The sequence below is a fragment of the Salmo salar genome, chromosome 19, assembly GCF_965601325.2.
Source record: "Salmo salar chromosome 19, fSalSal1, whole genome shotgun sequence".
NCBI classification, from domain to species: Eukaryota; Metazoa; Chordata; class Actinopteri; order Salmoniformes; family Salmonidae; genus Salmo; species Salmo salar.
Window position 1 is genome coordinate 30,053,766 of NC_138309.1, and position 72,089 is coordinate 30,125,854.

Consider the following 72,089-nt stretch of genomic DNA (forward strand, 5'->3'; position numbering starts at 1 on the left):
ATGGGTCTTCCAAATGGACAACGACCCCAAGCATACTTCCAAAGTTGTGGCAAAATGGCTTAAGGACAACGAAGTCACGGTATTGGAGTGGCCATCACAAAGCCCTGACCTCAATCCTTTAGAAAGTGTGTGGGCAGAACTGAAAAAGTGTGCGTGAGCAAGGAGGCCTACAAACCTGACTCAGTTACACCAGCTCTGTCAGGAGGAATGAGCCAAAATTCACCCAACTTATTGTGGGAAGCTTGTGGAAGGCTACCCGAAACGTTTGACCCAAGTTAAAAACAATTTAAAGGCAATGCTACCAAATACTATTTGAGTGTATGTAAACTTCTGACCCATTCGGAATGTGATGGAAGAAATAAAAGCTGAAATAAATCATTCTCTCTACTATTATTCGGACATTTCACATTCTTAAAATAAAGTGGTGATCCTAACTAATCTAAGACAGGGAATTTTTTTCTAGGATTAAATGTCAGGAATTGTGAAAAATTGAGTTTAAATGTATTTGGCTATGGTGTATGTAAACTTCTGACTTCAACTGTATATATATATATATATATATATATATATATATATATATATATATATATATATATATATATATATATATATATATTTAATTTTTTTTAAATTTATTTATTTCAGACTTCTGATATTGCTTGTTCTGATATTTCGTATCTTAAAAACCTTTTTTTTTTTTCTTTTTGGAACTTGCTAGGGTTGGCTAGGGGGACAAAGCAACACCTTTTGTAAGAACAACGTGTAGATGGCATAGGCTAGCTAATTAAAAGCCTTCCAGCTGGTGGCTAGGAAATAGTAGCTCATGTAAACAGCGTAATAAGCTAACTAGTTAGAAGCCTTGTGGCTAACAGCTAGCAATAATAAGCACAGTAGTACGCATAGCCAAGGCTAGTGGGGTGTTAGCTAGCAGCTACCTCTTGGTGAAAGTGTGGTGTGGCTAGCTCAGTGCTGGCTGAAGGAAACCAAGTGGGGGCACTAGACGAGAGAAGGGAGCTAGCAATGCTATCGTGTTGCAGGTAGGATCTGCTATTGAGGTTAGCTTGGCTCTCAGCGAGATAGCCAAGTTAGCCTTGCAGCGTTGGCTAACCAAGTTTCAATAGCTAGCCATGAAGCTAGCTACCAACAGAGACAGAGAAGTAGAAAACACATTTCTGCACAAAACAAAAACCTTCCGGTCAGTACTCAACCTCTTGACAGAGTCTGAAGACCTACGCTCAGCAGCGATATCCTTCACAGTTCACTTGAGCCGTTAAGCAGGAAAACAGAGATCCTGTTGATCTGAGGTGAGCTAGAGAGTAATACTCTTCGTGTGGAAGAGAGGCGAGAATAACCAGAGGGCGGGAGAGTGGCTCCTTTAAAGGAGGTGAGGTGCTCACTTCATTCACCACTCTATGGCTCGGTCTCCAACAACCGCTTTTGATAGGTTCTTCCGAGAGTAGGTGATCCTAGCGAATCTCCATTGTGAGATAGAAACAAATAACTGAAAGTGAAACAATGGAACACCAGTCATCTAGTCTGAGCTATTTACAGAGGAACAGTAGCACTGCTGTGCTCACATTCCTGATATCGCTTGGGTTAGGCCCAGATCATTAGAGTCTTCCTTTCCAACTTGAGAAATGAAAGACACTTCCATGGCTAGTCATGCCGGCTTTCTAGTCCCGTGTGGGTTCACCAGTGGAACTGGGGCCTCTGCGGACCTTACAGTGTCGTTTTTACCCGACCCCTTGTCCCCCTTCTTCAGCTTTGTCGGGATGCAGAAGTCCCTGAAGCACCTCTTGAAGTTCTCATCCAGGAATGCATAGAGGACGGGGTTGAGACTGCTGTTGGTGTAGCCCAGTGCAACGCAGAAGAAGTAGGCAGCCATAACGGCGGTGGTCTCTGGAACGCTCACCAGTGCCTTGACCAGGATGAAGATGTGGATGGGCGTCCAGCACACTACAAATACCACCACCACCACCACGACCAGGCGGGTGATGCGTCGCAGGTTGCGGTCCTTCTCCCGGGAGCCCGAGAGGAGACGCACGCTCTTGAGTCGTAGCACCATCAGGGAGTAGCACACGGTGATGATGAGCACGGGCACCACGAAGGCAAACACAAATACACAGATCTTCATCAGGGTGTCCCAGTACACGTATGGCTCCGGGAATTGTAAGGCACACTCCGTGGTGCCTAGAGGGTGAGAGATTGGAGAAGAGAAAGAGAGAGGAGAGGAGAGAGGAGGTCAAGAAAGAGAGAGCACTGATGAAATGTACCTAGGCTCATACAAAGTGTTCTGAGAACACATACATTTCCCTTTGTGTCTGGTTCATCTCTCACTCTGCGGTGCCAGCAAGCTAGCAAGTCAGCCAGCTAGCAAGTCAAACTCAAAAGGGAACATCCACTTTTTCCCACTTATTCACAGCTTAATCTGTATTTAGAAACAATAATATATGGTTTTAAGATAATGGCAAGCCCATAGCTTAGATTGATAATTCTTCCCCTCTACAAAATAGGTCTGAAATGGGGGTGTATTAGGCCTCTATGTTCTGAGATTAGATGGGCACTTCTGCACTTTGATTCACTCAAACAGAGACATAAAATGAACCAGCTTAAACTGTGCATCAAATTTTCATGATGTTCTCTTCGGAAATGTGTGCGTGTGTGGATCCATGCGCATGCATTCTTTTGTGTGCGTGCTTCATGACTGTGTGTGTGTCTGCGTGCGTTCTCACCATTGTTGGTCTGGGTGCCCCCCAGTAGCAGTGCTGGTATCCCGGCTGCCGACGACAGCATCCAGATACACACGTTGATCATCTTGGCATTGATGGGTGTCCGGAAATCCAGGGCTTTGACCGGGTGGCACACGGCCACATAGCGGTCCACACTCATCATGGTCAGGGTGAAGATGCTGGTGAACATGTTGTAGTAGTCGATGGATATGAACACCTTACACACCACCTCGCCAAACGGCCACGAGTTCAACAGGTAGTCGGTGCTCTGGAAAGGCATTGTCGTGGTGACCAGGGCGTCGGCCAGAGCCAGGTTGAATATGTAAATGTTGGTTGCCGTCTTCATCTTTGTATACCTGTTTCAAAAACAGCATAGAGTAAAGAATGTAGGGTAGAATGTGTAAGGTCCATACCTGAGTTTAAATACTTTTTGAAATCATCTTAAATACTCTATCTGGGCTTGATTGAGCTTGCCTGCATGGCACAGTGGAAAGAATAGAATAGTGACGAGTGCTAACCTCGTCCATCTAGCAGACTAGAGAAGTCTTTTTCAAATCTCTCCTCAGGGACCCCCAGACATTTGACTCATGGGTAACTGGAAGTCAACATGGCTGCCGGAACATGCGTGTGTCAACATATACAGGCGTATCAACACAAGAGGGTGTATGGAAAGCGAACAACTAAATGGCCAGAATTTAGAGACCGTTTTGCGTGACTGCAACTGTCCTGACAAACCATCAGTATCACCACACAGGAACTGACCAATGAAATCACATTTAGAAACTAAAAACAAGACCGCTCAATCAAAACAGTCTAACCAATCAAAGAGCGTTGATGTTACACCCATCGCCGATGATCCACCCACTTATTTCGCCACGCCCACTTTATTCACACCCCTTGAATTTGATTGTTTACAGCCTGTATTTCATTTTTATTAAATTGAGATTTTGTGCAAGTGGCCTACACACAATACCCCATAATGTCAAAGTGGAGTTATGTTTTACAAATTAATAAAAAATGTGAAGCTGTAATGTCTTGAGTCAGTAGGTACTCAACCCCTTTGTTATGGCAATCCTAAATAAGTACCAGTAGTAAAAAAAATGTGCATGTCAAATAATAAGTTGCATGGACTCACTCTTTGTGCAATAATAGTTTAACATGATTTTTGAATGACTACCTCATCTCTGTACCCCACACATACAATTATCTGTAAGGTCCCTTAGTCGAACAGTGAATTTCAAACGCAGTTTCAACCACAAAGACAGGGTAGGTTTTCCAATGCCTCGCAAAGAAGGGCACCTATTGGTAGATGGGTAATACAAAAACAGACATTGAATATCCCTTTGAGCATGGTGAAGTTATTAATTACACTTTGGATGGTGTATCAATAAACCCAGTCACTGCAAAGATACACGCGTCCTTCCTAACTCAGTTGCCGGAGAGGAAGGAAACTGCTCAAGGATTGCACCATGAAGCCAATGGTGACCTTTCAGCAGAACAATAACCTAAAACACAAGGCCAAATATACACCGGAGTTGCTTACCAAGACGACATTGAATGTTCAAGAGTGGCCTAGTTACAGTTTTGACTTAGATCGGCTTGAATATCAATGGCAAGACTTGAAAATGGCTTTCTGGCAATGACCAACAACCAACTTGACAGAACTTGAGGAATTAATTAAATGATGTGCAAATATTGTACAATCCAGGTGTGCAACGCTCTTAGACTTACCCTGAAAGACTCAGCAGTAATCGCTGCCAAAAGTGATTCTAAAATGCATTGACTCAGTGGTGTGAATACTTATGTAAATGAGATACTGTATTTCTGTATTTCATTTTCAATAAATTAGCAAACACTTCTGAAAACATGTTTTCACTTTATCATTATGGAGTATTGTGTGTAGATAAAAAATATATTTCAACCATTTTGAACTCAGGCTGTAACACAACAAAATGTGGTATAAGTCAAGGTGTATGAATACTTTCTGAAGGCACTGTACATAGAATGGCTGGGGGTTCCCGTGGAGAGGTTTGAAGAAGGCTAGACTAGAGCAAATGCCAAAAGTATTTGAAAGATTTCAAATAGTTTTTGAACCCAGGCGATTATTGTTATCGACAGCTGATGAAAAAACGAAATGAAACCCAATGGAAAACTTTTCCATCTGTTAAAACCTTTTACTGCAGTGGGCTAAATCAGAGTCACACAGAGGGTTTCTTGGTAGTCTTAAACAGATCTACATTGAAACAAAAGTATACACCTCACACACAAGGTTATGGTCTTAAAAAAAGAATACACATGTACCATATTAGAGTTGAAATGTATTACATTTTGAGTTTTCATCCCAATATTACACTTTATATACATCACAAAAGACTGAAATATAACCAAACCGTTTGACAGAGAAATACTGGATTTTCTGCATTTAAAAAAGAAATCATGTTTATTAATTATGAAAAATATGAATAACGTTCCATCCATGAAGCCACTAGAGGGCAATTTTGTCATTCGACCGCAGGAAAAGGGTCTGTCTTGCCATCATCTGAGCTGGTGATTTTTATTTCTATTGATAATCCCAACAACACGAGGCAGACTAAAAGTAATACAAAATTATCATACAAGTTCTTTTGATATCTCTTAAAAACTATATCTGTAACTAGGGGAGAAAATGACACTTGGCAGGGCTAGCTTAGCAGCTGTCATACTTTTAAATTGTGTCCCAAACACGTAAGTGATCTACTTTAAACGGTTTATACTTTAAAGTGGCAATCTGGGATTGGTAAATACATGTTTTGACTTTTAAATACATTATACACTGAGTGTACAAACATGCTCTTTCCATGACATAGACTGACCAAGTGAATCCAGGTGAAAGCAATGATCCTTTATTGATGTCACCTATTTAATCCACTTCAAAAAGTGTAGATGAAGGGAGGAGACAATAATGATGTTTAAGCCTTGAGACAGTTGAGACGTGGATTGTGTATGTGTGCCATTCAGAGGGTGAATGGGCAAGACAAATCATTTTAAGTGCCTTTAAATTGGGTATGGTAGTAGGTGCCAGGCGCACTGGTTTGAGTGTGTCAAGAACTGCAACGCTGCTGGGTTTTTCACATATCAAGAATGGTCCACCACCCAAAGGACATCCAGCCAACTTCACACAACTGTGGGAAGCATTGGAGTCAACATGGGCCAGCATCCCTGTGGAACTCTTCAGACACCTTTGAGGCTATTCTGAGGGCAAAAGGGGGTGCAACTCAATATTAGGAAGGTGTCCCTAGTGTTTTATACACTCGGTGAATATAGCCATTGATTCTTGAAGAAAATAAGATAACTTATAAATGTCTCAAAAGTTTAATTCAACTGTCAGTAGGTGTCTCAACTTCAAAACAAAAATGCTGATCTCATGGATGGTCATCCATCACTCTGTTTCATATGAGTGTGGTTACATTTCTCGAGCCCTATTCCTCAGCTGTTTACCCCAAAAAGGGGTGGGGTGGCCCTTTGTTGTTGTTTGAATCCCAGATTGTCCCTTTAAAGAACTTAATCTTTAAGATCTGAAATGGCTATAGCCATATATACAGTGCATTCGGAAGGTATTCAGACCCCTTGACTTTTTCCACATTTTGTTACGTTACAGCCTTATTCTAAAATGGATTGAATAGATTTTTTTTCCTGTTCAATCTACACACAACACCCCACAATGACAAAGCAAAAACGGGTTTAAGAAATGTTAGCAAATGTATATTAAAAAAAAAACGGATATGATATTTACATAAGTATTCAGACCCTTTACTCTGTACTTTGTTGAAGCACCTTTGGCAGCAATTACAGCCAAGTCTTCTTAGGTATGATGCTACAAGCTTGGCACACCTGTATTTGGGGAGTTTCTCCCATTCTTCTCTAAAGATTGCCAGGAGTGCGTAACTGGTGGCAGGGAAGTCAAGCACAGGAGAGCAGAACTTGGTATATAGCCGGAGCCGTTTAATATTCATAACTACCGGTATACAAAAACAACAAATACGTGGGCACAAAACCAGTAACGCACCAGTCACACAAAGGCACACAAACTTACAATAAACAATTCCCGACAAGGACATGGGGGAAACAGAGGGAACATATACAACATGTAATTAGGGAAATGAAACCAGGTGAGTGTGACAACCAGACAAAACAAATGGAACATGAATAATCGATCGGCGATGGCTAGAAGACTGGTGACGTCGACCGCCGAACACCACCCGAACAAGGAGAGGAACCGACTTCGGCAGAAGTCGTGACAAAGATCCTCTCAAGCTCTGTCAGGTTGGATAGGGAGCGTTGCTACACAGCTATTTTCAGGTCTCTCCAGAGATGTTTGATTGTGTTCAAGTCTGAGCTCTGGCTGGGCCACTCAAGGACATTCAAAGACTTGTCCTGAAGCCACTCCTGCGTTGTCTTGGCTGTGTGCTTAGGGTCATTGTCCTGTTGGACAGTAAACCTTCACCTTAGTATGAGGTCCTGAGTGTCCTGGAGCAGGTTTCTTTTATTTTTATATATATATATATTTTATTTTTGCATTTTCCAATTAAGAACATTCAAAACAAAAGTGAAAAGATATTAGACAACAATATGACAAAGTGACAGTAACAGACAAGTGTAAAAAAAAAAGTTAAATAAAAAATAATAATAATGAGACATTGATTCATATGTTCACCTGCCGTATTCTACATATTATACATTACGTGTGAAACATTATGTGAGGATTATATAGAGATTCAATCAATGTGATGTGAGAGGAGATTCTCCATATAGTCAATAAAAGGTTGCCAAATTCTGTAAAATGTCTCTAATTTATTCCTCAAGCAGTAAGTGATTTTCTCCAGTGGGATACAACTATTAACTTCCGATAGCCACATTGCAAATGGCAGGAAGGAATCCGATTTGTATTTCAAGGCAATACATTTCTTGGCAATCGCTAGCAATATTTCTGTTAGCTTTATAGTATGACTTTGCCTAAGATTGGTGTTAGTATAGTTACCCAGTAGACAGACCTCCGGGTCTAAAGGGAAAGCAACCCCGTGAATTGAGGATATGGTATCGCATACCCCCTGCTAGAAACCGTGTAGTTTTGAACACTGCCAAGTGGAATGGAGGAATGTTCCTTCATCTGAGCCACATCTAAAACATAGGGAGGAGATATCAGGATTGAACTTGTGCAGTCTAGATGGGGTGATATAGAGCTGATGGAGGAAATTAAACTGGATCAGTCTGTATCTGGAGTTCAATGTGGAAGTAACACCATCCCTGCATAGGTCACTCCATAGACCCTCATCAAGATTAATACCCAGATCATTTTCCCATCTAAGTCGGGGTTTATCTAGCTCAGGCAGTGTTAGTCCTGACATAAGAGCATCGTAAACACAGGAAATGGTATTGAACAGTGGTTGGTCTGTGTGGCAGAGTTGTTCAATAGGTGACATCTTAGGTAGGTTCCATTGTCCCTTGAGAGTCACCCTGATAAAGTCTCGTAGTTGTAGGTAGCTAAAGAAGTCCCTGTTAGACAAGCGGTATTTCTGTTTCAGCTGTTCAAAAGACCTCCCTCCTCATAACAGTGTTCCAGAAGAGTGATCCCCTTATCAGACCATGGTCTAAAGTTACTTTTCTGGAAAAACATAGGGATCAATCTATTGTTCCATAGAGGGGTTTTAGGGGAAAGAAATCCCTCTCGTCTGAACAGCTCATGCAGTTTGCACCATGCCAGGACAGAATGTATAATTAAAGGGTTGTCTGTGATGGTTTTTATAGATTTTCTGTCCCATTTGTAAAACAATTCTGCCCCCGTGTCATCATTCACCTCAAGCTTTTCAATGTTCAACCATGAGGGAGAGGGACCATTGTCAAACCTCTGAGCCAGAAACCTAGACTGTGCAACCCAGTAGTACATTCTAAAATTGGGGAGGTTGAAGCCCCCTTGACCGTAATCAAGTGTCAGTTTATACAGGCCAACCCTAGGGGTTTTGCCGTGCCAGATAAACCGTCTGGTCAGCTTGTCGAGAGAGGAACAGAATGCTGCGGGAACAGGGATAGGGAGAGATTACAACAAATATAGAAATCTGGGCAGGACATTCATTTTAATTACATTGATTCTACCCAGTAGAGTGAGAGGCAAGTCCATCCCCATTTACACAGGTTACCCTCCACCTTTTGCAACAAGCTGGCCAGATTGAGTTTATAGAGGTTCTTCAGGTTACCATCCACCATTATGCCCAAATATGTGAAGCCCATAGGTGACCATCTAAAAGGAAACTTGTGCTTGATGGTATGGTGGTCAAAGACAGACAACGGTAAGATTTAGCTTTTATCAAAATTGACCTTATATCCAGAGAAAGAACTATAACATTGTAGTAGGATCTGCAAGTGAGAGAGGGAATGTTCTGGGTTCGTTAGAAATAAGATAAGGTCATCCGCAAAGAGTGATAACTTATCGGTATGGGGGCCCACCTCAAAGCCATGTTTGTCAGGGCACGTTCTAATAGTCTCAGCCAACGGGTCGATGGCGAGGGCAAAGAGGTGGGGGCTAAATGGGCAACCTTGTTTGTTCCCCTTATAGAGAGGGAAAGATGAGGAAGTAATCCCATTGGTAGCAATCCTAGCTTTAGGAGATTTGTAGAGTGATTTTATTAAATTTACAAACACGGTACCTAAACCAAACTTTTCCAAGACGCGAAAGAGGTATGGCCATTCAACCCTATCAAAGGCCTTTTCAGCGTCGAGGGAGACTGCGACACCAGGTATTTTGTTTTGTTAGCAAGGTGAATTATATCAAAGAACCTTCTGAGATTATTGGAGGACAATCTATTAATTATGAAGCCAGTCTGATCCGGGTTGACCAACAGGAGAAGACAAGACTCAGTCTCTTAGATAGCATCTTGGTGACCAGTTTACAATCTGTGTTAAGGAGAGAGATTGGTCTATAGGAGGCGCACTTTAGCGGGTTTTTCCCTTTCTTGTGAATTACAGTAATCACTGCTTGAGAGAAAGACTCTGGAAAGCAGTTGTCCTCCCTGGCTTTTTTAAGTACCTCCATAAGGTAGGGGACCAACAGCTCCCTAAATTCTTTATAGAACTCTGGAGTGCTGCCATCCTCCCCAGGAGAGTTATTAGAAGGTAAGGATTTAATGGCCTCCATCAATTCAGGAACTGAGAACTGTTCCCTCAGGCGCTCTCTGTCTTCCTATGACAGGCATGGGAGGTTGAGAGGGGAGAGAAAGGAGTTGATCTCTGATAGATAATCGCTTGATTGGGAAGTGTAGAGGTCTTCGTAGTATTTCTTAAAAGTATCATTCATTTCAGTAGGGTCGAAAGATATCTTATTAGTAAGAGTTTCTATAGCATTAATTGTCCTCTTACTTTCCTCTGCTTTCAGTTGCCATGCCAATACTTTGTGAGCTTTCTCTCCAAGCTCGTAGTAATGCTGTTTTGATTTAGTGATGGCCCTCTCAGCCTGATATGTGTTCAGAGTATTATATTTAAGTTTTTCATTTATCAAAAGCCTGTATAGGTCTTTAGTCAGGCCTCTTGGTAGGTTCTCTCTAGCTCAGAGATTTCCGATTCAAGGACATTCAGTGCCGCACCGTGTTTTCTCTTCAACCTTTACTTATAGGAAATGATCTGTCCCCTCAGATAGGCTTTCAATGTGTCCCAAAGAATGAAACTGTCAGGAGCGGAGGGTTTGTTTTAGAGGTCGACCGATTATGATTTTTCCACGCCGATACCGATTATTGGGGGCCCAGAAAAGCCGATACCGATTAATCGGCCGATGTTTTTAATGTATTTGTAATAATGACAATTACAACAATACTGAATGAACACTTATTTTAACTTAATATAATATATCAATAAAATCAATTTAGCCTCAAATAAATAATGAAACATGTTCAATTTGGTTTAAATAATGCAAAAACAGTGTTGGAGAAGAAAGTAAAAGTGCAATATGTGCCATGTAAAAAAGCTAACATTTAAGTTCCTTGCTCAGAACATGAGAACATATGAAAGCTGGTGGTTCCTTTTAACATGAGTCTTCAATATTCCCAGGTAAGAAGTTTTAGGTTGTAGTTATTATAGGAATTATAGGACTATTTCTCTCTATACAATTTGTATTTCATATACCTTTGACTATCGGATGTTCTTATAGGCACTTTAGTATTGCCAGTGTAACAGTATAGCTTCCGTCCCTCTCCTCGCTCCTACCTGGGTTCGAACCAGGAACACATCGACAACAGCCACCCTCGAAGCAGCGTTACACATGCAGAGCAAGGGGAACAACTACTCCAAGTCTCAGACCGAGTGACGTGTGAAACGCTATTAGCGCGCACCCCGCTAACTAGCTAGCCATTTCACATCGGTTACACCAGCCTAATCTCGGGAGTTGATAGGCTTGAAGTCATAAACAGCACAATGCTTGAAGCATTGCGAAGAGCTGCTGGCAAACGCACGAAGGTGCTGTTTGAATGAATGCTTACGAGCCTGCTGGTGCCTACCATCGCTCAGTCAGACTGCTCTATCAAATCATAGACTTAATTATAACATAATAACACACAGAAATACGAGCCTTCGGTCATTAAAATGGTCGAATCTGGAAACTATAATTTCGAAAACAAAACATTTATTCTTTCAGTGAAATACGGAACCGTTCCGTATTTTATCTAACGGATGGCATCCCTAAGTCTAAATATTGCTGTTACATTGTACAACCTTCAATGTTATGTCATAATTAATTACGGCCTTTGTTAGGAATAAATGGACTTCACACAGTTCGCAATGAGCCAGGCGGCCCAAACTGCTGCATATACCCTGACTGCTTGCACGGAACGCAAGAGAAGTGACACAATTTCCCTAGTTATAAGAAATTCATGTTAGCAGGCAATATTAACTAAATATGCAGGTTAAAAAATATATACTTGTGTATTGATTTTAAAGAAAGGCATTGATGTTTATGGTTAGGTACATTGGTGCAACGTTAGTGTTTTTTTTGCAAATGCGCTTGTTAAATCATCACCCGTTTGTTGAAGTAGGCTGTGATTCAATGAGAAATTAACCGGCACCGCATCGATTATATGCAACGCAGGACACGCTAGATAAACTAGTAATATCATCAACCATGTGTAGTTAACTAGTGATTATGTTAAGATTGACTGTTTTTTATAAGATAAGTTTAATGCTAGCTAGCAACTTACCTTGGCTTCTTGCTGCCCTCGTGTAACAGGTAGTCAGCCTGCCATGCAGGCTCCTCGTGGAGTGCAATGTAAGGCAGGTGGTTAGAGCGTTGGACTAGTAACCGGAAGGTTGCAAAAACGAATCCCCGAGGTAAAAATCTGTCGTTCTGCCCCTGAACAAGGCAGTTAAAAATAAAATAAAATCGACAAATCGGTGTCCCAAAATGCAGATTACCGATTGTTATGAAAACTTGAAATCGGCCCTAATTAATTGGCCATTCCGATTAATCGGTCGACCTCTAGTTTGTTTGTCAAAGTAAAAATATTGATCTGCTCCTTGATGAATGCACAAAATTCAGGTTGCTTCAGGAGTGTAGAATTTAGTCTCCATCTATATGCTCCATTTACCTTGGTAGGAATGGAGATTGATAATACCACAGGAGAATGGTCACTAAGCAATCTGGGGAGATACTCGATATCTAACACTCTATGAAACAGTTGGGTCGATAGTAAAAAGTTATCTATGCGTGTGTGTGTGTTGTGTGGGTGTGAATAAAAAGAGTAGTCCCTATCCTGTGGGTGCAACTGTTTCCAGATGTCTAGCAAATTAAGATCTTTCATGAATGACATGGTGAGCTTGCCGGCTTTGGTAAGAAGTGAGGGTTTATCAGAGGACCTATCAAGAACTGTATCTAAAAAAAATGTAAATCTCCTCCAGCCAGTAGCCATCCTGGTGGTGCTTGAGCAACCTGAAGGAAAACATTCTGAATTAACATATGGTCATCGAAGTTAGGAGCATAAATATTCAATAAGGTCCAAGATTCCGAAAACATATGCCCCTGCACCAAAACAAACCTGCCCGACTCAGAAGGGGATGTGTCTACTTATCACAATTGCAGTTCCTCTTGCTTTGGAGTTAAAAGAGGATGCAAAAACTTGTCCTACACGTTCCCTCTTCAATTTCTTGTGTTCACTGGCTGTAAGATGTGTTTCTTGTAAAGACACAATGTCAGCCTTTCATTTCTTAAGGTATGTATAGACTCTTTTCCTCTTAATCGTGCTGTTAAGACCTTTTACGTTGAATGTGACATATTTTAGTGGATTAAGCATAGGTTGGGTTTCAAATATATAGCCAAATGGAAATCTCTCATATGTAAATAGTCAGGTAATATTTCAACTTTAGTTTGAACACTGAAGTGACCTATGTGTCTCTTAAGGAAGGAAACAACAATAAACATAGAAAAAGAAAAAAAAACAGAAATCCCACCCACCCCGATTGTCAGACTAAAACAACAATCCCAACAATCAAACGTGAATACACTTGTAGAGATACGTTGCTGCGCGCTTTCCACCTTACTCTTACTAGCTAAACCTGGGCGTAAACTAAAACCTGAGAGCTCTCTAAGTTGAAAACAAACTTTGTGAATAGACATTTATGGCTGAAAATTTACTGACCACAGTAAGGGCTGCTTGAGTCTCTTTTCAGGAGAGGAGAAACATAAATGGGGGGGAAAGCAGTGGGCCTAAGCCCACTAATTTTCTTCGCCCAGTGGATATTGACTAAATCAAAATATTTTCTCCTGTAAATGTAATAGGACTCACCCGGGAAAAAACGGTTCGTTGAAAATGTACAAATCAAATACAGCGACCGGATAGTGGGGTAAACAGATCCAAATTCCAAGAAGATATCAGCAGTTCAGTCCCAGGACAGCACGCAAAAGAAAAAACAAACAAACTGTATCTTATCCCCCAGAGAGACCCTCCTGATTCAGACGTGGTTCAGTTCTTTGAGAAAAGTGAGCACTTCTTCCGGTGTGTTGAAGAGATGGCTTCGGCCATTGTACTGAACTTTCATCCGCGCAGGGTGGATGAGGTATCCGGTGATGTTCTTCTCCTTCAGTGCTTTGGCGGCAGGTCTGAACTGCTTGCGACATCTGGCGAGATCCGCGCTCATATCCGGGAAAAGGCTGACCCTCTTGCCATCGATGGTGATGTCCCCTTCAGGCTCTTGCGAGTTGCAGTATCTTCTCTCTGTCCTGGAAACAGAGGAACCTGATCAGGACGGCCCGTGGGGGCTCATCTGGCCGGGGTTTCGTAGCTGATGTTCTGTGGGCGCGTTCGATTTCCAATGGCTTGGTGAAGTTGATTATGCCTAGGACATCCGGGATCCATTGAGTGAAGAAATGGACCGGGTCACGGCCCTCGCTGTCTTCTTTCAATCCCACCACACGGATATTGCTACGTCTGCTCTTTGTTACCATCCTGAATTTCCCGGAGGAGAGTAGCAAGCATGTCGGCAGGCTCGCAAGAGGCTGCCGAGAGCAACAGTCTGGAACTGTCGTCTGAGTTATGAGGGCCAATGCTAATCTTGCTAGCTGTAGCGTTATCTTGTGAATCAACGACGTTTAGGTCGTCCTTCTTGCCTCTCGGCCGGAGGTCCATGGCTCTTTGGGAAGGTAAATACTTGACAATTTATCAGCCAATGTTAGAGTATTGTTTCAACGTTTTTATTTAGGTAATAATGGAATAACTTTGAAGAGCTCGGTTTGTCAACGTCTGCTCAGCTCCACAGCTTCACGTGCTCATCAAGGATCACTTTGTACTTTGCACCATTCATCTTTACCTCTAACCCTGACCAGTCTCCCAGTCCCTGAAATACATCCCCACAGCATGATGCTGCCACCACCATGCTTCACCGTAGGGATGGTGCAAGGTTTCCTCCAGACGTGATGCTTGGCATTCAGGCCAAAGAGTTCAATCTTGGTTTCATCAGACCAGAGAATCTTGTTTCTCATGGTCTGAGAGTCCTTTAGGTGCCTTTTGGCAAACTCCAAGCGGGCTGTCATGTGCCTTTTACTGAGGAATGGATTCCATCTGGCCACTCTACCATAAAGGCCTGATTGGTGGAGTGCTGCAGAGATGGTTGTCCTTCTGGAAGGTTCTCCCATCTCCACAGAACTCTGGAGCTCTGTCAGCGTGACCATCGGGTTCTTGGTCACCTCCCTGACCAAGGCCCTTCTCCCCCGATTGTTCAGTTTGGCTGGGGTCCAGCTATAGGAAGAGTCTTGGTGGTTCCAAACTTCTTCCATTGAAGAATGATGGAGGCCACTGTGTTCTTTGGGACCTTCAATGCTGCAGACATGTTTGGTACCCTTCCCCAGATCTGCGCCTCAACACAATCCCGTCTCGGAGCTCTTCGGACAATTCCCTCGACCTCATGGCTTCGGTTTTGCTCTGACATGCGCCGTCAACTGTGGGACCCTGTATAGGCAGGTGTGTGCCTTTCCAAATCATGTCCAATGAATTGAATTTAACACAGGTGGACTCCAATCAAGCTGTAGAAACATCTGAAGGATGATCAATGGAAACAGGATGCACCTGAGCTCAATTTTGTCTCATAGAAAAGGGTCTGAATACTTATTTAAATAAGGTTTTTCTGTTTTTTATTTTTAATGAATTTGCAAACATTTCTAAAAACCTGTTTTCGCTTTGTCATCACGGGGTATTTTGTGTACATTGATGAGGAAATGTATTTAATCCATTTTAGAATAAGGTTGTAACGTAGAATTGTAGAATAAGAGAAGGGGTCTGAATACTTTCCGAAAGCATTGTACATACAGTATAGTGTTATAGACTATTGGTCAGTTACCATACACATGATCCACTAGAAGTTTGTTGAGCCTGTTGCTTTTTTGGATCAATACCTTGGACATGCTCCCATTTCACAGTCATTATTCCTATCTTCGATAGATTACCCCCTAGATTACCCTACATTTACCATTGCCGTTTTGAAAATACAACGCGGTAGGGAAAATAAGGAAGGGAGTGGTTTGTGACAAACAAAAGCAGCCACTCATCGATATGTCAGCTCCAACACAGCCAAAACATCTGCTATGCGGATGTCGGCCAATGCTGATTATCAATGGTTAACGCTCGATCTGATTGAATCTAGGCCTGCACTACAATAAATCACAGCTCTGATAGCTGTGGATGACAGCCCAATGAGCATGTTCTGACGCGGACGTCCATCTAAAATACGGAATTCTGCTCACCGGAAGATAATGTGCAATCAATCTAATTTGAGGTAATTGTCTCTAGTCTGGGGTACTTTGTGAGGCGTTGGTGCACTGCGCATGACACTAGAAGTATTTTATCTGTTTTACACACCATAAATAAAACCCAACGAGGTGCAAGCAACCCTATTAACATGATAGAGCGCCACTGGTTTTAAATGCAATTAAAACGCTTTCTCTCTGCCCAAAGAACACTATTTCTCATAGGCTTGACACATTTAATTTACACATTTAGAACACCTTTAAACATTGCCCCAACAGATGTCGCGTTCCAATTGTAAAAAGGCCCAAAAGTCAACAAGGATTTTCCCTCCAATAGAACTGTACAGTATGTTATGATTGAAACAAAAATAATCAATCCTAACAAATCATATAGTGATTGTAAATGTACTATTAGGTTTAAACATGCACCTGCCACTGGGTGGCTCACAAGTGTTGCAAATGTTTAAAAAATCTTCACTTTTTAGTTGAATTTTGTGTGCGAAAATGTAGGTGTATGCATGGGCATTTTACTGAAATGTTGTATTTTTAGCATACTTGGTGTAACCCTTCATTTGCCTAAACTCTTTAGCAATAGCCTATATATTGACAATTGATATCAATGCAATATTGAGATGAGTGTGCAATCAATTATAATAAACCTTACCTGATGATAACATACATGACGAGGCAGTTGCCCACCAAGCCCACCACAAACACCACGGAGTACACAGCTGTGATAATGGGGATTATTGGGGACATTGACTCATCTTCCCCGTCAGAGTCCAAAGTCAGATTGTGACCTGCTGCAAATCCAGACTGCGCAGTAGAATTCATATAACAGTCCTCGGCGAGCGCCAAGAGGCACTTATCGTCTTTGAAAATTTCAACCGGGGTGGCTTCCATTTTTGGTTACGTTTGACCACCTAACGAAAAGGGGAAAAGGGCATATGCGTTTGACTGGCTGTTGGCTATGCGTGAAGTAAGCCCGTAAGAAGAAGAAAAAATAACAGTAAGAAAGTTGAAGATATGCGTCAAAAGATTATAGTTTGTAAATTAAACCAACTTTTTATTATATGCCGTTCAAATGCATATATATATACAGGTTAAATCAATCCTGTTTTTAATGTGATATTAACAATTAAACCGTAATGCATAATGCGTAATTTCACCCATCAGGGCCCTCGGTAACTTACCCTCTGGATATTAGTTCCTTCTGTTCCTTTTTTGTGTTTGTAGAATATGGAATTTTTGCTGAACGAAAATATATTTGCTGTTGGATTGCAGAAGGTTATGGCTCGCCAAACTTTGTAGAGTGGAGTATGTGAGCAACAATCACAGCACTGCGGCTCGGCGGAGACTCGAGCCACTCCCACTCAGTGGCATACCCAACAACCGCCCCCAGCACTGTGAACAATCATATGCTGTGCCATATGAATATGACGTATAGCGATATATTGCCTACCCTCTATCCTGTAATGTAGGTAAATATAGGCTACTCTGTGTATGTCCTGAAATGCATGTACAAGCTGTAACTGATGTGAGTGGAAATGCTGGGTCTCAGTCTCGGTTTGTAGTCTTCTGGGTAGCCTGAGGGATGTCAAGGATCTATGAGCTCTAAACACTAATTACAGCTAATCAGAGGAGAAAGCAAAGGAGAAGTCAAACCTTGTTAATACAGCCCAAAATGTTTCCACAGTGATTTACATAGTGGATATGATGCATGATAGGTCCTCGGTTCAAATAAGTTCAACAGATACACAAACAACAGGAAGCCGATTGAAGCACAGGTCTTTCAACTGTTTAGCAGTCATCATATCCATAGATGTCTATAATTGATTGGTGCACTTTTATTCTGTATTGCTTCATTACTGATGATTACTGAGTCATACTCTGACTTGACTTAATCCTCTTGGCCCCCTTGGGAGCATAGGGCATCCACCATGGCTCCCAACCTCACTCTCTTCTGTCCAAGAGCTTTTAGTCATACTCTAAAGTGTCGTATTTGCAAGGCCCCTTTCTCTCAAAAAATAAATTCCTTTGGTTGAACAGATGTATTTTCAGTGAGGATCATCTCATATTTTGTTCAAAGACTAGTACAGCAAAATGCTTTCCTGGAAGTTACGTTTTATCTGCTGGGATAGGGGGTCATCCTAACGCATTTCTCAGAATTTTTTGAAAGGGTAAACTAGTTTGTAGCTTGTAAAAATAATGGTAATATGTCACGGCATTTCAGCAACACTATGTATTACATACAGGAATAGCATTATTCAAGGATTCAGCCTTGTGTTAATTACGTTTTTTGAGAAAATATATGAAGAGAACACATAAGTCCTCAATTACTACATGCATTGAGGTTACCAGTCAGTTCCAGGTACTCACATAACGTATTCTACTGCAATGGCTGAAATGAATAAGGGTTATTTTGAAATGTAATATAGTTCTTGGAAATGACAGTGTCATTTATTTTCCCACTGTATCAATTGTCAATGTGGATGTCTTGTCATTTCAATATCATTTTCATCCTCCGCTGCGTATTGGTCCACCTTTTCTGACGATGACTTCTCTGTTTCATCTGACGACGAAGACAGCCCTTACACTCTGAAATCTTCCTGACCTTAAGGAAACTGTATTTCACAGCTTCCATCACAAATGGCTCTCACAACGCCAGGCAAATCAGACACATGAAAATAAATGATCGTGTCACCTGGCGGAGTCTACTTGAATTTGTGACAGTGGACATTTGATAAAGATATCCCCAAAAGTAAGCCAGGAGAAGAAGCCTGGATCGCTGTCTCTTAGGGTGCATTCCAAATGGCACCCTATTCCCGATAGTGCACTACTTTTGACCAGAGCCCTATGGGGAGCCCTATAGGGAATGGGCTGCCATTCGTGACGTAGACTTACTCTGCATAAGCAGCTTTCTTGATTAGAGGTATCAGGGACAATGGCGGTAGTACATTTGGATATTACATTTTCATATGTGGAATGAGAAACTTTTTGATTCGAAGGAGAGGGATTGAGGCACACACTGTTCCTCTGCTGCAAAATGCATTGAGTTCATTTGACCTGTGACACCATCTTCATCCAACACAACGGCCTCATCAAGATAGTATCAGTGGCTCCAGACACCATCAACAACCGTGTGAAGACCTGCAGAAAGGAACAGAAAAACCTGCGCTTCTTCACCCCTGAATATGGAACTGTTGTAGATGTCACCACTGCAGTGGATATCTACTCCTTTGGGATGTGTGCCTTGGAGATGGCAGTGTTGGAGATCCAGGGAAACTGAGAATCTTCCAATTTCAGGAGGGCATCAACAATGTCATACAGTCACTGGAAGATCCCCTACAGAGGGAGTTTATTCAGAAGTTTCTCGAGGCTGACCTGTTTAAGAGGCCTACAGCCAGAGAGCTGCTTTTCCACCAGGCTCTGTTTTAGGTGCCCCTGTTGAAGCTGCTAGCTGCACACTGTGTCGTTAGCCACCAGCATATGATCCCTGAGAATGCCTTAGAGGAGATCACTAAGAACATGAACCCCAACCTCATCATCTTTGCGATAAAGGCGGGCGTGCAGGTCAAGCTGTTTCAGTTTCCTGACTTGGAACTGGAGAAGTTCCTGGAGGATGTCGGGAATGGTATCTACAACCTAGCGTTCGGTCTGCCCTCTCGCGTTCGGTCTGCCCTTTAGTAACCTTCTGTCTTATGTAACCATACCAAACACAACATATCATACTAATTTTAGTGTCCTGGATTTACATTTACTATGTTACGTCTAGTCTGTGAGACCAGGCTGGCTAAACTACAGACATGCAAGGTTGTTCAGATGCAGTGTAATATTGAGCCGGTGGAGGAGAGTGCAAAACATCATCTGACACTACTGTGGAAGCTGGAGGACAAACTGAACAGACACCTACAGTGCCTTCAGAAAGTATTCATACCCCTTTACTCATTCCACATTTTGTTGTGTTACAGCATGAATTCAAAATTGATTAAATAGATTGTTTTATCACCCATTTACAAACAATAACCCATAATGACAGAGTGAAAACATGTTTTTAGACATTTTAGCACATAAAAAAAAAAAAAGAAATACAAAAATATTTCATTCACAGAAGTATTCACACCCCTGTGTCAATACATGTTAGAATCACCTTTGGCAGCGATTACAGGGTAAGTCTCTAAAAGCTTTGTACACCTGGATTGTACAATATTTGCACTTTTTTAAAAAATGTTATTCTTCAAGCTCTGTCATGTTGGCTGTTGATCATTACTAGACAGCCATTTTCAAGTCTTGCCATACATATTCAAGACGATTGAAGTCAAAACTGTAACTCGGACACTCAGGAACATTCAACGTCATCTTGGTAAGCAACTCCAGTGTATATTTGGCCTTGTGTTTTCGGTTATTGAATTTGTCTCCCAGTGTCTGTTGGAAAGCAGACTGAACTAGGTTTTCCTCTATGATTTTGCCTGTGCTTAGCTCTATTCCATTTCTTTTAATCCTAAAAAAAACTCCCTAGTCCTTGCCAGACAAGCATACCTATAACATTGTGCAGCCACCACCATGCTTGAAAATATGAAGAGTGGTACTCAGAGATGTGTTGTGTTTGCTCCAAACATAACGCTGTGTATTCAGGACATAAAGTTAATTTCTTTGCCACATTTTTTGCAGTTTTACTTTAGTGTCTTATTGCAAACAGGATGCGTGTTTTGGAATATTTTTATTCTGTGAAAGCTTCCTTCTTTTCACTCTGTCAATTAGGTTAGTATTGTGGAGTAGCTACAATGTTGTTGATCCATCCTCAGTTTTCTCTTATCACAGCCATTAAACTCTGCAAATGTTTTAAAGTCACCATTGGCCTCACCATTACTCCCTCACGTTATACAAGCATTTTGCTACACCCACAATAATATCTGCTAAACATATGTATACCACCAATAACATTTAATTTGATTAAAACTTTATTTGATTTCCTCGCCAGCAACTGAGTTAGGAAAGACACCTGTATATTTGTAGTGACTGGGTGTATTGATACACCATCCCAAAGTGTAATTCATAACTTCACCATGCTCAAAGGGATATTCAATGTCTGCTTTTTATTTTTACCCATCTACCAATAAGTTCCCTTCTTCGCGAGGCATTGGAAAACCTCCCTGGTCTTTGTAGTTGAATCTGTGTTTGAAATTCACTGCTCAACTGAGGGACCTGACAGATAATTGTGTGGGGTACAGAGATTATGTTAAACACTATTATTGACAAAAGGTTGAAAACTTATTGACTCAAGACATTTCAGCTTTTCATTTTTTATTAATTTGTAAACATTTCTAAAAACATGGTTCCCCTTTGACATTATGGGGTACAGTGTGTAGGCCAGTGCCACAACATCTTAATGTAATCCATTTTAAATTCAGGCTGTAACACAACAAAATGTGGAAAAAGTCAAGGTGTGAATACTTTCTGAATGCACTGTAAGCTGTGATTTGTTACCCATGAGAATATACAGGAACTGTCTGTTGAGCTGGTCCAACTGGGCTTTATCAGCGAGGTGGGCCAGAGCAGGATGTACTAGAAGAGGCCTTCACCAAGTTCTTCAGCAGGAACGGTTCCCTCAACCCTGTCACTGGGCTGCCCGAGTCTGTCCCTTTCTTTTTAGTTCCTTCTATACAGTAGCAACTTCTTTTGGGAAGGAAGCCAACACAGTTATCCTATGTCAGTATTACTTGTTAGGGCGGCAGGTAGTCCAGTGGTTAAGAGTGTTGGGCCTATAACCGAAAGGTCGCTGATTCCAATCCCTGAATTGACTTGGTACAATTGTGGCCCTGTGGCCTTGAGCAAGGCACTTAACTCAAATTGCTCCTATAAGTTGCTCTGAACAAGAGCTTCTGCTGTCACGGCTTCCGCCGAAGTCGGTCCCTCTTCTTGTTCGGGCGGCGTTCGGGCGTTCAACGTCACCGGCCTTCTAGCCATCGCCGATTCATTTTCCATTTGTTTTGTCTTTGTCTTACACACCTGGTTTCAATTCCCCAATTACTTGTTCATTATTTAAACCTCTGTTCCCCCATGTTTGTTTGTGAGTAATTGTTTGTATGTAATACGGTCCGTTATTGTGGGCTCGCATTATTGCGTTGAATTTGTTTGTATTTTGAGTAAATACATTTTTTACTCATATCTGCTGTCCTGCGCCTGACTCCTCCACAAAGCTCACACAGACTTTATTACATCTGCTAAATGGTTAAATTGTAAATGAAAAAAATGTACAAATCACTTGTTTAGAATATATATCCAGAACTGTATCAGGGAGTAGGTCAGAGATCTGGCAATGTAGTGACACGACAACAACCTCTCCCTCAACTTGAGATAGACAAAGGAGTTGATCGTGGACTACTGAAAAAGGAAAGCAGAGCACATCCCCATTCACATTGACACGGCTGTAGCGCAGCGGATCGAGAGCTTCAAGTTCCTTGGTGTCCACATCACTAAGGACCTATCATAGTCAAAACACACCAAGATAGGTGTCACGGTTGTCGTCGGGAAAGGAGGACCAAAACGCAGCAGGGATGTGGATGCTCATCTTGATATTTATTTATAAAAATAAAGTGAACACCAAAATAATAAACACGGAAAAACACACAAACAACCAAACAGTCTTGTAAGGCTCACACACGCAAAACAAGAGACAATCTCCCACAAACACTTAACCAAACACATACCCATATATAGGACTCTCAATCAGAGGCAACAAGAAAGCACCTGCCTCCAATTGAGAGTCCGACCCCATTAACCTAAACATAGAAATACCACTAACTAGACTAAACATAGAAATACATTACAAGGAACAGTGCCCAAAAACCCCGGAATACCTAAATCAAATACCCTTCTACAAAAAACACCACCCCGAACCACATAAAACAAATACCCTCTGCCACGTCCTGACCAAACTACAATAACAAATAACCCTTTTACTGGTCAGGACATGACAATACCCCCCCCCCAAAGGTGCAGACCCCGGATGCACCTCATAAATAAACAAAACCCAAAACAACAAAAAAATCCCCCTAAACTAAAGGGAGGGAAGGGAGGGTGGCTGCCGTCACCGACGGCACTTGTGCTATACCCACCCTCCCCAACCCACCTATACAGGTGGTGGTTCAGGCTCCGGCCTACTGTCCTCCAGAATGCAGACAGACTTAATTCGTTTCGGGCCGTAGGCAGACTCCCCTCGTTCCGGATCTTGGGCAGACCTCTTCCATTCCACACTGTCGGCAGACTCATTTGAAACACAGTTACTTATATTTAGTTCTGGATCATTAATAGACTTACTCAGTTCCGGGTTGCTGCTAGACTTCTTTGGTTCCGGGTCACAGGCAGACCCCCTCGGTTCCGGGTCACAGGCAGACCCCCTCGGTTCCGGGTCGGCGGGCCACTCTGGCAGCTTCGGGCAGGCGGGCCACTCTGGCAGATCCGGCGCGGCGGGCCACTCTGGCAGATCCGGCGCGGCGGGCCACTCTGGCAGATCCGGCGCGGCGGGCCACTCTGGCAGATCCGGCGCGGCGGGCCACTCTGGCAGATCCGGCGCGGCGGGCCACTCTGGCAGATCCGGCGCGGCGGGCCACTCTGGCAGATCCGGCGCGACGGGCCACTCTGGCTGATCCGGGCAGACGGGCCACTCTGGCTGATCCGGGCAGACGGGCCACTCTGGCTGATCCGGGCAGACGGGCCACTCTGGCTGATCCGGGCAGACGGGCCACTCTGGCTGATCCTGACTGGCGGGCGGCTCTGGCGGCTCCTGACTGGCGGGCGGCTCTGGCGGCTCCTGACTGGCGGGCGGCTCCTGACTGGCGGGCGGCTCTGGCGGCTCCTGACTGGCGGGCGGCTCTGGCGGCTCCTGACTGGCGGGCGGCTCTGGCGGCTCCTGACTGGCGGGCGGCTCTGGCGGCTCCTGACTGGCGGGCGGCTCTGGCGGCTCCTGACTGGCGGGCGGCTCTGGCGGCTCCTGACTGGCGGGCGGCTCTGGCGGCTCCTGACTGGCGGGCGGCTCTGGCGACTCCTGACTGGCGGGCGGCTCTGGCGACTCCTGACTGGCGGGCGGCTCTGGCGACTCCTGACTGGCGGGCTGCTCTGGCGACTCCTGACTGGCGGGCGGCTCTGGCGACTCCTGACTGGCGGGCGGCTCTGGCGACTCCTGACTGGCGGGCGGCTCTGGCGACTCCTGACTGGACACTGTTGCCGGATACTCTGGACTGCACACTGTTGCCGGATTCTCGAGGCTGGGCTGACGCACTGGAAGCCTGATGCGTGGTGCTGGTACTGGAGGTATCAGCCTGGGGACACGCACCTCAGGGCTAGTGCGGGGAGCGGGAACAGGCCGAGTCGGACTGGGTTGACACACTGGAAGCCTGGTGCGTGGTGCTGGTACGGGACGTGCCAGACTGGGGACACGCACCTCAGGGCTAGTGCGGGGAGCGGGAACAGGCAGAGTCGGACTGGGTTGACACACTGGAAGCCTGGTGCGTGGTGCTGGTACTGGACGTGCCAGACTGGGGACACGCACCTCAGGGCTAGTGCGGGGAGCGGGAACAGGACAAGTCAGACTGGGCTGACGCACTGGAAGCCTGGTGCATGGTGCTGGTACTGGACGTGCCAGACTGGGGACACGCACCTCAGGGCTAGTGCGGGGAGCGGGAACAGGATGAGTCGGACTGGGCTGACGCACTGGAAGCCTGGTGCGTGGTGCTGGTACTGGACGTGCCAGACTGGGGTTTCGCACTTCCGGGTCCGCATGAAAGACAGGAACTGGAAACACCAGGCCATGGAGGCGCACAGGCGGTCTTGATCTCACCTCCTGCACAACCCGTCCTGGCTGGATGGAACTAGTAGCCCTGTACGAGCAGGGTGCTAGTACAGGGCGAACTGGGCTGTGCATGCGTATGGGCGAGATTGTGCGCCCTTCAGCAAAACACGGCGCCCTCCACTCCATAGGGTCCTCCATATAAACACGGGTAGCTGGCTTATGGCTCGTCCTTGGCCCAGCCAAACTACCCGTGTGCCCCCCCAATTTTTTTTATTGGGGGTGTCTCTCGTGCTTCTCCCTCTGCGCGTACAAGGCCTCGTACATCCGCCTCTCCGCCTTGGCTGCCTCGATTTCCTCCCTTGGGCGACGGTATTCCCCAGCCTGGTGCCCAGGTCCAGCCCCGTCCAGAATTTCCTCCCAGGTCCATTTCTCCCGCCAGTCCATCTCGAAATCCCTTTGCTCCTTAAAGTCCACCTGTTGCTCCTTCCTCCGCTGCTTGGTCCGTTTGTGGTGGGAGATTCTGTCACGGTTGTCGTCGGGAAAGGAGGACCAAAACGCAGCAGGGATGTGGATGCTCATCTTGATATTTATTTATAAAAATAAAGTGAACACCAAAATAATAAACACGGAAAAACACACAAACAACCAAACAGTCTTGTAAGGCTCACACACGCAAAACAAGAGACAATCTCCCACAAACACTAAACCAAACACATACCCATATATAGGACTCTCAATCAGAGGCAACGAGAAAGCACCTGCCTCCAATTGACAGTCCAACCCCCCATTAACCTAAACATAGAAATACCACTAACTAGACTAAACATAGAAATACATTACAAGGAACAGTGCCCAAAAACCCCGGAATACCTAAATCAAATACCCTTCTACAAAAAACACCACCCCGAACCACATAAAACAAATACCCTCTGCCACGTCCTGACCAAACTACAATAACAAATAACCCTTATACTGGTCAGGACGTGACAATAGGAGGCTGAAAAGATTTGGCTTGGGACCTCAGATCCTCAAAAAGTTCTACAGCTGCACCATCGAGAGCATCCTGACTGGTTGCATCACCGCTTGGTATGGCAACTGCTCGGCATCTGACCACAAGGCGCTACAGAGGGTAGTGTGTAGGGCCCAGAACATCACTGGGACCTCTATACCAGGCGGTGTCAGAGGAAGGCCCAAAAATTGTCAAAGACTCCAGCCACCCAAGTCTTAGACTGTTCTCTCAGCTACCGCACCGGAAGCAGTACCGGAGCACCAAGTCTGGGAACAAAGGCTCCTTAACAGCTTCTACCCCCAAGCCAAAAGACTGCTAAACAGTTAATGAAATGGCTACCCAGACTACTTTCATTAACTCCCTTATTTTATTTGTATTCATTTTTTGCATATGCTCGATGTACACTCACTGGACTCTAACCACACATTCACATATACTACACTGACACACACATGGACACAAAGAGAAAACACACACACACACACACACACACACACACACACACACACACATGCATATTGACGCCACACACACACGCACATACATTCACATACATTCACATTCCTTTACTCTTCACATGCGCAGCTGCTACTCTCTGTTTATTATCTATGCGTATTCACTTTACCCCTACCTAAATGTACATATTACCTCAACTACCTTGACTAACCCGTACCCCTATACATTGACTTGGTACCAGTAGCCCTTGTATTTAGCCTCGTTATTGATATTTGATTGTGTTACTATTTTTCCTTTAGTTTATTTAGCAAATTTTTCTTACTTAAAAAAAAATTGCATTGTTGGATAAGTGCTCATAAGTAAGCATTTCAAACACCTGTTGTATTTGGCGAATGTGCCAATGATTAATATATGTTTGTACAATTCATTTGCAAACACCTTCGATTGTACTATAAAATAATGAAGGGTTCTTCTTACAGATGATAAGAATGTGCTACTGCTGCAGTGTTTCACATGTCATGATTCATGACTTATGGCTGTCTTCCAACAGTCCTCATGTTGGTGTGTTTGATGAAGATTAAGGAAGATTGACAAGTATATCTGAACAGAAAAACAAATATGTTCCTGTGAGCATTGTGAGCTGCATTACCAAGGCTATGGATTAAATGAACAAAGACCAAAAGGCTGAACAATACATAGATTATAAAGAGGTTTTAAGAAATACAGTGAAGAGCTTCTGTTTTTCTAAATAGAAAGCGTTATATTCTCAGTGAACTAAAATCGTATTGCTTGTCATTGTCATGTAATTGATCGATCCATGGAACATAAAATGATGAATTGACATTAAATATGTCAACTAACTATTTAGCCTAGCTAAGATGATTCCATTGTATTTGTTGATGTTTAAATGCCAGGTTGCCCCTTTAATCTTTCAAACCGTATTTACATCTCTTGCACAAATATTGTAATATTTGCTGACTAGTTGGTATAGTCCACTGACTGTGGGTTTCAATCTCATCCCACTGGGCACGACTGGTTGAATTAACGTTATTTCCACGTCATTTCAATTAAATAACATTGAGCCAACGTGGAATAGACATTGAAATGATGTTTGTTACTAGTGGGCTGGAGTACTCTGCCAGTGTGAATTCAGTAATCCAATTTGGAGAGCAGCTTACGTTTTTATCCTCCCACAAATCTACTGCTGCTGGAAATTAATGTATGATCTTGATGTTTATTGAAACAGTGTGGGTCAAAGATCAATCTCTATCTGCTCCAGTCATTTGATGATTGTATCTCGTCCATGGAAGAATTGCAGTGAGATCCCAAATTGAGATGTAAATGTTGTGTGTGCGGCGTGTGTGTGGGAGTGTGTGTGTGTGTTGAGTTCTGTCTTGATTTCTTTTGGGAATATGTTTAGGGTCTTGGTATCAATGCCATTCTCCTGGATTTATGGACATGAATGGATTGTTGAGACAAAAACAAACAAGTTGAATAAAGCCATTTGCCAGCAGGAATATAAAATGTAGCTTGATTGAAAAAGAAGAGCATCTCAATGTGAACCATTGAACCTTGAGCTCTCTGAGGTCTCTCTCTCTTGCTCTCTCTCTCTCTCTCACACACACACACACACACACACACACACACACACTTTTTAACCCTCTTTAAGTGTCTCTCTAGCTCTACATCTGTCCCTTTCTAATTCACACACACAAGCACACTCGCACACACACATGCTCACACACTGACACGCATGCATGTGTGAATGCACACACGCATGGAATTTTGCAATCCTCTGGGCTGGTATTTTGACAGTCTATTCACTCACTTTCATGCATGACAAATGCTACTACTCAGTAATTTTCATGCAAAATAGTTGTACATAACTCATTCTAATCCACTGGGACACCTTTCCAATTCTGTGTCATTAACCTGGAAGTGAGAAGGGAATAACAACCAGAGTATAGGCCTAATTACATACTTAGAGAACCTTCAGAAAAATCCCCACTGCCTCTCTCAGAAGTGTATTACATTGATGGTCTCTGGGGTCATTACAGGTAATAATCAACTGCTTTACTATCTCCTCTAAGTCTCCATGAGAACACATACATCTGTCTGCCTGTCTAGTACTCACCTGGAAAATCAATGCTGCTTCAGCTCAAGTCAAACCCCAAATATATTTACTTTAACCAAATAAATGTTTTATTTGTTTTTGACTTTTTGGGTGAAAATAGTTTGAGGTTGTGAGCAGTTCAGTATCGCTTGGCCAGACATAGTCCTATAGCTGTGGATGGTATAGCAAGACTGAACAGTTCTAATTCATCAATATTTTCATCAGATTTCTTTCGCTTTAGTATCGGTATGGCGGAAGTTAAGATGTCGCTGGCTAGTTTTTGCTATGGTTTGAATCACTGGAGACAGCTGTCAACAAATCAGTGTCAAATTGCCTCGATTAAATATGGAACTCACTGCTGTTTTCTGTGTGGAGTTACATCCAACAACGATATCGTTTGGCTATTTTCCAATTCAATGCTTATTGGAAAATGCTGGCATGTCTTCTAGCCATTAGGCCTGAATGAGTCTTCGCAACAGGAATGGTTGGTTGACATGAGGAATAAACTACAGGGATAAGCTCTACCAACCAGTCTCCCACGTAGTATGGAGTAGAGTAAGAAAATCTTAAGCATCATCCACTCTTGAAGAATGACTCTAAAGACAAAGACACAACAGGAGGAGAAGCTTGACTTGCATTACGACACATTTTACAGGTTGGATAAAATAAAACAGCTGAGCATGTCACCAAGACATTCATAAGTACAGTATGGAGGCATATTTCACATTTACCAACCTGTAAAATGCACTACCTTACAGTACACTGTATATTGAAAATCCATAACAAATCCATGTCTAAACTAAAAACGACAAAATGCCCAGTAAACAAAGCAATATGTGTGGTTGTGGCCGTCGCCCGGGTCAGTTTAGCCTTAGTGCAGCCAGTCAGCAGGGCTTCTTGTTTGATATGTGGCCCTGAAGAACAGGTGATCATCTCTCCAAAACGCTGACGGTGCATTATGGGATGCCTGGACGTTTATGGCCGGTGCTAGAGGCAATCGGACCATAGAGTGCATACCCACTGCACAGCACACAATACATCAACAATTGAGGGAGAGAGAAAAGGATGGATGGGGAGGGAGGAGAGCAAAAGTTAGTGTGGGACCAGAAAATGATGAGCAAGGGGACAGGCCTTGGGGTAGATCTAGCAGAACTGCAGATCAAAGATAGAGGGAGAAAATGAGAAGGGGAAGAGGGAGAGGGAGAGAGAAAGACAAACCATGGGGCATCATTTACCATTTTCAGATCACGGTATGTTTTCCTCCCAAAAACCTCAACATTATGTTTTTCTCCCCAGGACATTACCCATCTCTTCTCATCCATTTTCTAAATTGGTTTACAGTTCTGGAGGCTGGGAATTACAGGTGGCTTTTACCCTGACAGATGAAAATAACTCCTTCTCCGTGATCTATTTGTACTGCAAAAGGTTCCCCAAGTGTAAATACATAACACATTTTCTTCGACACAAATGGCATTCAGTGTCGAGAAGAAAACGTTTCGAAGTTAGTCTAAGTGTTTTCTATCTTAGTCAACGCAGTGATGAAATACACAGGGTTGTATTCATTTGGCACCAAACAAAAGAAAATGTACTGAAACAGGGAGAGACTATGTAAACCAATAACAAACCCTTTTTTCGTTTCTGTTGTAAAATGTTTTGCTACGATGTGCCCTATTGAATACGGACCTCGTTTTCATATGCCATACCGGCCTAATGGTTAACAGTAACTGTCCTAGGCTGCAGTCAAACTCAAAGTAGACAGCCCTCTGCCCTAAACCCTCAGTCCTTGAATGACGTTTTTCATCGTCACATCCGAGTGTACCTTAAATGTCACTTGAACAAGTGAGAGAGAGTGATGATCGGAGAGGCAACATCCTTGGTGGAAATCTTGAAGTTGAGCTTAAAAACAATTAACCTAAAGCTATTAATGTACCTAGCACGCTAACGTAGCGAGCTAGCACTCCTGTCAGGTAGCTAATTACCCATAGCTGGCAAGCTAGTTTTATAGTTTGGTCATTTATTCAAAAATATTTCAGAATTCCCAAAAATATGTTTATGAAGCTATCAGGGCGAGACCCAGACCCAGACCCTGGAGGCAGATGGTTAGAGTCCAAGATGTTTATTAACAATCCAAAAGGGGTAGGCAAGAGAATGGTCGTGGACAGGCAAAAGGTCAAAACCAGTTCAGAGTTCCAGAGGTACAGAATGGCAGGCAGGCTGGAGGTCAGGGCAGACAGAATGGTCAGGCAGGTGGGAATGGAGTCCAGAAAACAGGCAAAGGTCAAAACCGGGAGGACTAGTAGAAGACAATAGAAAAGCAGGAGCACGGGAAAAACACGCTGGTTGACTTGAACATACAAGACGAACTGGCACAGAGAGACAGGAAACACAGGGAAAAATACACCAGGGAAAATAAGCGACACCTGGAGGGGGTGGAGACAATCATAAGGACAGGTGAAACAGATCAAGGTGTGACAGTACCCCCCCCCCCCCCCGCCACACCTGGCGTCTTACCTGGGCACATACCTGGTTTACCGGGGTGTTGGCGGTGGAAGTCGTGAACAATTGGTTCTCCAGGAGGCGCTGAAGGATCTGCCTGACATGAAGAACATGTTCTTGGGCAGACTGGGAAAGAAACAGGATGTTGTCAAGGTAGACAAACACAAAACGGTTTAACATGTCCCGGAGAACATCGTTTACCAAAGCCTGGAAGACAGCGGGGGCATTGGTGCGTCCAAACGGTATGACCTGGTACTCATAATGTCCGCTGGCTGTGTTAAAGGCTGTCTTCCACTCATCCCCTTTGCGTATCCGAATCAGGTGGTAGACAATCCGAAGGTCCAGCTTGGAAAAAATGGTGGCCCCTGGAGAGGTTCAAAAGCCGAGGAGAGGAGTGGTAGGTGGTAACGATTTTTAACAGCAATGGCATTCAGTCCCTGGTAGTCAATGCACGGACGCAGGGTCTTGTCCTTCTTCTTCACAAATAAAAACCCTGCGCTGGCAGGAGATGCAGACGGATGGCCCCAGTAAGCCAGAGACTCCTCTATGTACTCCTCCATAGCCTTGGTCTCCGGCCCGGATAGAGAATATAGCCGACCCCGAGGTGGTGTGGTGCCTGGGAGAAGGTCAATGGCACAATCATAAGGACTGTGCGGGGAAAGGGAAGTAGCATGTGCCTTACTGAAAACTTCAAGGAGGTCATGGTATTCAGTGGGAATGGCAGAAACATCCGAAGCCTTGCTAACGTCCTGAGGAAGACGTCTCGGGGAAGGCTGTGCTGCTTGAAGACAGTGGGAATGGCAAAATGGGCTCCAACCCAGGATGAAGCTCGTGGTCCAGTCAATAACACGTTTGTGATTGAGGCAGGACAATCCCAAGACAACAGGAACATGGGGAGATTCAATGAGGAGGAACTGTATGGTCTCACTGTGGATACCTGAAACCCGTATATGAACGGGCACAGTACTATGGGTGACTCCACCTATTTAGCGGCCGTCCAGTGCCCTAGCATCCATGGGAACCGAGAGAGGTAGAGTGGGAATACCAAACTCAAACATTTGTCATAAGAAACTAGCTCCCTGGTATACAGAAAATATCCGAGCTCTGAACCAAGCTTCCAGAAAATTGGAACGGAAATGGCGCCACAAACTGGATGTCTTCCGACTACCTTGGAAAGACAGTACCATGCAGTATCGAACAGCCCTCACTGCTGCTCGATCATCCTATTTTTCCAACTTAATTGAGGAAAATAAGAACAATCCGAAATTTATTTTTGATACTGTCGCAAAGCTACCTAAAAAGCAGCATTCCCCAAGAGAGGATGGCTTTCACTTCAGCAGTAATAAATTCATGAACTTCTTTGAGGAAAAGATCATGATCATTAGAAAGCAAATTACGGGCTCCTCTAAAAATCTGCGAATTCCTCCAAAGCTCCGTTGTCCTGAGTCTGCACAACTTTGCCAGGACCTAGGATCAAGGGAGACACTCAAGTGTTTCAGTACTATATCTCTTGACACAATGATGAAAATAATCATGGCCTCTAAACCCTCAAGCTGCATACTGGACCCTATTCCAACTAAACTACTGAAAGAGCTGCTTCCTGTGCTTGGCCCTCCTATGTTGAACATAATAAATGGCTCTTTATCCACCGGATGTGTACCAAACTCACTAAAAGTGGCAGTAATAAAGCCTCTCTTGAAAAAGCCATACATTGACCCAGAAAATATAAAAAACTAATTGGCCTATATCGAATCTCCCATTCCTCTCAACATTTTTAGAAAAAGCTGTTGCGCAGCAACTCACTGCCTTCCTGAAGACAAACAATGTATACGAAATGATTCGGTCTGGTTTTAGTCCCCATCATAGCACTGAGTCTGCACTTGTGAAGGTGGTAAATGACCTTTTAATGGCGTCAGACCGAGGCTCTGCATCTGTCCTCGTGCTCCTAGACCTTAGTGCTGCTTTTCACACCATCGATCACCACATTCTTTTGGAGAGATTGGAAACCCAAATTGGTCTACACGGACAAGTTCTGGCCTGGTTTAGATCTTATCTGTCGGGAAGATATCAGTTTGTGTCTGTGAATGGTTTGTCCTCTGACAAATCAACTGTAAATGTTGGTGTTCCTCAAGGTTCCGTTTTAGGACCACTATTGTTTTCACTATATATTTTACCTCTTGGGGATGTCATTCAAAAACATAATGTTAACTTTCACTGCTATGCGGATGACACAGCTGTACATTTCAATGAAACATGGTGAAACCCCAAAATTGCCCTCACTGGAAGCCTGTGTTTCAGACATAAGGAAGTGGATGGATGCAAACTTTCTACTTTTAAACTCGGACAAAACAGAGATGCTTGTTCTAGGTCCCAAGAAACAAAGAGATCTTCTGTTGAATCTGACAATTAATCTTGATGGTTGTACAGTCGTCTCAAATAAAACTGTGAAGGACCTCGGCGTTACTCTGGACCCTGATCTCTCTTTTGGCGAACATATCAAGATTGTTTCAAGGACTGCTTTTTTCCATCTGCGTAACATTGCAAAAATCAAACATTTTCTGTCCAAAAGTGATGCAGAAAAATTAATCCATGTTTTTGTTACTTCTAGGTTAGACTACTGCAATGCTCTACTTTCCGGCTACCCGGATAAAGCACTAAATAAACTTCAGTTAGTGCTAAATACGGCTGCTAGAATCCTGACTAGAACCAAAAAATGTGGTTAGCCTGCTAGCCTCCCTACACTGGCTTCCTGTTAAGGCAAGGGCTGATTTCAAGGTTTAACTGCTAACCTACAAAACATTACATGGGCTTGCTCCTACCTATCCTTCCGATTTGGTCCTGCCGTACATACCTACATGTACGCTACGGTCACAAGACGCAGGCCTCCTAATTGTCCCTATAATTTCTAAGCAAACAGCTGGAGGCAGGGCTTTCTCCTATAGAGCTCCATTTTTATGGAATGGTCTGCCTACCCATGTGAGAGACGCAGATTCGGTCTCAACCTTTAAGTCTTTATTGAAGACTCATCTCTTCAGTAGGTCCTATGATTGAGTGTAGTCTGGCCCAGGAGTGTGAAGGTGAACGGAAAGGCACTGGAGGAACGAACCGCCCTTGCTGTCTCTGCCTGGCCAGTTCCCCTCTCTCCACTGGGATTCTCTGCCTCTAACCCTATTACAGGGGCCAAGTCACTGGCTTACTGGTGCTCTTCCATGCCGTCCCTAGGAGGGGTGCGTCACTTGAGTGGGTTGAGTCACTGACGTGGTCTTCCTGTCTGGGTTGGTGCCCCCCTTGGGTTGTGCCGTGGCGGAGATCTTTGTGGGCTATACTCGGCCTCGTCTCAGGATGGTAAGTTGGTAGTTGAAGATATCCCTCTAGTGGTGTGGGGGCTGTGCTTTGGCAAAGTGGGTGGGGTTATATCCTGCCTGTTTGGCCCTGTCCGGGGGTATCATCGGATGGGGCCACAGTGTCTCCTGACCCCTCCTGTCTCAGCCTCCAGTATTTATGCTGCAGTAGTTTATGTGTCGGGGGCTAGCGACAGTCTTATATCTGGAATATTTCTCCAGTGTCCTGTGTGAATTTAAGTATGCTCTCTAATTCTCTTTCTTTCTCTCTCTCGGAGGACCTGAGCCCTAGGACCATGCCTCAGGACTACCTGGCATGATGACTGCTTGCTGTCCCCAGTCCCCCTGGCCGTGTTGCTGCTCCAGTTTCAACTGTTCTGCCTGCGGCTATGGAACCCTGACCTGTTCACCGGACATGCTACCTTTCCCAGACCTGCTGTTTTCAACTCTCTAGAGACAGCAGGAGCGGTAGAGACACTCTCAATGATCGTCTATGAAAAGCCAACTGACATTTACTCCTGAAGTGCTGACCTGTTGCACCCTCAACAACTACTGTGATTATTATTATTTGACCATGCTGGTCATTTATGAACATTTGAAGATCTTAGCCATGTTCTGTTATAATCTCCACCCGGCACAGCCAGAAGAGGACTTTCATCAGCCCCAGAGTCAATGAGCACTCGGAGAGACTTAGATTGGTCTCCCCACAGCAAAAGCACAAAAAAAATGTGTGCAGTGATGGGAATTAGGGAACTTCCAGTCTGGCTCACCAGAGTACTTGTACCCACCAGAGACAAAGGTTTCCTAACAGGGCAGGTAGCTATATAATGTCCTGCCCCTCCACAGTACAGACAGCAGTTAGAACTCAGCCTACGTGAGCGTTCCCCAACCAAGAACCTAGCTCTTCCCAATTGCATAGGCTCAGGAATATCCAACTCACCCGTCATTAATGATTCACGAGGGAACTCGGGTGGCTTCAGATCCTCTCGGGAAAACTGCCTTCGGGAACTTCCGGATTACTTTGAAGGTGAGCGAGCCATAGCGGATGAACGAGTGTGCCGGAGGCCAGACCTCCTCTCACTCCTGCGTTCCCTTAAGTGTCCATCAATTCTAAATGGCTAGGGCAATTACCACCTCAGATAATCCGTGAAGAAAGGTATCGAAAAGAGACTCCAGATTCCAGGCACTCTCGGTGGCCAACATGCGAAAATCAACCACGTAGTCTGCCAAACTACGGGAGTTTTGACATAATTCAAGAAGTTTACTGGCTGCCTCTCTCCCGGATACCGGAGACTTGAATACCTTCCTCTCCTCTGCCATGAAATCCTCCAGATGACAACAAATGGCGGATTGTTGCTCCCAAACTGCCGTAGCCCAGGAGAAGAGTAGGCAAGAGAATGGTCGTGGACAGGCAAAAGGTCAAAACCAGGGCAGAGGTACAGAATGGCAGGCAGACTGGAGGTCAGGGCAGGCAGAATGGTCAGGCAGGCGGGAATGGATTCCAGAAAACAGGCAAAGGTCAAAACCGGGAGGACAAGTAGAAGGCAATAGAAAAGCAGGAGCATGGGAAAAACATGCTGGTTGACTTGAACATACGTCACGATTTCCGCCGAAGTCGGTCCCTCTCCTTGTTCGGATGGCGTTCGACGTCACCGGTCTTCTAACCATCGCCGTTCCACCTTTCATTTTCCATTTGTTTTGTCTTGTCTTTCCACACACCTGGTTTCAATTCCATCATTACATGTTGTGTATTTAACCCTCTGTTCCCCCCATGTCCTTGTCTGGAATTGTTTATTGTAGTGCTTGTGCACGTTATGCTGGTGTATGACAGGTTTTACCCATTGATTTACTGTACTGTTAACAGTGGTTTTATTTATTAAACTGCGCCGTTGTAAATCAGTTTTTGCTCTCCAGTGCCTGACTTCTCTGCCGCCAGTACACACCCCTTACAGAATTCCGGACCAAACTTATGGAGTCAGCAGGAGCAGGTACCCCGGGTATAGGGGTGGAGGAGCGCGTCCGGGAGCACGCAGCAATGCTCCACCATCTTGGCACCGCCATGGGCCACGATGTCCAGACAATGGACCGCTGGGAGAGACAGGGAGTTCTACCAGCGCCTGCACCAGTACAACCGTGGTCTCCACTACGCTCCCCTCCTTCTCCTGGTCCCAGTGGGATTCGTCTCTCCCTTCCCCAGGATTACGATGGGACAGCTGCGAACTGCCAGGGGTTCCTGTTGCAGCTAGACTTATACCTGGCAACCGTCCACCTGGCTCCTTCAGGCCGTGAGAGGGTGTCCGCCCTCGTCTCATGCCTCACCGGGAAAGCCCTTAGTGGGCCAACGCCGTGTGGCGTTGGACCAGTTTGAGGAGTTCACCTGCCGCTTCCGGGAAGTCTTCGACCACCTGCTCGAGGGTAGAGCAGCAGGTGAACGCCTCTTTCATCTGAGGCAGGGGACGAGGAATGCCCAGGAGTTCGCCCTGGAGTTTCGGACCCTGGCTGCTGGCGCGGGATGGAACGACAGGGCCCTGATCGACCATTATCGCTGCAGTCTGCGTGAGGACGTCCGTCGGGAGTTGGCCTGCAGAGACACCACCCTCACATTTGACCAGCTGGTGGACCTGTCCATCCGGCTGGATAACCTGTAGGCTACCCGCGGACGTTCAGATCGGGGTCTGTTGGTTCCATCCCCCCGCACCACCTCTCCGATACCCATGGAGCTGGGAGGGGCGGTGCGCAGGGAGACCGGAGGGGGTTCCAGCTCATGCACCATCTGTGGCCGCAGAGGTCACACTGCCAGTCGGTGCCGGGTTGGTTCCTCTGGGTATCGAGGCAGCAGGCAGGGCGCTCTGGCGTCATCCCAGGTGAACTGGAACCATTCTCACCCAGAGCCCTCTGTTGCGCATATGTTTTTGTATGTAATTTTTCCTGAGTTTTCCTCACATTCCCAGCATAAGGTGCTCGTCGATTCAGGCGTGGCGATTCAGGCGCGATTCAGGCGACTCAATTACCACCCCATCCACGGGGCGATTGTGCGATAAATCTCCTGGTAGACGTTACACTTCCCAGGAGTCACGTGTATCCCCTCTCACAGGCGGAGACAGAGGCTATGGAAACATATGTCTCCGAATCCCTGCGTCAGGGGTACATTCGGTCCTCCACTTCACCCTCCTCTTCGAGTTTCTTTTTTGTGAAGAAGGAGGTAGGTCTGCGCCCGTGTATTGACTATCGAGGTCCGAACCAGATCACTGTGAGGTATAGTTACCTGCTACCGCTCATAGCCACAGCGATTGAGTCAATGCACAAGGTGCGCTTCTTCACCAAACTAGATCTCAGGAGCGCTTACAACCTGGTGCATATCCGTGAGGGAGACGAGTGGAAGTGTTTATTAGTTTACTCCAATTGGGGGATCGGTGGTAGGGTTTGCGGGGAATAATAATAAAGGTCTATTCTTTTAAAAAGTATGTATGTCTATATAGGTATGTGTATATGTATGCATGCGTGTATGGATATATATATTTACCCAAAAAAATATATGGGGGATTGGAAATTATGCAGACAATTACGTTGATGGAAGCAATATTCTTTCCGCAATATTAAGCTGATCCATCCCTAAAAATGTTTTTTTATTTTTTATTTAAAAACACAGGGATAAATACACCAGGGAAAATAAGCAACACTTGGAGGGGGTGGCGACAATCACAAGGACAGGTGAAACAGATCAGGGTGTGACAGAAGCCAGCTACGTTTTATAGGCTCCTCACTATGTGATATACCTAGGGTGGCAGGTAGCCTAGTGGTTAGAGTGTTGGACTAGTAACTGAAATTTTGCAAGATCGAATCCCCGAGCTGACAAGATAAAAATCGTTCTGCCCCTGAACCAGGCAGTTAACCCACTGTTCCTAGGCCGTCATTGAAAATAAGTATTTGTTCTGAACTGACTTTCCTAGGTAAATAAAGGTAAAATAAAATAAATACCTTAAGAATTGCATTTGGCGAAAGGCCTGGCACACACATATTCAGGCTGACTGGGTCTTGATCAGGCAAATAAGAAAGTTCGAATGCGACTAGCCCCAACGCTTCTCCCTCTGTTTCCCCTGCCACACTATAAAGTTTCTCCCTGCAGGCGGTCACTGAGTCCGAGGTGCTAGAGGAGCTCCTTAAACTTCTGGGTCAGATGGTTTAGACCCTTTCTTCTTTAAGGTTGCTGCCCCTATCATCGACAAGCCTATCGCTGACCTTTTTAACCTGTCTCTCCTCTCTGGGGAGGTTCCAATTATTTGGAAGGCAGCCATGGTTCATTCTTTAAAGGAGGAGATCAAGCTGATTCTAACTGTTATAGGCCTATTTCTATTTTGCCCTATTTATCAAAAGTGTTGGAAAAACTTGTCAATAATCAACATTCTGGCTTTCTTGGTGTTTATAGTATTCTATCTGGTTTCTGCTTATTTACTTGGCCAAAGCTTTTGATACGGTATACCATTCCATTCTTGTGGGTCGGCTAAGGACTATTGGTGTCTCTGAGGGGTCTTTGGCCTGGTTTCCTAACTACCTCTCTCAAAGAGTGCAGTGTATAAAGTCAGAACATCAGCCACTGCCTGTCACCAAGGGAGTACCCCGAGGCTCGATCCTATGCCCCACACTCTTCTCAATTTACATCAACAACATAACTCAGGCAGTAGGAAGCTGTCTTATACATTTATATGAAGATGATACTGCTGTATCTAGCTTAGCTGTCAAAGAATGCACATCTGCACAGTTTCACATTGTACATCACTCTGTCGTTTAATGACATCTGCCACTCATTCTGACACCCCATTCATCCATAAAGCAGCACACTGTCGTAAACCATAACAACGTGCAGTACGACGAACAGCACGTCGCACCATACATAACAGATACAGTCTTATACTCAGCTGGCCCCTCTCCGGATTTTGTGTTAAACGCTCTACAACAAAGCTTTCTTAGTGTCCAACAAGCTTTCTCTACCCTTAAAACCTGTTGGGGATAGGGGGCAGTATTGAGAATTTTGATAAAAATATGTGCCCATTTTGAACTGCCTCCTACACCAACTCAGAAGCTAGGATATGCATATTATTAACATATTTGGATAGAAAACACTCAGAATTTTCTAAAACTGTTTGAATGGTGTCTGTAAGTATAACAGAACTCATATGACAGTCAAAACCCTGAGACAAATTCTGACAGGAAGTGGATACCTGAAGTGTTGAATTACTTTTAAGCCTATGCCATTGAAACACACAGGGACGTATTAATCATTGAGCACTTCCTACGCCATCCACTAGATGTCACCAGTCTTTACAAAGTGGTTTGAGTCTTCTACTGTGAAAACTGACCGAACAAGAGACTTGGAACGTTGGTCATAAGCGGATGGCCGATACGACTCTGACGCGCGAGTGCATGTTTGGGTACTCTCGTTCCAATACATTTTAAAAGAGAATGCAATCGTCCGCCTTGAATATTATTGAAGTTCTGATTGAAAAAGGCCCTAATGATTTATGCTATACAACGTTTGTCCGGCGGGCGTCGTTCATGTTTTTGAGTAGCCTACAGGACGCGCTAACAACACGGAGCTTTTTGGACATAAATTATGAGCTTTTTCGAACAAAACTACATTTGTTATGGACCTGGGATTCCTGGAAGTGCCTTCTGATGAAGATAATCAAAGGTAAGGGATTATTTGCATAGTATTTTTGATTTTAGATCTCTCCAACATGGCGCTTAGTCTGTATCGCAAAGCCTATTTTTCTGGGCGCAGTACTCAGATTATTGCAAAGTGTGATTTCCCAGTAAAGTTATTTTTAAATCTGGCAATGCGGTTGCGTTCAAGAGATGTTAATCTATAATTCTTTGAATGACAATATAATATTTTACCAATGTTTTCGAATAGTAATTATTTAATTTGTTGTGCTGATTGACTGGCTTTATTGGAGGGAAAATATTTCCTCAACATCAACGCCATAGTAAAACGCTGTTTTGGATATAAATATGAACTTGATAGAACAAAAAAATGCATGTATTGTCTAACAAATGTCCTAGGAGTGTCATCTGATGAAGATTGTCAAAGGTTGGTGCATAATTTTAGCTGGTTTTCTGCTTTTGGTGACGCCTGTCTTTGCATTGACAAAACATTACACACAGCTATTTTCAATGTACTGTCCTAACATAATCTAACTTTATGCTTTCGCCGTAAAGCCTTTTTGAAATCGGACTACGTGGTTAGATTAAGGAGATGTTTATCTTTCAAAGGGTGTAAGATAGTTGTATGTTTGAGAAATTTGAATTATGACATTTAATTGTTTTCAAATTTGGCGCCCTTGATATTTCACCTGCTGTTGATAGGGTGTACCAGGGGTGGGACGCTTGCGTCCCACGTTCCCAGACAGGTTAACCTTGTTCTGAACACCTCCAAAACAAAGGTCATGTGGTTTGGTAAGAAGAGTTCCCCTCTCCCCACAGGTGTGATTACTACCTCTGAGGGTTTAGAGCTTAAGGTGGTCACCTCATACAAGTACTTGGGAGTATGGCTAGACAGTACACTATCCTTCTCTCAGCACATATCAAAGCTGCAGGCTGAAGTTAAATCTAGACTTGGTTTCCTCTATCACCCCAGCTGCTAAACTAACCCTGATTCAGATGACTTCCTACCCATACTAGATTATGGAGACATAATTTATAGATCAGCAGGTAAGGATGCTCTCGGGTGGCTAGATGTTCTTTACCATTCGGCCATCAGATTTGCCACCAATGCTCCTTATAGGACACATCACTGCACTCTATAATCCTCTGTAAACTGGTCAACTCTCTATACACATCGCAAGACCCACTGGTTGATGCTTATTTATAAAACCCTCTTAGGCCTCACTCCCCCCTATCTGAGATATCTACTGCAGCCCTCATCCTTCACATACAACACCCGTTCTGCCAGTCACATTCTGTTAAAGGTCCTCAAAGCACACACATCCCTGGGTCGCTCCTCTTTTCAGTTCGCTGCAGCTAGCGCCTGGAACGAGCTGCAACAAACACTCAAACTGGACAGACTTCTCAATCTCTTCAAAGACTCAATCATGGACACTCTTACTGACAGTTGTGGCTGCTTTGTGTGATATTGTTGCGTTCTTGCTCTTTGTGCTGTTGTCTGTGCCCAATAATATTTGTACTATACCCTGTTTTGTGCTGCTACCATGTTGTGCTGCTGCCATGTTGTTGTCATTTTGTGTTGCCACAGTACCATGCTGTGTTGTCATGTGTTGTCACCTTTCTATGTTGTTGTCTTTGGTCTCTCTTTATGTAGTGTTGTCTCTCTTGTTGGGATGTGTGTTTTGTACTATATTTATGTATTTTTTATCCCTGCAAGAGGCCTATTGCCTTTTGGCAGGCCGTCATTGTAAATAAGAATTTATTCTTAACTGACTTGCCTAGTTAAATAAAATATAAAAATGCCGAAAATGCAGCCATGTTGATTCAATTTCACACTTCGCGGCCACCAGAGTTTGACACTTGACTACAGTTTGCATTGAATTGTGGGACATATCAACCCCACAAGTGATCAAAGTTCTTCTCTCGCTCCCTTGAGCTAAATTGAGGGCTGAGGGCGCAGCGTTTGTGAATTGGACCTCCAATAAAACTGCATCCGATTTTGACAGGGATTCCCCTGAGCACGAGGGCAGAGTGGGTAAAAATAACATGTTTGGACTGCAGTCCTAGTTAGAAGAGTTGTTGACTCCAGTCAGACATTTGATGACTTGAGACTCGACTTGATAGAAATAAAATAACTTCAGACTTGACTTGAAGGCTCAACACTCGGGCCTCGACATTGACTTAAGACTGATAACTTGAATTTATCTGGACAGGTTTTGTAATGTTTGGTCACTCATTTTGTGGCACAGAGTCTACATGGATTACGCAGCTAGAGACAATTACTAACAAAGGCCTACTGGTATGTAACAATTGCTTGAAAGTGATCATTTACTTATGAAGCTTGCATTTGGAATTTGTTTAAAATGAATTATTACAGTGGCGAAGAAGCACCATAGGCGCGGCTCTTCACACTCACGCCAGTGGAGAGTGCTTTTTTTTCTCTTGTTGAAATTTTGATCTTGCTTACACACATTTAAATGCATATGCCCAGCGTCACAACTTATGGATGAGCCCCCACTTGTCACAGGCCGGCTCATAGCCTGTGGCAAAAATGAGAGGACATCAACAACCGGTATAGGTCAATTCAAAAAGTTCTTTATTACAAAACAAAACTATTAACTCTAAACAAAGGAAAAGGAATGAGGTGTGGAAATGTCATAATGTAAGGTGCGTGAATATGTGTGTGTAAACATGACTGAATGGAAACTAACTAAACCAACAAAGTCACAAACGAAACCAGATCATACCTGAAGGAGCAGGGAGCGAGAGAGCAAGCCCAGAAGCTCAGCGAGGAGACAGACAGGTTAGTGGAACAGTTTGTTAAATACCCTGAGCCCAGGTGGCTCCAATCACACCAGCTGCAATCACTAACGATCCTCCTCTGCCTGCAGGGGGAACCACCCCTGCACTGCAGAGGAGGAGCCGTGACACCAGTGTGGTAAATCTGAATTCCATCTAATACCACAAGAGGCGATTTATGCTTGTATATCTTGGTGGGGCAAACTCCCCCCAAAATTTGTAGATGAATGCCAGCAAAGCCACTACACATCACAACACTAAACAATACATTAATTGCACTATAACGATGACAAACGGTGCCCACAAACTGTTAGGGCCTACATAAAGCTGTCCCAACAGTAGAGCTTTCTTTTCAACATCATGGATATAATCCTTACCACTGCTACACATGGCTATCAGCGGAACCTCGTCTGGCAGCAAAACAGTTCATTCATCCTCATTTACTGCCTTTTAAAAAAACATAGCTGAAATGGTTGACTTGCTTAAACAAATGTGGTTTCTACTGACAACTGAGATGTACAAACTGTGGCATAAGGGAACGGCGAGCGAATAAGAGGCAATCCGTAATTTCGATATAGACATTAATGAGCGAGCTAGGACGGACGTAGTCAATATAACTATTTGTTCAGCACTTTTGAAATGTACAGCAACAGAATTCAAAACATGGGCCGTTCTTACAGCATTCTCCCTGTACACCAAGTGAGAACTGTAGGATAAATAAAGGGGGCATATAAGCAGACGATGAAAGCTTTTACAATAATAAATAATTACATTTCTCTAAAACAGGCTATAGGCTACATGTGCACCACCAAGTCAGAACAGCGGGTTAAGTTATGAGGGAAAAAGGGACCAAATTGTTAGGGTGAGGCACATGGGCTACTAACACAGCATACTGTACACTTAGTATTACTTTCTTAGCTACAGTATACATATCTCCCTGGCATATTACATCATTTATGCAGCAGTATACAATACATTTTTGGACTCACCTTGTTGTTCTGTGCTCACTTGAATCGGAAGGTGGCGGTCCTTCTTGTGGGCAAATTTTGTCATTTAACTTTGTCATCAAAGTCTGGCATTCTCTGGATTTAAAGGTGCTTTCAAGACAACTGGGAACTCAGAATCATGACGTCAGTGGGCTTCAGGTCCGAACTCTAGAAAGAGGCCAGAGTTCCCGACTTGGAATTCAGAGATGAATGACCATTCAAAACGTATTTTCCCAGTCGGAGCTCGTTTTTGACTTGAACTCACTGAAATTGGAGATTTCCCAGTTCCGAGTTTTCAGTTGTTTTGAACGCGGCAGAAGTCATGCTGGATTGACAGCATAGCCAATGTATTCAACCTTTTCTGGCCCATGGTGTTGCATGTGAATGCTTATCCTTTTAAGCTTGGAAAACAGACCCTTAAACTCAGACTTGGACCACACACCCACTCCACTGAATAGCAGGTTAGTGATTGCTTTGCAATGCTTGCAGTTAGCCACTGATTCCTTCCAAACCCCTCATTGTTGAATTTGCAATTTCCAACTTGTTAATGTAATGTTCATGTCCAATGGCTGATGAGCACCGATACGTTTTATCTATTCTTTCTCTTCATATGACAAGGAATGAAAAGGATTTGCCAGCAGATTGTCGATGAGATTCATAACTATGACTGCTTGTCTAGCTTGCTAGCTAAGATTTTGTAAGTATGATGTTGACATGATCAGTCCAATCAAAGCTACGGTAGATATAACGTGATTTGACGTCATTTTATCTGTGGCCAATGACCTTGAGTCTTCTTGGATGGACACTTCTAAAGTAACTCTATGGCAGCACCCAAGGGGCTTCAATTTTCGAGCTCTACCTGTAGATTTTGCAGTGACGTAGTGTCCCCATGAGTGACAGAACACTGAACCAATCACAGCGCAACTAGAGAACATTACCAACCCCTACACTCCGTATTTTCTGCTAGCTCCCCCACCAACACAGAAAGCACTGACCTAAGCTGAAACACCTGCATTTTGGAGCTGCTTTACTCAAGAAAGCAAAAAAGAGACCATGTTTGTATGAAACTTTATTAACTCCAAAAATGTTTTTACATTGTTTGCAAACTGATATGTGGCACGAATGAATGCCAAAATAACATGCAAAACAGGCAACAACGGCAACCCCCAAAAATATATACAGTGTATTCGGAAAGTATCCAGACCCCTTGACTTTTTCCACATTTTGTTATGTTACAACCTTCTCTAAAATGTATTAAATGTTTTTATTTTCTCATCAATCTACACACAATACCCCATAATGACAAAGCAAAAGCAAGTTTTTAGAAATGTTTGCAAATGTATATAATAATAACTGAAATATCACATTTACATAAGTATTCAGACCCTTTACTCAGTACTTTGTTGAAGCACCTTTGGCAGCGATTACAGCCTCAAGTCTTCTTGGGTATGACACTACAAGCTTGGCACACCTGTATTTGGAGAGTTTCTCCCATTCTTCTCTGCAGATCCTCTCAAGCTCTGTCAGGTTGGATGGGAAGCATCGCTGCACAGCTATTGTCAGGTCTCTCCAGACTTGTTCGATTGAGTTCAAGTCCGGGCTCTGGCTGGGCCAATTAAGGTCATTCAGAGACTTGTCCCGAAGCCACCCCTGTGTTGTCTTGGCTGTGTGATTAGGGTCGTTGTCCTGTTGGAAGGTGAACCTTCTCCCCAGTCTGAGGTCCTGAGCACTCTTGAGAGGATTTTCATAAAGGAGCTCTATGTACTTTCCTCCGTTCATCTTTCCCTCGATCCTGAGTAGTATCCCAGTCCTGGCTGATGAAAAACATCACCACTGCATGATGCTGCTACACTGTAGGGAGGGGGCCAGGTATCCTCCAGTTGTGACGCTTGGCGTTCGGCCAAAGAGTTCAATCATGTTTCTTATGGTCTGAGAGTCCTTTAGGTGCGATTTTGCAAACTCCAAGCGGGCTGTCATGTGCCTTTTACTGAGGAGTGGCTTCCGTCTGGCCACTCTACCACTAAAGCCTGATTGGTGGAGTGCTGCAAAGATGGTTGTCCTTCTGGAAGGTTCTCCCATCTCCACAGAGGAACTCTGGAGCTCTGTCAGAGTGACCATCGGGTTCTTGGTCACCTCCCTGACTAAAGCCCTTCCCCCTCGATTGCTCAGTTTGGCCAGGCGTCCAACTGTAGGAAGAGTCTTGGTGGTTCCAAACTTTTTCCATTTAAGAATGATGGAGGCCACTTTGTTCTTGGGGACCTTCAGTGGAGCTCTATGGACAATTCCTTCAACCTCATGGCTTGGTTGGGCGCTTATATAGACAGGTGTGTGCTTTTCCAAATCATGTCCAATCAATTTAATTGACTACAGGTGGACTCCAATCAAGTTGTAGAAACATCTCAAGGATGAACAATGGAAACAGGATGCACCTAAGCTCAATTTCGAGTCTCATAGCAATGGGTCTGAATACTTACATAAATAAGGTATTTCTGCCCAACCTGCCCTGAATGACGGGTCGCCACCATACTACAATAATTGCTAGCGTTTCATCATTCCATCCCTCTACTGTTTATTTACAACAAGTAGACATGTCTGTTTCATGTTTGATAGGCCTATGATACATTTTAATTTAGACAACCATTTCCTACACGCTGAGTGGTCGTGATGTTTGTTGTGCACATGAACGTTCACGAGACTCATGAGGTAGAAGTTATGTTTATTTAATTCAATGTATGGTTTCCTTTGTTCATATTTCCCAGGTTAAGTCGGAGTTCCCTGTGTCTGTGTCCTAGGTCTGTCATTCTGGTTGTGCATAAGAGGAGCATGCAAGCCTCAGTCCGCATATGGGCCTTCCTTGTGGCTCAGTTGGTAGAGCATGGTGTTTGTAACGCCAGCATGGTGTGTGCAATGCCAGGGTTGTAGGTTCGATTCCCACGGGGAATACAAAAAAAAAAATGCATGAAATGTATGCATTCACTACTGTAAGTCGCTCTGGATAAGAGCGTCTGCTAAATGACTAAAATGTAAATATAAATAGGCTATGTGGCCTGCCCTCCACGCCTTGGAGTCAGAACTTTGAATAAGATAAAATTATTGAGTCTGATTATTAAGTCTGATTAAGACAAAGGTAACAATGGATGTGGAAATTGCCTTTTACATTGTAAAACCAGATTATTAGTTGTAATTGCCAATTGGGTAATTGTATTGTCCTGGGGGCCAAGTGATTATTATGTAGGCCTACCTGTTTGAGCTTTAGTTAGACAGATTCGATTTGGTTTGTCAAGGAGAGGCTGTACAGTCTTGCCCTCTACCTTTGTCCGTTTAGATAGGAGTGGTTAAGCCTGATACAGAGGCTATTTCATTTGGGCTATTGCCTGTGTATACTATTTGGTCAATATACTTGTATATTTTGTATGATATAGCGCTTTGGATCACCAAGACCTGTAAATAAATCTACACGCTGAGCACGTCAACCTGCATTGCATTCTGATGATTTCCTGCCCTTATGACTGTTACAAGGTCCCTATTTTACTATTACATAGACTAATCAAAATGTTTTAGACAAAATAATAAATAGCAAAGATTTTTAGTTGAACAAGTCGTTGCATGTTTATATATTTTACTGACTTGACTTGAGGCTTGACTTAAACATGTGACTCGACTTGACTTGCTCTTAGAATGCACAACTTGGACTTGATAAACTATATTTTCAGAGTAGCTTCCCCAACACTGTCTATATCACGGGTCTACTCTACTGCATCATGGTCTATTCCATGCAAAAGGGGACCAACATGTGAAGTTTATAGAAGCATATCAAATTTGGTGTTAAATGAAAGCTAGGAGTCTATATTTTTGGGAAATTAAGACAGATACATTTTTTAAAACACTTCCCATCTCCAAAATTAGGAATAAGCAAAGGCTTTGATTTCTGGTCACACAGATGGAAAAGGGTTCTTAAAAAACATATTCTAGAAAAATACATAAAAGGTATTAGAAATACATCAACACACAATAATGTTGAAGTAAAGACCCCTGCCAACTAATACCAACATTTATATTACATTTTTCAGAGATATTTCCCTTCTGTAAGTTTAATAAATATTGTCTAGTGTCTTGTCATTCTATTACCAAAACACCATGTCATAAATATATTTTCTAATCTCTCTTCCTCATGAAAAGAAAGGATTATTAAAGTTCATAGAAGTAACAAGTAAAGGTAGAACTATCAAAAAGGTAACAGAGTGACCGAGAAATCTGTAACAGAATGGATGCAATTGAATTGGTCACAAAGGGAAATCATAGTAGACACAAACCACAGTTGCAGTTTTTTGGAGTACAGGAAGGGGCTCAGTTGGTAGAACATGGTGCTTGCAACGCTAGGGTTGTGGGTTTGAGTCCCATGGGAGACCAGGACGGAAAAAGGTAAAACAATTTATAAGAGTGTCGGCTGGATGACTAAAATGTATTCATTTGAAAAATGAATATTTTTGAGGAAACCAATATATAGTACCTGTGATCCTCCCAGACCCATGTTGCCCAGGGGGACCCCTGGGGAGGAACTGCAGGGGGTCTGCGGCCGGGCCAGATAAAAATAAAAGAAAACATTTCATTTAATTTTGTATTAATGAATATTACTAACAACAACAGGTTAAACACATTTTGGCCAAGGCATCTGTGTAATACGTTTAGAGTGTGTAATACAATAAAATGTAATATTATTAATCTACAATTTATGTTCTTAACCCTAATAAACATCGGCCTGGGAGGCTCACAGGGATGTTGGTATCCACAGTACTCCACCAATTATATAGAGTTGAAGTCGGAAGTTTACATACACTTAGGTTTGAGTCATTAAAACTAATTTTTCAACCACTCCACAAATTTCTTGTTAACAAACTATAGTTTTGGCAAGTCGATTAGGACATCTACTTTGTGCATGACACAAGTCATTTTTCCAACAATTGTTTACAGACAGATTATTTCACTTATAATTCACTGTATCACAATTCCAATTCACTGTATCACAATTTATCACAAATCAGCCAAGACCTCAGAAAAAAAAGTAGTCTGGTTCATCCTTGGGAGCAATTTCCAAACGCCTGAAGGTACCACGTTCATCTGTACAAACAATAGTACGCAAGTATGAACACCATGGGACCACGCAGCCATCATACCGCTCAGGAAGGAGAAGCGTTCTGTCTCCTAGAGATGAACATACTTTGGTGCGAAAGGTCCAAATCAATCCCAGAACAACAGGAAAGGACCTTGTGAAGATGCTGGAGGAAACAGTTACAAAAGTATCTATATCCACAGTAAAACGAGTCCTATATCGAAATAACCTGAAAGGCCGCTCAGCAAGGAAGAAGCCACTGCTCCAAAACCACCATAAAAAGCCAGACTACGGTTTGCCAGACTACGGAGAAATGTCTTCTGGTCTGAAAAAGGGGGAGGCTTGCAAGCCCGAAGAACACCATCCCAAGCGTGAAGCACGAGGGTGGCAGGATCATGTTGTGGGGGTGCTTTGTTGCAGGAGGGACTGGTACACTTCACAAAATAGATAGCATCATGAGGGAGGAAAATTATGTGGATATATTGAAGCAACATCTCAAGACATCAGTCACGAAGTTAAAGCTTGGTCGCAAATGGGTCTTCCAAATGAACAATGACCCCAAGCATACTTCCAAAGTTGTGGCAAAATGGCTTCAGGACAACAAAGTCAAGGTATTGGAGTGGCCATCACAAAGCCCTGACCTCAATCATATAGAAGATTTGTGGGCAGAACTGAAAAGCGTGTGCGAGCAAGGAGGCCTACACACCTGACTCAGTTACAACAGCTCTGTCAGGAGGAATGGCCCACAATTCACCCAACGTATTGTGGGAAGCTTGTGGGAGGCTACCCGAAAACATTTGACCCAAGTTAAACAATTTAAAGTCAATGCCACAAAATACTAATTGAGTGTATGTAAACTTCTGACCAACTGGGAATGTTATGAGAAATAAAAGATGAAAGAAATCGTTCTCTCTACTATTATTCTGACATTTCACATTGTTAAAATAAAGTGTTGATGCTAACTGACCTAAGACAGGGAATTGTTACTAGGATTAAATGTCAGGAATTATAAAAAACTGAGTTTAGCCTATCAGAAGCTTCTAAAGCCATGACATAATTTTACAAGCTGTTTAAAGGCACAGTCATCTTAGTGTATGTAAACTTCTGACCCACTGGAATTGTGATAAGTGAAATAATCTGTCCGTAAATAATTGTTGGAAAAATTACTTGTGTCATGCACAAAGTAGATGTCCTAAGCAACTTGCTAAAACTATAGTTTGTTAACAAGATATAGTGGTTGAAAAACAAGTTTTAATGACTCCAACCTAATTGTATGAAAACTTCCTACTGTATGTAACAATGCTGTTCATTGACTATAGCTCAGCATTCAACACCATATTACCCTCCAAGCTCATCATTAAGCTCGGGGCCTAGGTCTGAACCCCGCCCTGTGCATCTGGGGTTCAGACGGGCCGCACCCAGGGGGTGAAGGTAGGAAACAACACCTCCACTTTGCTGATCCTCAACACAGGGGCCCCACAAGGGTGCGTGCTCAGCCCCCTCCTGTAATCCCTGTTCACTCATGACTGCGTGGCCACGCATACCTCCAACTCAATCACCAAGTTTGCAGACGACAAAACAGAAGTAGGCTTGATTACCAACAATGACGAGACAGCTTACAGGGAGGAGGTGAGGGCCCTGGGAGAGTGGTGCCAGGAAAATAAAATCTCGCTCAACATCAACAAAACAAAGGAGCTGATCGTGGACTTCAGGGAACAACAGAGGGAGCACGCCCCTATAGACATCGACGGGACTGCAGTGGAGCAGGTGGAACGCTTCAAGTTCCTCGGTGTACACATCACTGACGAACTGAAATGGTCCACGCACACAGATCTCAGGCTGAAGAAGGCTGAAGAAATTTGGCTCGGGCCCCTAAAACCCTCACAAACTTTTATAGACGCACAATTGAGAGCAACTGCAGGGCTCTCCAGAGGGTGGTGCGGTCTGCCCAATACATCACCAGGGGCAAACTACCTGCTCTCCAGGACACATACAGCACGTGATGTCACAGGAAGGCCAAAAAGATTATCAAGGACATCAACCACCTGAGCCACGGCTTGTTCACCCCACTATAATCCAGAAGGCAAGGTCAGGAAAGCTTCTATCCAGAAAGCTTCTATCTCAAGGTCATCAGACTGTTAAATAGCTATCACTAGCCAGCTTCCACCTGGTTACGCAACCATGCACCTTAGATGCTGCTGCCCTATGTACATAGACATGGAATCACTGGACACTTTAACAATGGAACACTAGTCACTTTAATAATGTTTAAATCATGTTTACATACTGCTTTACTCATCTCATATGTATATACTGTATTCTATTTTACTGCATTTTATTCAATGCCACTACGACATTGCTCAATCTAATGTTTATATATTTCTTAATTCCATTCTTTTACTTTTAGATTTGTTTGTATTGTTGTGAATTGTTAGATACTACTGCACTGTTGGAGCTAGGAACACAAGCATTTCGCTACACACGCAATAACATCTGCTAAATATGTGTATGTGACCAATAAAATGTTATTTGATTCTATCCCCATAACGCAACACACTGAAATGCGGTGTCCAATGATTGTCAAGTCGGTGACTAAGGGATCAGCTTGAATGTGCCGAAAATGTGTACAGGGATATTTCTGTCATGGTGTTTCTTGGGCCGGCCAAACAATGGGATTTTCAGGATGGAAAATGCTTTCAGTGTAACAACGTGTGCTGAGAGTCGGGAAGCAAGATCAGGGAGTGAGTGTTTTAATAATTAAAAGGACCATAATACAAAACAAGAAACTCGAACAGCACACAGACATGAAACAGAAACAATGACACTTGGGGAAGGAACCAAATGGAGTGACATATTTAGGGAAGGTAATAAGGGAAGTGATTGAGTCCATGTGAGTCTGACGACACGCAGGTGAGCGTAACAGTGGCGACAGATGTGCGCCATAATGAGCAGCCTGGTGACCTAGAGGCCGGAGAGGGAGCACACGTGACATTCAGTGTAAATTTAAATGACTAAAACCAGATATAAAGTATGTAGAAAAGACAATAGATCACCAAAATAAAAGCTAGACAGTCAAGGAGAATTTAAAATTCCAAAAACAATGAATTTAGCAGTAACGATTTGTTATTATATTTGAGCAAAATAACTTAGCATTACCATGTCAAAATGCATACAATTGCAGGAAATTTGCTTTAAAACTGCACAATGGTCTCTCAGTTCCATGCCAGAATATGTATAATCGCATAGAATTAACTTTAAAATGGCAACATTTCCTTTCAGCTCTATGGCAAAATGTGTAGAATTGCAGGAAATTTGCTTTAAAACTCACAAACAAATTTACTTGGAAACAAAATGTTCTCTCCGATGCTGGCAGCTTTGAAAATGTTCCTTCCCAGGGCCTGAGACTTGGTTTGTCTGGCCATGCACTGCCGAAATCATGGTAAAACTCGGTGTATGCTGTTTGTATCTCACTGGAGTTGTGTTCTGATTATGAAGGGGTCCCTGATGAATTTGCTATCACAAAAGAGGTGATAGCAAAAAGTTTGAGAACCCCTGCACTAATTGTCCACACCTGATCTTAATGAGGACTTGTTTCCTTTGAAATGGTTGCTGCGTTCTAAGTAAAGTTGGGAGTTATTTTACTGCTTACCCTGATGGTATCATGTTTCTATAACTAAATAGACTACAAATATAAAAAATACGGAGATCTTTTTCGAACTGTCACCAGCTGTGTTTAGTATGTTAGGTACGGAGAATGTGATTGGCAGGTCGTTTCACTGAGAAGCCATTACGAACATAGGCTGTAAAACAGTGATCACTAAGGTCATTACAGAAAACACTAGACTGATACCTTTCAGGATTATTTGTGAGGATAACATTGAGGAGAGTAGCTTTTTCTGGGTGTTTGGAGTCATACCTTGTGGGATTGGTAATAATCTGAGAAATATTTCGGGAGTCCCATTGCTTTAGGACTTGGTCAGGTGGTTTAAGCATGTCCCAGTGTAGGTCACCTAGCAGGACAAATTCAGACTTAGTGTAAGGGGCCAGGAGCGAGCTTAGGGCAGGTAGGGTACAGGCCGGTGCTGATGGAGGACGATAGCACCCAGCAACAGTCAACAAAGTGCTATTTGAAAGTGTAATGCTTAAAACCAGCAAATCAAATTGTTTGGGGACAGACTGGGTGGAGACAACTGAGCACTGAAGGTTATCCTTCTTAAAGACAATGGATCAGACAGTTACACATTTTAGGAGATGCATATCTTGTTTCCAAATTAGAAAACACACTCACACATCTGAGTTTGCTTGTTGTGGGTGGGAATAATTTGATGATATCTTCAACTGCTCTAGCCAGAAAATCCCAAAAGCTCTGATAAAGGCCAACAGGACGATACGCATGCTTAAATAAATTAAGTGATACTGGCAAGAGTCTGTAATCACAGTTCACAGAAAGCCTCACCACTGCAAGCCTAGCTTCTGTCCAATCATTTTGGCTTATAATGCTTTGTTTTCTCATCCACCCTTCTCTGTACATTTTAGTGTAAATTGTGATTACATTTCCTACAGTACATGACATTTTAAGAACATGATTACAGGGGACATCTTGAGGAAACACCATTTGCGGGCCCGTCTCTGTGTGTACTGGTCAAAGAAATATTATTAGTTAAATAGTAATTTTATTTCAATGGGACTGGCTGCTCCTATAGTCTCATCATAATCCCCCGGGCATTCAGCTCATTATATAGCATGAATAAATAAAGCCGGATAGCTGATACATACAGAGACCAGTGTGAAAGCTAAACAGACAGGAGCCAAGACGAGATGAACCAATGATAAATATCCACAACAACCCTGACTTTCCCCTGACCTCTCGGTGCTTTGGTGGTTCCAGTTGGGCTGCATCCCAATTAATAGCCCTCTATTCCCTATATAGTGCATTACATTTGACTAGAGCCCTATGGGTTACCATATGAGCCCTGGTCAAAATAAGTGCACTAAATAGTGAATAGGGGGCCATTTGGGACGGAGCCTGCTCTGTAACAATAAAAATGCACTATCTTGAGTTCATATGCATGATAAATCAAATGGAAGAAATACTCTGCATATCATCATTTGAATGGGGTATGTTGAGCCCGGCTGGTGACCGGCGATGGTTGCGCCCGGCTGGCGGGCGACCCTGGCTGCGCCCGGCTGGCGGGCGTCCCTAGCTGCGCCCGGCTGGCGGGCGTCCCTGGCGGCTCCGACGGCACTGACCCAGGATTCACCAGGCTGGGGAGACATGATGGATGCCTGGCCCTGGGCACAGGCACAGGACTCACCAGGCTGGGGAGACATGACAGAGGCCTGGCCCTAGGCGTAGGCACAGGACTCACTGGGCTGGCGGGCTTCCCTGACCACTCTGGCAGTTCAGGGCAGTCTGGCCACTCTGGCAGTTCAGCGCAGTCTGGCCACTCCGGCAGTTCAGAGCAGTCTGGCCACTCTGGCGACTGTTGACTGGCGGGCAGCTCTGGCGACTGTTGACTGGCGGGCAGCTCTGGCGACTGTTGACTGGCGGGCAGCTCTGGCGACTGTTGACTGGCGGGCAGCTCTGGCGACTGTTGACTGGCGGGCAGCTCTGGCGACTGTTGACTGGCGGGCAGCTCTGACTGCTCTGGACAGGTGAGACCCACTGGAGGCCTAGTCCTGGGAGGTGGCACAGGACGGACCAGGATGGGGAGACCCACTGGAGGCCTGGTCCTGGGAGGTGGCACAGGATGGACCAGGATGGGGAGACCCACTGGAGGCCTGGTCCTGGGAGGTGGCACAGGATGGACCAGGATGGGGAGACCCACTGGAGGCCTGGTCCGAGGAGGAGGCACAGGATAAACCGGGCTGTGGGGGAGCACTGGAGTTCTGGTACGGACACTCTTTACTGACACTCCAGGCTGAATGCCCACTTTGGCCCGGCACGGGCGGAGAGCAGGTATTGGGCGAACTGGACCCTCCCAGCGCTCTGGAGACACAGTGCGCAACGCCGGCGCAGGATAACCTGGACCGAGGAGGCGCACTGGAGACCAGACGCGCTGAGCTGGCACCATCTGCCCTGGCTCGATGCCTGCACTCGCATGGCACTTGTGGGGGGCTGGTATGTAGCGCACCGGGCTTTGAACGCGCACTGGGGACACCGTGCGCTCCACAGCATAACACGGTGTCTTACCAGTACCACGCTGCTTCCGGTAAGCACGGGGAGTTGGCTTAGGTCTACCACCTGACTCCGCCAATCTCCCCGTGTGCTCCCCCCCAAAAATTGTGGGGCTGCCTCCCGTGTCCGTTGCGCTCCCTCTCCTCATACCAGCGCCTCTCAGCTCTCGCCGCCTCGATCTCCCACTGCGGGTGGCGATACTCCCCAGCTTGAGCCCATGGTTCACCTTCGTCCAGTAATTCCTCCCATCTCCAGGAATCCTGAACGATCCTCTCCATCTTCTCCAAAGTCCATGAGTCCTTCTCCTGGTGCCTCTCCTTCCTCTGCTGCTTGGTCCGTTTTTGGTGGGTAATTCTGTAACGGCTGTCTGTAAGAGGGAACCAAGGTGCAGCAGAGGATGTGTTCATCATTAGAATTTTAATTCAAAAAAGCAAGAGAACACTACAAAATGAACAAAAACGACAGCAAAACAGTCCTGTTAGGAAAATACTCTAAACAGAAACAATTACCCACAAAACCCAAAGGAAAAACATGCTCCTTATGTGTGACTCCCAATCAGCAGCAACGAGCTTCAGCTGTGCCTGATTGGGAGCCACACACATGGCCCAAAACAAAGAAATACCAAAACATAGAAAAAGGAACATAGAACGCCCACCCAATGTAACACCCTGGCCTAACCAAAATAAAGAACAAAAAAACCCTCTCTATGGCCAGGGCGTTACAGTCACAGTATTAATTTTGTCTATGTTCCTAGAAACAAGGGGTGGCTCAACTAACCCTTTGGTACGGAATACCCCACTCTCCCCTACTCTCTTAAAGGGATAGTTCACCCAAATTACAAAATATGATATTGCTTTCCGTACTCTGTAAACAGTCTATGGAAAAGGCAAGACAGCAATCAAATCAAATCAAATCAAATTTATTTATATAGCCCTTCGTACATCAGCTGATATCTCAAAGTGCTGTACAGAAACCCAGCCTAAAACCCCAAACAGCAAGCAATGCATGTGAAAGAAGCACGGTGGCTAGGAAAAACTCCCTAGGAAAAACTCCCTAGAAAGGCCAAAAACCTAGGAAGAAACCTAGAGAGGAACCAGGCTATGAGGGGTGGCCAGTCCTCTTCTGGCTGTGCTGGGTGGATATTATAACAGAACATGGTCAAGATGTTAAAATGTTCATAAATGACCAGCATGGTCAAATAATAATAATCATAGTAGTTGTCGAGGGTGCAACAAGCACGTCCGGTGAACAGGTCAGGGTTCCATAGCCGCAGGCAGAACAGTTGAAACTGGAGCAGCAGCATGGCCAGGTGGACTGGGGACAGCAAGGAGTCATCATGCCAGGTATTCCTGAGGCATGGTCCTAGGGCTCAGGTCCTCCGAGAGAAAGAAAGAAAGAGAGAAAGAGAGAATTAGAGAGAGCATATTTAAATTCACACAGGACACCGGATAAGACAAGAGAAATACTCCAGATGTAACAGACTGACCCTAGCCCCCCGACACATAAACTACTGCAGCATAAATACTGGAGGCTGAGACAGGAGGGATCAGAAGACATTGTGGCCCCATCCGATGATACCCCCGGACAGGGCCAAACAGGCAGGATATATAGCAATCCATGCTTTGGTTTTGTTTACCTTGCCACTGTCTCCAAGTGCTAACCAATATGTAATTTTTTTATTTGGGTGAACTATCCCTTTAATGGTGTTCCTTGAATTAGACAGAGAGAGGCAGGTAATGTGAAGAGGAGTCACAGGACTGTATATGCAGTTCCTCCCTATCTAATGTATTGTTATAGCATGAAGACAAACAAGTCAAGTTAAGAATATTAAAACTTATTTAAATGGACACTCTTTCACACATCCAGCAATGATTAAAATGTAAAAAGGCGAAGGTGTGGGAGGTAACAGTTATAGGCCTAAATCATTCATGCCCTGTTTAGCGCTCTCAGATATGTATAACGTAATGTGCGCATCTACTACTATACACAGATGGATGTAGGCAGAGGCTCAGTGTATAACAAATGTCGAAGTGTTATAAATGTAGAATTGGCTATGTTTTTTTAATGGTGGATGGAGGGGAGATGCAACACCTCCAGTATAGTCAAATATAGTAATCTATACTGTATTCAGTAGAGTATGTTATTTCACTGACATTATGTCAAGACGATGTATAATTATGATGATAAATAGGTGTAAATTGAATAAAGTCATACTATATGCACAGGTGAGTCTCTTTTGAATCATGTATCAAATTAATGGCCATGGAGTAATCATCTAGTTTTGCTTTGGTTACAAATGATGTTGGATAAATACCTCCCCTCCCCAAACTGATTTTGATACGGGAGGGGTGACGGCATTTGGAAACGCTATAAACCATTTTTTATCTTTCATTTCTTTTACAACAATTACAGCTGCAAGTCTCTTGGGTATGTTTCTATAAGCTTGGCACATCTAGCCACTGGGATTTTTGCCCATTCTTCAAGGTAAAACTGCTCCAGCTCCTTCAAGTTGGATGGGTTCTGCTGGTGTACAGCAACCTCATACCACAGATTCTCAATTGGATTGAGGTCTGGGCTTTGACTAGGCCATTCCAAGACATTAAAATGTCTTCCCTTAAACCACTAAAGTGTTGCGTTAGCAGTATGCTTAGGGTCATTGTCCTGCTGGAAGGTGAACCTCTGTCCCAGTCTCAAATCTCTGGAAGACTGAAACAGGTTTCCCTCAAGAATTTCCCTGTATTTAGCGCCATCCATCATTCCTTCAATTCTGACCAGTTTCCCAGTCCCTGCCGATGAAAAACATCCCCACAGTATGATGCTGCCACCACCATGCTTCACTGTGAGGATGGTGTTCACGGGGTGATGAGAAGTGTTGGGTTTGCGCCAGACATAGCATTTTTATTTTTGGCCAAAAAGCTCAATTTTAGTCTCATCTGACCAGAGCACCTTCTTCCATATGTTTGGGGTGTGGCTTATTCTTTTATTTAACCTTTTGGGGGTAGGGGGCAGTATTTGCACGGCCGGATAAAAAACGTACCCGATTTAATCTGGTTATTACTACTGCCCAGAAACTAGAATATGCATATAATTATTGGCTTTGGATAGAAAACACCCTAAAGTTTCTAAAACTGTTTGAATGGTGTCTGTGAGTATAACAGAACTCATATGGCAGGCAAAAACCTGAGAAGATTCCTTACAGGAAGTGACCTGTCTGAAAAGTTCTTGTTCTTCTTGGATCTCTTTAATGAAAACTGAGGATCTTTGCTGTAACGTGACACTTCCTACGGCTCCCATAGGCTCTCAGAAGGCGGGAAAAAGCTGAATGATGTAATTCCAGCCCCAGCCTGAAAAACATTAGCGCTTTTGGTAAGTGCTCTATAAGAGGACAATGGGACGGAGGCGCGTGCACGAGTCGACCCCATGTTTTTATTTTCTCTCTCTTTGAACCTAAACACGCTTTCCCGGTCGGAATATTATCGCTTTTTTACGAGAAAAATGGCATAACAATTTATTTTAAACAGCGGTTGACATGCTTCGAAGTACGGTAATGTAATATTTTGAATTTTTTTGTCACGAAATGCGTCGTGCGCGTCACCCTTCTTTACCATTCGGATAGTGTCTTGAACGCACGAACAAAACAGAGGATATTTGAACATAACTATGGATTATTTTGAACCAAACCAACATTTGTTATTGAAGTAGAAGTCCTGGGAGTGCATTCTGATGAAGAACAGCAAAGGTAATAACATTTTTCTTATAGTAAATCTGACTTTGGTGAGGGCTAAACTTGGTGGGTGTCTAAATAGCTAGCCCTGTGATGCCGGGCTATCTACTTAGAATATTGCAAAATGTGCTTTCACCGAAAAGCTATTTTAAAATCGGACATAGCGAGTGCATAAAGGAGTTCTGTATCTATAATTCTTAAAATAATTGTTATGTTTTTTGTGAACGTTTATCGTGAGTAATTTAGTAAATTCACCGGAAGTTTGCGGGGGGTATGCTAGTTCTGAACGTCACATGCTAATGTAAAAAGCTGGTTTTTGATATAAATATGAACTTGATTGAACAAAACATGCATGTATTGTATAACATAATGTCCTAGGGTTGTCATCTGATGAAGATCATCAAAGGTTAGTGCTGCGTTTAGCTGTGGTTTGGGTTTATGTGACATTATATGCTAGCTTGAAAAATGGGTGTCTGATTATTTCTGGCTGGGTACTCTGCTGACATAATGTAATGTTTTGCTTTCGTTGTAAAGCCTTTTTGAAATCGGACAGTGTGGTTAGATTAACGAGAGTCTTGTCTTTAAAATGGTGTAAAATAGTCATATGTTTGAGAAATGGAAGTAATAGCATTTCTAAGGTATTTGAATAACGCGCCACGGGATTCAACTGGCTGTTGAGTAGGTGGGACGATTTCGTCCCGCCGACCCTAGAGAGGTTAAGCAATGGCTTTTTTCTGGCCACTCTTCCGTAAAGCCCAGCTATGTGGAGTGTACGGCTTAAACTGGTCCTATGGACAGATACTCCAATCTCCACTGTGGAGCTCTGCAGATCCTTCAGGGTTATCTTTGGTCTCTTTGTTGCCTCTCTGATTAATGCCCTCCTTGCATGGTCTGTGAGTTTTGATGGGGGGCCCTCTCTTGGCAGGTTTGTTGTGGTGGACTTGGTCTTTTACCAAATAGGGCTATCTTCTGTATACCACCCATATCTTGTCACAACACAACTGATTGGCTCAAATGCATCAAGAAGGAAAGAAATTCCACAAATTAACTTTTGTCAAGGCACACCTATTAATTGAAATGCATTCCAGGTGACCACCTCATGAAGCTGGTTGAGAGAATGCCAAGTGTGTGCAAAGCTGTCTTCAAGGCAAAGGGTGGCTATTTGAAGAATGTCAAATATAAAATATATTTTTATTTGCTTAACACATTTTTTGGTTACTGCATGATTCCATATGTGTTATTTCATAGTTAAGCTGATCTACCTCCTAAAAAATAAGTGCAAAATAAATAAATATACATTTGTGTGTGTCCCACTTCTAAAACCAAAGTTGCGTCCCTGGATGTCACCATAAGGCCAATGGCGACTTTAAAACAATTACAGTGTTTAATGGCTGTGATAGAATAAAACTGAGGATGGAATTACTCCACAATACTAACGTAATTTACAGATTGAAAAAAAGGAATCCAGTACAAAATACAAATATTTCAAAACATGCATCCTGTTTGCAACAAGGCACTAAAGTAATACTGCAAAACAAAATGACACATAACTTCTTGTCCTGAATACAAAGTGTTATGTTTGGGGCAAATCCAATACAACACACTACTGAGTCCAACTCTCCGTATTTTCAATCATAGAGGTGGCTGATTCATGCTAAGGGGTATGCTTGTAACCCTTAAAACCTGTTGGGGCTAGGGGGCAGTATTTGCACGGCCGGATAAAAAACGTACCCGATTTAATCTGATTACTACTCCTGCCCAGTAACTAGAATATGCATATAATTAGTAGGTGTGGATAGAAAACACTCCAAAGTTTCTAAAACTGTTTGAATGGTGTCTGTGAGTATAACAGAACTCATATGGCAGGCCAAAACCTGAGAAGATTCCATGCAGGAAGTGGAAATCTGATTTGTGGAATCACTTTCAACACTTTGCCTATGAAACACACCGTGAGTTAGGATTTATTTAGCACTTCCTAAGGCTTCCACTAGATGTCAAGAGTCTTTACAAAGTGGTTTGAGTCTTCTCCGGTAAAAACTGACCGAACGAGAGGCCTGGAAAGTTGGTCATAGGGGGAGGGCCATTACTACTATGACGAGGGCGCCCATGGGTACCCTCTCGTTCCGAAACGTTTAGTAAGACAATGCAATCGTCCGCCTTGAATATTATTGAAGCTCTGATTGAAAAAGGCCCTAAAGATTTATGTTATACAACATTTGACATGTTTGAACGAACGTAAATATATATTTTTTGCACATTCGTGACGACAAGTCCCGCGCGCCTCGTACATTATGAGTAGCCTTCGGAACGCGCTAACAAGAAGGAGCTATTGGAACATAAATTATTAACTTTTTCAAACAAAACTACATTTGTTGTGGACCTGGGATTCCGGGAAGTGTCTTCTGATGAAGATAATCAAAGGTAAGGGAATATTTACAATAGTATATTTGATTTTAGATGGTTCCAAGATGGCGCTAACCTTTATCGCCTAGCCTATTTTTCTGAGCATAGCACCTCGTTTATTGCAAAGTGTGATTTCCCAGTAAAGTTATTTTTAAATCTGGCAATGCGGTTGCATTCACGAGATGTTAATCTATAATTCTTTGAATGACAATATTACATTTTAACAATGTTTTCGAATAGTAATTTTGTAAATTGTCGCGCTGATTCACCGGAAGCATTTGAGGGAAAATATTTTCTGAACGTCACGCGCCGATGTAATATGCTGTTTTTATATATAATTATGAACTTTATCGAACAAAAAATGCATGTATTGTGTAACATGATGTCCTAGGAGTGTCATCTGATGAAGATTGTCAAAGGTTAGTGCTGCATTTAGCTGTGTTTTGGGTATTTGTGATGCATTGTAGTTGCTTTGAAAATGGCAGTGTGATTATTTTTGGCAGGGTACTCTCCTAATATAATCTAATGTTTTGCTTTTGCTGTAAAGCCTTTTTGAAATCGGACAACGTGGTTCGGTTCAGGAGAGGTGTATCTATAAAATGTTGTAAATTAGTCATATGTTTGAGAAATTGAAGTTATAGCATTTATGAGGTATTTGTATTTCGCGCGACGCGATTCCACTGGCTGTTGACTAGGGTGGGATGCAAACGTCCCAGGTTCTCAGACAGGTTAAGTACTGGGGAGTTTTTCACCATAATAAAAAATAAACAAAATGAACCTAAGCACAGGCAAAATCCTAGAGGAAAACCTGTTTCAGTCTGCTTTCCACCAGACACAGGAAGATGAATTCACCATTCAGCAGGACAATAACCTAAAACACAATGCCAAATCTACACACTGGAGTTGCTTACCAATAAGACAGTGAATGTTCCTGAGGGGCTTAGTTACCGTTTTCACTTAAATCTGCTTGAAAATGTAGCAATGATCAACAATCAATTTGACAGAGCTTGAAGAATTTTGAAAAGAATAATGGACAAATATTGTACAATCTAGACGTGCAAAGCTCTTAGAGATTTACCCAGAAAGACTGACGGCTGTAATCCCACAACCTCCCTCCCAGGCAGCTGTAATCCCACAACCTCCCTCTTTGATTACCCTCCCTACTCCCATCCCCAGGACTGGCCTGGGACACTCCTGCCCCTCATGGCAGCCCCAACCCTGCAACAGGAGCCACACCAAGGCTTCCTGTGCACACCCAGAATGGAGCATTGGTTGGCCAGTGACCTTGGCAAAGTCTCAGCTCACTCAAAAAATAGCTGCAGATGACCCTATGCCTGGTAGCTCTGATGGGAATGAGCTAAATACCCCTCTGACTTTAAATCTCGTATGGGTCTTGGGCTAATGCACCTAAATATGCGAAGTATGATAAACATTTTGGACACAATTGACATTTGGGTACAGGACTCGTTTCCTGACATTCTGGAAACATGGTTAAATGGTTCTGTATCTGATAAATACATTGAAGTAAATTATTATGATGTATTTAGATGACAGATTACAGGAAAAGGGAGAAGTGACCATATGTGTAAAATCTAATTTCATGGCATCCCAATCTTTAATTTCATGATTTTGTACGTTTGCCCACTGACAAAGAAATGATCAGTCTAGAATTTTAATGGTAGGTTTATTTGAACAGTGAGAGACAGAATAACAACAACAAAATCCAGAAAAACGCATGTCAAAAATGTTTTAAAATGATTTGCATTTTAATGAGGGAAATAAGTATTTGACTCCTCTGCAAAACATGACTTAGTACTTGGTGGCAAAACCCTTGTTGGCAATCACAGAGGTCAGACGTTTCTTGTAGTTGGCCACCAGGTTTGCACACATCTCAGGAAGGATTTTGTCCCACTCCTCTTTGCAGATCGTCATTAAGGTTTCGAGGCTGACGTTTGGCAACTCAAACCTTCAGCTATCTCCACAGATTTTCTATGGGATTAAGGTCTGGAGACTGGCTAGGCCACTCCAGGACCTTAATGTGCTTCTTCTTGAACCACTCCTTTGTTGCCTTGGCCGTGTGTTTTGGGTCATTGTCATGCTGGAATACCCCTCCACGACCCATTTTCAATGCCCTGACTGAGGGAAGGAGGTTCTCACCCAAGATTTGACGGTACATGGCCCCGTCCATCGTCCCTTTGATGCGGTGAAGTTGTCCTGTCCCCTTAGCAGAAAAACACCCCCAAAGCATAATGTTTCCACCTGCATGTTTGACGGTGGAGATGGTGTTCTTGGGGTCATAGGCAGCATTCCTCCTCCTCCAAACACGGCGAGATGAGTTGATGTCAAAGAGCTCCATTTTGGTCTCATCTGACCACAACACTTTCACCAGTTGTCCTCTGAGTCATTCAGATGTTCATTGGCAAACTTCAGACGGGCATGTATATGTATTCTTGAGCAGGGGGACCTTGCGGGCGCTGCAGGATTTCAGTCCTTCACGGCGAAGTGTGTCACCAATTGTTTTCTTGGTGACTATGGTCCCAGCTGCCTTGAGATCATTGACAAGATCCTCCCGTGTAGTTCTGGGCCGATTCCTCACCATTCTCATGATCATTGCAACTCCACGAGGTGAGATCTTGCATGGAGACTCAGGCAGAGGGATATTGACAGTTCTTTTGTGTTTCTTCCATTTGCGAAAAATCGCACCAAATGTTGTCACCTTCTCACCAAGCTGCTTGGTGATGGTCTTGTATCCCATTCCAGCCTTGTGTAGGTCTACAATCTTGTCCCTGACATCCTTGGAGAGCTCTTTGGTCTTGGCCATGGTGGAGAGTTTGGAATCTGATTGATTGATTGCTTCTGTGGACAGGTGTCTTTTATACAGGTAACAAACTGAGATTAGGAGCACTCCCTTTAAGAGTTTGCTCCTAATCTCAGCTCGTTACCTGTATAAAAGACACCTGGGAGCCAGAAATCTTTCTGATTGAGAGGGGGTCAAATACTTATTTCCCTCATTAAAATGCAAATCATTTTATAACATTTTTGACATGCGTTTTTCTGGATTTGTTGTTGTTATTCTGTCTCTCACTGTTCAAATACACCTACCATTAAAATTCTAGACTTATAATTTCTTTGTCAGTGGGCAAACGTACAAAATCAGCAGGGGATCAAATACTTTTTTCCCTCACTGTACGCTTCAGTGCATTTACTGTTTTGAAGAATCACAAGCCGAGTGAGAGAGAGAGCTTTAAAAAAAAGCTTGATTTATCTTTCTTAATCAAGATAGTACATCTGTTTCCTCTTCTTCCCTGCATAAGCAAGTTCTGTCTGACTCTGGCATCATAACTGAGAAGAATGAAAGGCTTTTTATTTGAGAGAGACTGTGGTTTAATTGACACTGGTCAGTCAATCGGCTGCTCTTCCCTCTGCCAACCTCTAGCTGACTAGACGGTTAACCCGTCAACTTCTAGTGAAACTTTGTTTTCATTTCAACAATTTACTATCTCTGATGTGCTAGATGCCTTGCTTAATATTTATGTTAAACAAAATCCACTGGGGCTGATATGCTTGATCCATTTTTTGCTGCAGCTCTCTACCCCCTTGATTGCTGAATCATTAACCCATATGTTTAACCTGACGATTATATCTGGTACTAAGGTTTGGAAGGTGGCCCATCTACTCCCCCTTCAGAAAGGTGGTGACCCTTGTAACCTAAATAATTATAACTCTATTTCTTAACTTTCTTGCCTAGCTAAAATATTAGAATCCTTTATTAATTCTCAGCCAAGATCTTTCTTATTTTTCAATTATTTTAAATCAGTACATCAGTCGTGTTTTAGACCAGGACATAGCATTTTCTCTTCTGCATCCCTAGTTATAAATGATGTGGTTAACTGTATGGTTAACTGTAATAAATAACTGAAATATTACATTTAGATAAGTATTCAGACCCTTTACTCAGTACTTTTTTGAAACACATTTGGCAGCGATTACAGCCAAGAGTCTTCTTGGGTATGATGCTACAAGCATGGCACACCTTTATTTGGGGAGTTTCTCCAATTCTTCTCTTCTTTTTTCCTTATCGATTCACCTGCGTTTCTAGTGGTGCTGGGAGTGCCTTGGCTGGCCAGTCACAATCCCAAGATTTTGTTGAAACAGGGGGTTCTCCAGGGGTGGTCAGAGGAGTGTTCGGGTAGGTGTCTGGGAGTTTCCATCGGTGCCACGTCGGTGGAGAGTCGAGACCAGGTTTCCACTGTGCGCATTCCCCCTGAGTATGCCGATTTGGCTCTCGCCTTCTGTAAGAAGAAGGCGACTAAATTACCACCCCATTGACAGGGGGATTGTGTGATAAACCTCCTGGCAAACGCTGCGCTTCCCAAGAGTCACGTGTACCCCTTGTCTCAGGAGGAGACGTTGGCTATGGAGACATATGTCACGGAATCTCTGAGACAGGGGTTCATTCGGCCCTCCATCTCACCCGTCTCCTCGAGTTTCTTTTTCGTGAAGAAAAAGGGGGGAGGTCTGCGTCCGTGCATTGATTACAGAGGTCTCAATTACATCACAGTGGGGTTTAGTTACCCACTACCTCTCATCGCTACGGCGGTGGAATCATTTCACGGAGCGCGTTTTTTCACGAAACTGGATCTCAGGAGCGCGTATAATCTGGTGCGTATTCGGGAGGGAGACGAGTGGAAAACCGCATTTAGTACCACATCAGGACACTATGAGTACCTCGTCATGCCGTATGGGTTAAAGAATGCTCCAGCCGTCTTTCAATCCTTTGTAGACGAGATTCTCAGGGACCTGCATGGGCAGGGTGTGATAGTGTATATCGATGACATCCTGATTTACTCCACCACCCGCGCCGAGCATGTGTCGCTGGTGCGCAGGGTGCTTGGGAGGTTGCTGGAGCATGACCTATATGTCAAGGCTGAGAAGTGTGAGTTCTCCAAACGAGCCATCTCCTTCCTGGGTTATCGCATTTCCACCTCGGGGGTGGTGATAGAGTGTGACCGCGTCAAGGCCGTGCGTAATTGGCCGACTCCAGCCACGGTGAAGGAAGTGCAGCGGTTTTTGGGTTTTGCCAATTACTACCGGAGGTTTATCCGGGGTTTTGGCCAGGTAGCGGCTCCCATTACCTCACTGCTGAAGGGGGGACCGGTGCGTTTGCGTTGGTCGACAGAGGCGGACAGGGCTTTCACCCAGTTGAAGGCACTGTTCACTGATGCACCTGTGTTGGCGCACCCGGACCCTTCTTTACCATTCATAGTGGAGGTGGACGCGTCCGAGGCTGGGGTGGGTGCCGTGCTATCTCAGCGCTCGGGTACGCCACCGAAACTCCGCCCCTGTGCCTTCTTTTCTCGGAAGCTCAGTCCGGCGGAGCGTAACTATGATGTCGGGGACCGGGAACTGTTGGCTGTGGTCAAGGGATTGACCGTGTGGAGACACTGGCTTGAGGGGGCTAGACACCCTTTTCTCATCTGGACTGACCACCGGAACCTGGAGTATATCCGGGCAGCTAGGAGACTGAACCCGCGTCAGGCACGGTGGGCCATGTTCTTCACCCGGTTCCAGTTCACTATTTCATATCGACCAGGTTCCATGAACACGAAGGCCGACGCACTGTCCCGTCTTTATGATACTGAGGATCGGCCCATCGATCCTACTCCCATCCTTCCAGCCTCTAAGCTGGTCGCACCGGTGGTATGGGAGGTGGACGCGGACATCGAGCGGGCACTACAGCTGGAGCCTGCGCCTTCCAACTGTCCAGCAGGGCGTAAGTACGTGCCGCTTGGTGTCCGTGATCAATTGATTCGATGGGCTCATACGTTACCCTCGTCGGGTCATCCTGGGGTGGCGAGGACAGTGCTAGGCCTTAAGGGGAAGTACTGGTGGCCCACCTTGGCTAAGGACGTGAGGTTTTATGTCTCTTCCTGTTCGGTGTGCGCCCAGAGTAAGGCTCCTAGGCACCTTCCTTGAGGGAAGTTACAACCCCTCCCCGTTCCACAGAGGCCGTGGTCCCACCTGTCGGTGGACTTTCTCACCGATCTTCCCCCGTCGACGGGAAATACCACAGTCCTGGTAGTTGTGGATCGGTTCTCTAAGTCCTGCCATCTCCTCCCGTTGCCCGGTTTCCCTACGGCCCTACAGACTGCGGAAGCTCTATTCACCCATTTTTGCCGGAGGACATCATTTCTGATTGGGGTCCCCAGTTCACGTCCCGTGTATGGAGGGCATTTATGGAGTGCCTGGGGGTCTCGGTCAGCTTGACCTCCGGTTATCACCCCGAGAGCAATGGGCAGGTGGAGAGAGTTAACCAGGAGGTGGGTAGGTTTCTGCGGTCGTACTGCCAGGACCGGCCAGGGGAGTGGTCCAGGTACATACCTTGAGCCGAACTGGCCCAAAACTCACTCCGCCACTCCTCCACTAACATTTCACCCTTTCAGTGTGTGTTAGGCTACCAGCCGGTCCTGGCACCGTGGCATCAGAGCAAGACCGAGGCTCCTGCGGTGGAGGATTGGGTGCAGCGCTCCAAGGAGACCTGGAGGGCTGTCCAGGAGGCCCTTAAGGAAGCAGGGGGACGACAGAAGAGGAGCGCTGACCGCCACCGCAGTGAGGCCCCCGTATTCCAACCAGGGGACAGGGTCTGGCTCTCGACCCGAAACCTGCCCCTTTGCCTGCCCTGCCGGAAGCTGGGTCCGCAGCGTGTAGGGCCCTTCAAAGTCCTGAGGAGGATAAACAAGGTGTGTTACCGATTACAACTCCCTTCGTATTATCGTATTAACCCCTCATTTCATGTGTCTCTCCTCAGGCCGGTGGTAGCTGGTCCCTTACAAGACGGTGAGAAGCCGGAGGTCCCACTGCCCCCTCTGGACATCGAGGGGCCCCCGGTGTATACAGTACGTGCCATTCTGGACTCTAGACGCCGGGTGAGGGGCCTGCAGTACCTCGTGGACTGGGAGGGGTACGGTCCGGAGGAGAGGTGCTGGGTGCCGGTGGGGGACATACTGGACCCAACACTATTGAGGGATTTCCATCGTCTCCACCCGGATCGCCCTGCGCCTCGCCCTCCGGGTCGTCCCCGAGGCCGGTGTCGGCGCGCTGCGGGAGCCGCGCGTCAGGGGGGGGGTACTGTCACGACTCCTGCCGAGGGTGACTCCTCTCCCTGTTCGGGTGGCGCTCGGCGGTCGTCGTCACCGGCCTACTAGCTGCCACTGATCCCTTTTTCCCTTTTCTGTTGGTTTTGTCTTGATTGTTTGCACCTGTATATGATTGGTGTTTGTTTAGTATTTAAGCCCGTTTCCCCACTTGTTCTGTGTGCGGGCTTACTTTCTGTTGTCGTCTGCTGTTTATGCAGTGGTACGTGTTATCGGATCCTTGTGTGTTTTGGATCAAACCCAGTTGTGTTTTCGTGGGTGTACTTTTCTTTTACGGTGCAATTCATTAAAAGCCCGTTAGCAAATACTCCTGTTTCCTGCGCCTGACTCCACACCCACTACTGCAGACGTTACAAATTCATTTTAGTATAAGGCTGTAACGTAACCATATGTGTAAAAAGGGTAGTGGTCTGTATACTTTCTGAATGCACTGTATGCCGATGATAGTGTTGTGTATGCTATTGCATTCATGGTTGACAAGGCTCTATCTGAACTACAGTCTGCCTTCATTGTATTAGAGAAAAACTTTTTTGACCTGAAATTAGTATTGAATGCAGGTAAAACTAAGGATACGTTGTTCTCTAGAGCGCATAAAAATAACTATATTGATCGTGTCCCTGCTTACAAATATCTGAGCATCTGGATAGATAAAAAGCTTTTCTTTTAAAAAGCATATTGATGAGTTAGTAGAAAAGCTGAGAATAAAAATAGGCTTCTTCTATAGAAATAGGTCCTACCTCTCACTAGAAAGCAGATTATTCAGTCTATGTTCCTATCTGTCCTAGACTATGGGGATATCATCTATATGAACACAGCTGCCACTTCAGTAAAGCCATTAGACACAGTTTTTCATAGCGCACTGCGCTTTATTACCGGCAACAATTTTAGAATTCTTCACTGCATTCTCTACCAGAAAGTTGATTGGCCCTCTTTGATGTCCCATAGGTTGATACATTGCTATGGTTTCATTTATAAAGCCCTTTTACAAAACGTCCCACTAACATCATTACTAAACTTTGGACATACGAGTTACCACACCCGGGCTCAGGGATGGCTAATTCTGGATATTCCTTTGGTCTCTACAGAGTTAGGTAAATCAGCTTTTAGTTTTCTTGCACCTTTTTTTGTGGAACAATCTTCAAAATGTTGTTAAATGTGATGTTCTGGTGCCTTTAAGGTAATTCAGAAGGCTGATTGAGGACCTTATTACTGATGAATGTGTTTGTTTTTTATGACCATGTTTCTTTCTGCTTGCATTTCGTATTTATATTGATGTGTGTATTTTCTGTAATTTATGTAATTCAGGGCTCATCTGTAAAAGAGCCCTTGGTCCCAGTATGACTCCCTGATTAAATAAATGTTAAATATATATATATTTTAATATTGCTGCCAAAGGTGATTCTAACATGTTTTGACTCAGGGGTGTGAGTACTTATGCAAAGGAGATATTTCTGTATTTCATTTTCAAGAAAATTGCAGAAAAATGTCAACAAAAATATATTCACTTTGTCATTATGGGCTATTGTTTGTAGATGGGTGAGAAAAAATGATATTTAATCCATTTTGAATTCAGGCTGTAACACAACAAAATGTGTAATACGTCATGGGGTACGAATACATTCTGATGGCACTGTATGTAATTTACTGTCATAAAGAATTACATTTTAAAGGCTAATAAGGTTGGTGGAACCGTTCATAAGAGGGTTCTAGGAGGAACACTCCAAAGATAAAAGCTTCATAGAGGGTTCTAGGAAGGACCTTTTGAAGGATAAAAGGGTTATTGGTAGATCACTTCAAAGAGGGTTCTAGGTAGAACCATACAGGTGGTTCTTTGAAAAACCCTACATAGAGGGTACTAGGTGGAATCCTCTGCAAAGGGTTCTTCCTAGCATCAACAAAGATTGCCCTATGGGGACAAACCAAAGAACCCTGTATAGTTTTACTTAGCACCTTTCTTTCTAAGAAAGTTGTGTATAGTGTATAGTGATGTGAATATTGTATATTGATGTGTATATTGATGTGTATTGATGTGTATGCAGGGCTCATCTGTGAAAGAGACCTTGGTCTCATCATGACTGCCTGCTGAAAAAAATGGGTCTTAGAAAGTTTCTGTGACAACACTGTAAATCAAATAGACTTGGGAAGGTGAACCTTAAACAGGGCTGGAGAGAAAGTGGCCACATTTTTTAATCTGAGTGGTGATGAGAAGCCAGTCTACGGTTATGTACCAAAATTGTACCGTATTCCCTATATATTGCACTACTTTTGACCAGGAGTAACTGGTGTGAGTAACCAGAGTAACTGGTTACCAGAGTAACTGAGAGTTACTGGTATCAATGCTTTTCTACTGAGACACACTCACACTAAGACCACTTCACTTCACCCTGGCCACTGTCATTTAACAGCAGGCGGCCACAAATGAAGACCGACAAGGTGGTCCAAAGCACATCTGAGAGTGGGTTGAAAAAGGCCAGGGGTCCAGGGGGGCCAGGAGGGTGGGCTTCCCTGGGAGAGTGAGTAGTGGCCTCGTGCTTGAGGAAGCGTCCATGAACGACAGGGCTGGAGTCATCTCAACTAACTAGAGCCAATCTCAAGGGCAAGACTGTCACATCCACATGTCTTTCTGGAACGTATATCGAATTAAATGTGGCAGAGTGTTCATTTAGACTCAATTACACAAATGTAAAAAGACGCAGCTGCTGAAAATGAATCCAAAGCTAAAAGAGATCCAGAGAGCATAAGTATTTGAGCAGCAGGAAGGGAAGCAGTAGAGCATGCTAAAAGACCAGAGAGCGCTTATGGAGCTATAATATAAGGATAGCTTTTGATTGTGAATAGGAAGACAGCCTTTCCACTAAGTGCTCGACTGAAAAAGAAAGGGAAGAAAGGAAGATCAAAGAGAAAGTAGAATTGATCATAGATGCAGACTGAGAAACACAGTCCTCCTGGGGAGAAACTGACAGGTGTCCAAGACACTGTGGTTTTATCTATAGACTCTACAATTCAGGAGTAGCTACCTGGAGGGAGAGGACATTTTGGATTCCATTTTGGAATGCAGAACACTCAATTTTTCACAAAAATACTTTTGTTCATGGCTATAATAAAGTATTTCAGCTGTCTAAAACCTGCAATTACCTATTCTTGTTTCTGTCTCAACGTATCTTATTTTCACCCACTGAAAAGTCTCAAGGACAAGGAGAGGGTGTGTGTGTGTGAGTGTGTGTGTGTGTGTGTATGTGAGAGAGAGAGAGAGAGAGAGCAACAGACAGAAAGCGAGAGAGAGTGATAGAGAGTTTGTGTGTACTTCATGTAGCCTACACCCCCATTATCATAATAACCATGTAGGCAGATCAGGCTCTCAAAAATGCACATTAAAGAAGTAGCCTTAAAGTCAACGCTTCATAACAAGAGGAGAAGACCTTGGTGACTGAGTAATCCTGAACAATCAGTATGCCAGTAGAGACAGAGAGACTCTTCCCTCAATATAATACCCTGTCAGTAAATTAGTGACTGGCTCATATTGTCACCAACTGATTTTTCCCTAAATTGAATGAATCTTTAAGCCTCTCACTGGATCAATCAATTCTGAGACAGTCTTAGTGTGGTGATATCTCATTCTGCAAGTTGATATTGCCAGTAGTGAATGGGAGACTGCAAAGAGAGACCCTGACTGTTTGACTTCCCTGTCTATCCCTAAGCCCTGTTCAATAATGACAACCCCAAACTAATCAGGCTCTGGGCAGCCGCATACAACACAGATGGGCCCTCTTCATCACAGACCGCGTCAGATTAAGGCTGAGATAATGTATAGTCTCCCCCTCTCTCGCTGCCTCATCTATGGGTCCTGGTCAAAGTAGTGCAATATACAGTATAGGGAATAGGGTGCCATT

General features: G+C 44.0%; 1 protein-coding gene and 1 pseudogene across 1 annotated transcript; one reads left to right on the forward strand and one right to left on the reverse strand.

Moving 5' to 3' along the window:
• Positions 1–634: 634 nt before the first annotated feature.
• Positions 635–17,038, reverse strand: LOC106578691 (delta-type opioid receptor). The gene is made up of 3 exons (XM_014157795.3): positions 16,643–17,038; positions 2,733–3,085; positions 635–2,190 (listed from the first exon to the last, which is right to left on the reverse strand). The coding sequence occupies exons 1-3, from the start codon at positions 16,879–16,881 to the stop codon at positions 1,661–1,663; spliced, it is 1,122 nt and encodes a 373-aa protein (XP_014013270.1). The 5' UTR covers positions 16,882–17,038; the 3' UTR covers positions 635–1,660.
• A 1,589-nt stretch (positions 17,039–18,627) lies between these two features.
• On the forward strand, positions 18,628–21,648 carry LOC106578712 (nuclear receptor-binding protein-like; annotated as a pseudogene).
• Positions 21,649–72,089: the final 50,441 nt, after the last annotated feature.

Excerpts from the sequence above, each read along its gene's own strand:
- LOC106578691 (XM_014157795.3), bottom strand. The coding sequence starts at position 16,881 with ATGGAAGCCACCCCGGTTGAAATTTTCAAAGACGATAAGTGCCTCTTG. Across the intron at positions 3,086-16,642 it reads GTCATGTATGTTATCATCAG|GTATACAAAGATGAAGACGG; the intron begins GTAAGGTTTATT and ends TTTTTGAAACAG. Across the intron at positions 2,191-2,732 it reads GGGCACCCAGACCAACAATG|GCACCACGGAGTGTGCCTTA; the intron begins GTGAGAACGCAC and ends CTCACCCTCTAG.